Below are 72,089 nucleotides of genomic sequence, written 5' to 3'. Positions count from 1 at the left end.
ACAGCCATCAGCTGAAAATTTTGTTACTTTGGAAGCATAAAATTTAATTTGATTTATGGAAAAGGTTGACCAGTTCTTAAAAGCACTTGTGCTAAGTTAAACAAAGACCCTAATTAGAATTTACCCATCACAATTCCACCTGTAGCCTGTCTGAGAGGGACATGTCAGGCAACTGAGAGTTATTTGCACTCTGTGGCTATCCATTCATCGCTGTCTGGCAATGGAAAACAGGTTATCCAGAAGGCGGGGGCTTCTGCATCTGCTTAAACCAAATGGAACCCAACAGAAGGAAACAATATGTTCTTGGGGACTCAGGAGAGGTCCTCCTGTGCAGTCTGACTTGATTATTGTTTCCATAGCAACAGACGCTGGGATCCTCCAGTGAGCGTGATGTGTAGGACACCATGTGCCCAAAGGGGGCTGCAGCTGGGTACTTAAGGAAGTTTGCCCTCCAAAGCTACTGAAGTATTCTGAAAAAGAATTTAATCAAAATCCCATTTAAAATTGGCAGGAGGAATCTCTTTCCTGGTCTCCTAGATGGCATGAGGGTGAGATGAATTCTTTACACGCTTTCTCCCCACTCTCACCAGTAATACCAGGAAGGAAGATGCTTGAGGAGAATTTTATTCAGCTTATAAATTTTCAGAAAAATTGTTAATACTTTGTTATCTAGTGCCTCTGCTCAGGTGTCTCACACAGACACCTTCCAGACATCAATAGTGGGGAACAGGACAGAGATGGAGATGGTTCCCCCAGCAAGTGGCTGAGTGCCTGAGAAGGCCTGGGAGGACAAGGAGCTTTGGAAGTAACTCTCTGTCTTAGTTACCTAGTTCTGCTAAAACAGAAATACCACGTGTGGATGGCTTTAACAAACAGAAGTTTATTCTCTCACAGTTTAGGAGGCTAGAAGTCTGAATGCAGGGTCCCAGCTCTAGGGGAAGACTTTCTCTCCTGTAGGCTCTAGGGGGAAGGTCCTTGTCGTCAACCTTCCCATGGGTCTAGGAGTTTCCCAGCACAGGGACCCGGGTCCAAAGGATGTGCTCTGTTCCTGGCACTTCTTTCTTGGCAGCAAGAGGTCCTCTTTCTCTCTGATCACTTCTCTCTTTTATATCTCAAAAGAGAGTGACACAAAATACAACCTAATCCTGTAGATTGAGTCCCACCTCATTAACAGAACTGCCTCATTAACATCATAGAGGTTAATTAGGATTTACAACACATAGGATAATCACATCAGATCACAAAATGGTGGACAACCACACACTACTGGAAAATCATGGCCTAGCCAAGTTGATAGACATTTTTAGGGGACATAATTCAATCCATAACACTCCCTCAAACCCTAGGTTGGCCCACCACAACTGGATTAGGTAAGGTGCTCAGAAAGATGTTTTTGTCTCTACCCCTTTTCATAATAGCTTTTGTAAGGTGCTTTATTGATAATCGTATTTGTCATAGGAAAAAGCTCATAGTCTTAAGAAGAAAGTAAAAAACTCTATCCACATCCTCGACCCGACGGCAACAGGTTTTTTTGACCCACATCCCATCACCAATACAATGAGTGCTAATAATCTGTGGTATATAAGCCTTCAGTGTGGGTATGCATAATATTTTTTAAATGAGATCACTATTGTGACATATTTCGAGGTGAACATCCCCCACCTTAATATACATTAAAAAAAAATTTATTTTTATTGTACTTTAGGTGAAGGTTTGCAGAACAAACTAGTTTCTCAATAAACAGTCAGTACACACATTGTTCTATGACATTGGTTAACATCCCCACGACATGTCAACACTCTCCCTTCTCAACCTTGGGTTCCCTATTACCAACTTTCCTGTCCCCTCCTGCCTCCCAGTCCCTGCCCCAGGGCTGGTGTGCCCCTTTAGTCTCATTTTGCTTTATGGGCCTGTCCAATCTTAGGCTGCAGGGTGAATCTCAGGAGTGACTTCATTGCTGAGCTGAAAGGCTGTCCGGGGGCCATACTCTCAGGGTTTCTTCAGTTTCTGTCAGGCCAGCAAGTCTGGTCTTTCTTTTTGAGTTAGAATTTTGTTCTACATTTTTCTCCAGCTCTGTCTGGGACCCCTCTACTGTGATCCTTGTCAGTCAGTGGTACCTGGGCACCAGCTAGTTGTACTGGACTCAGCCTGGTGGAGACCATGGTAAATGTGGTCCATTAGTCCTTTGGACTAATCTTTCCCTTCTATCTTTAGTTTTCTTCATTCTCCCTTGCTCCTGAAGGGGTGAGACCAGTGGAGTATCCTAGATGGCCACTCACAGGCTTTTAAGACCCCAGATGCTACTCACCAAAGTAGAATGCAGAACATTTTCTTTATAAACTACGTTATGTCAATTAAGCTAGGTGTTCCCTGAGACCATGGTCCCCACAGCCTTCAGCCCAGCAATTCAATCCCTCAGGGAGTTTGGATGTGTCTATGGAGGTTCCATGACCTTCCCTTGGTCAAGTTGTTCTGGCTTCCCCAGTCTTAATACACACTTTCTTATGTTGTTGAATATTCTTCTACATGATTTTAAAATGGCTGGAAGTATATCATTATATGAGTATACCATAATTCAACCTACCTCGTATTGTTGATCATTTTCAATATCTGTGATAGGAATTGCAAATATTTTTCTCGTATTGTCATTTGTGTTTTTACTTTTCTGTGGTGCTTTGTGTCATGTGGAAGTTTTCCCCACTTATGCTTAAATTTGTCAATCTTTTGATTATGGCATCTAGATTTTGTGTCATCAAAAACCCACCCCCATTCCAAAGTTGTAAAATAATTTTCTCGTTTTTTTTGGTAGAATTTTTGTGGTTTCATTTTTCATATTTAAATCTTTATCCATTTAGAATTTGTCTTGGTGTATGGTAGGAGACATTGGTCTGATTTTAATTTTTCCAGATGGCTACCTGGTTGTCCCAGCTTCACTTATTGAATACTGGTCGTCTCTATTTTCTCCATTCATGCGAGTTTCCAATTTTATCACATATAAAGTCCTTGTGTTGGGATGTATGTGGACTTTCTCTTCTGTTCCATTGATCTGTCTATTACTGTGAGCCTCAAATGTTTGATCTATAAGATGGAAATTATAATATCTACCTTAGAGAATTCTCCTAAGGCTTAAACAAATGTGGAATGTTTGGCCCACAGAAGAGTTCAATACAATTTCAGTGTTGACTAAATAGACAATAGATAAGCGGTAACTTTGGTAAAGGATAAAACAGTACACAATACTGGGGAAGCCAGCACAGCTTGACCGAGGCAAGCTCATGGAAGCTTCATAGACACATTCGAACTCCCTGAGGGACCGAATTGCTGGGCTGAGGGCTAGGGACCATGGTCTTGGGGAACATCTAGCTCAATTGGCATAACATAGTTTATAAAGAAAATATTCTACGTCCTACTTTGACGAGTAGCATCTGGGGTCTTAAAAGCTTATAAGCAGCCATTTAAGACACTCCACTGTTCCCACCCTGTCTGGAGCAAGGGAGAATGAAGAAAACCAAAGACACAAAGGAAAGATTAGTTTGAAGGATTAATGGACCACAACTACCACAGCCTCCACCAGACTGAGCCCAGCACAACTAGATGGTGTCCACTACCACCACTGGCTGCTCTCACAGGAATCCAATAGAGGGTCCTGGACAGAGCTAGAGAAAGATGTAGAACAAAATTCTAACTCACAATAAAAGACCAGACTTACTGGTTTGACAGAGACTGGAGAAACCCTGAGAGAATGGCCCCTGGACTCCCTTTTAACTCAGTACTGAAGTGAATCCTAAGGTTCACCCTTCATCCAAAGATTGGACAGGCCCATAAAACAAAATGAGACTAAAGGGGCACACCAACCCAGGGGCAAGGACTAGAAAGCATGAGGAGATAGGAAAGTTGGAAGTGGAGAACCCAAGGTTAAGAAGGGGAGAGTGTTGACATGTTGTGGGGTTGGCAACCAATGTCACAAAACAAAATGTATATTAATTGCTTAATGAGAAAGTAGTTTGCTCTGTAGCCTTTCATCTAAAGCATAATAAAAAAAAAAATTTTTTTTTTTCAGTGTTGAGGATAAAGAGGAGGAAAATTGCCTGCTTCACTCTTATTGTGCTGCTGTAAGCAATGCAGGTCCCCAAAGGGTTCTCACATGATGGTGGTTCAGAGATTAGCCTGCCCATTATACTCCGCGCTGTGTACATGGAAAGAGTGATATTATCAATGATCTTGATAATAGCTTGAGGTTATTTTAGTGAGTTGTCACTAACCCAGTTTGGAGGGGAATCTCTGGGGCTGCTACTCCCCTGAGAGGGGTTTGCCAAGGCAAATAATCAGATAAGAGCAGTTCGAATCCTGGTTTAGCTACTCATCGCTGGGACTCTGTTTCCTTATCTATAAGCGAGGGATAATTATACAAATAATGAAATAAAAACCAAGCCAAATCTACTGCTGTCGTGTCAATTCCGACACATAGCGACCCTATAGGATAGAGTAGAGCTGCCCCATAGAGTTTCCAAGGAGCAGCTGGTAGATTCAAACTGTGGACCTTTTGGTTTGCAGCAAGCTTTTAACCACTGTGCCAGATAGTGCTATTTAAAAAAAAAAAGTGGCTAGCCCAGTGCTTGTTGTGCAGTATATGTTCAATACCAAAAACCAAACCCACTGCCGTTGAGTTGATTCCGACTCATAGTGACCCTATAGGGCAGAGTAGAACTGCCCCATAGAGTTTCCAAGGAGTGCCTGGTGGGTTCGAACTGCTGACCTCTTGGTTAGCACCTGTAGCACTTAACCACTATGCCACCAGAGTTTCCACATTCAATACATGATAAACCCAGTGCCATTGAGTCGATTCCGACTCATAGAGACCCTATAGGACAGCATAGAACTGCCCCATAGAGTTTCTGAGAGCACCTGGCGGATTCGAACTGCCAACCCTTTGGTTAGCAGCTGTGGCACTTAAACACTATGCCACCAGGGTTTCCAATACATGATAGCTATTTTTATTTTCATCATCATGTTCTTCTTGCTAATCATTAAAGATGGTGGCTTTGGGTGGATGGGGACCAAAAAGTGAAGGTTAATAAACATCAGAATTGGAATCAAAGAAATAATAATCAGAATATTAAAATCAAGGTGACCCATTGTATGAGACCACTATTATAAGAACTCGAGAAACAGTTTAAATGGAGAAGAAAACATTCTTTTGACGAGAGAGGGGAGGGAGGGAGCGTGGAACAGGGGTATCCACTAATTAGATAGTAGACAAGAATAATTTTAGGTGAGTGGAAAGACAGACAATACACAATAGAGGAGAGAGGTCAGCACAACTGGACTAAAACAAAAGAAAGAAGCTTCCTGAATAAACTGAATGCTTCAAAGGCCAGCATAGCAGGGGCAGGGGCCTGGGGACCATGGTTTCAGGGGACATGTAGGTCAAATGGCATAATAAAATCTATTAAGAAAACATTCTGCATCCCACTTTGGAGAGTGGTGTCTGGGGTCTTAAACGCAAGCAAGTAGCCATCTAAGATGCATCAATTGGTCTCAACCCACCTGGATCAAAGGAGAATGAAGAACGCCAAAGACACAAGGCAGTTAAGAGCCCAAGAGACAGAAAGAGCCACATAAACCAGAGACTACATCAGCTTGAGACCAGAATTAGATGGTGCCCAGCTACAACTGATGACTGCCCTGACAGGGAACACAACAGAGAACCCCTGAGGGAGCTGAGAGCAGTGGGATGCAGACTTCAAATTCTTGTAAAAAGACCAGGCTTAATGGTCTGACTGAGACTAGGACCCCAGAGATCATGGTCCCCTGAACTTCTGTTAGCCCAAGACAGGAGCCATTTCCAAAGCCAACTCTTCAGACAGGGATTGGACTGGACTATGGGATAGAAAACGATACTGGTGAGGTGTGGGCTTCTTGGATCAGGTAGACACATGAAACTATGTGGGAAGCTCCTATCTAGAGGGGAGATGTGAAGGCCGAGGGGGACAGAAGCTGGCTGAATGGACCTGGAAATACAGGGTGGAGAGAAGGGAGTGTGCTATCTCATTAGTGGGAAAGCAACTAGGAGTATATAGCAAGGTGTATATAAATTTTTGTATGAGAGACTGACTTAATTTGTAAATTTTTACTTAAAGCATAATAAAAATTAAAAAAAAAATCAAAATGACCCCTCCCCCAAAAGTTAGATGTATTGGTGGATGGATAGAGGGATAAATGGATGGGTACATATGTGATCAAGTAAATAAAATAAAGTTTTAATAGTAGAATCTAAGTAGTATGTTTCACTATAAAGTTTTTCAAGCTTGCTGTACGTTCAAAAAAAATTTATAGTAAAATTTTGGGGAAAACTCAAACCTACCATCCTTCCCTCTCCCTCTGGTCCTAACTTCGCCATAACCCGCTGAAGCACTCACTCAAAGGCAAGGAAGATTGATTTTCCTGTGTCTTGATATTTCACGTAGAATGAAGAACTCGGAATTCATCTCCTGGACTATTTTTCAAACTGTCTTTGTGAATGTGATTCGCTCCCTTCCCCTAAGATTCGTACTTCTTATTTCCTGCTGGTCCAGCTGACAGCTCCAATTTACACACATCTGCCAACAATATGGTTAATGTCCCAGAATCCATTCTCCTCCATGCCCCCAACCCATTTCTGTCTTGCCTGTTGGTTCCCAACAGCTTTGCAACCAGGAAACTGCAGAGAGGAAGAACTGGGCCATGGGACTGAAAGCCCCATTTCTAGGACATTTGAAAAGCCAAAGTCCACTTCAGCTTCCTCCTGTTGCCATGACGCAGGTGACACTGCAGAGCTGCCAGCCTGGAAACTGACAGGATCGGTATGCACTGGTTGCCATGCTGAGGAGGGAACCTCGGATGCTTCCTCTATGCCCATTGGTACCTGGCTTTTCAGGTGGCCAGAGCTGCCAGAGAGTACTAAGAGCCCCTCATCAAGTCGTTAACATTTTGTCTCCATTCAGTTGCATGCAATGGGTCTGAGGGCCTTGCTTCAAGAAAGAGATTGGTAAGGAGGAGGAGAACAACTGGACCTTTTAGCAACCTGGAAAATAAAGTATTTGAAGCAAACCCTGTATTTTTTTCAAATAACTTGTCCATGCTCTTTTTCAAAGGGGAGTTTAATTAACTCAGTTCTACTTTGCCCTATAGGGTCGCTATGAACTTCAATCTCACCCAAACAGAACACAAAACGAAGTCCTCTTTATCCCTCAGAGAGGGTTGCTGAGCCTTTTTTAATTTTTCCTTTCATCTAAATTAACTTCCGAATTCACTTGGACCAACCCAAACCAAACCAGTTGTCGTCGAGTCAGTTCTAACTCATGGTGATCCCATGTGTGTCAGAGTAGAACAGTGATCCACAGGGTTTTCAATGGCTGATTTTCCAAAAGTAGATAGCCTGGCTTTTCTTCTGAGATGCCTCTGGGTGGGTTTGACCCAGCAACCTGTTAGTTAGTAGCCAAGTACTTAACCATTTGAGCCAATTCTCAGAGCTTTATTACACTGGTCTAGTTGTTACCTTTCCAAGGGTTCCCAACTACCTTTTCATTTACATTTTGAATTCGTAAACAAATGATTTTGCCCACAAATGGAATCTCCAATTAGGATCAGCTTCATATGAAACTGTGTAGCAAATGGGAAAATGAGGGAATTAGAGAACATCATTAATAACAACTGAAAATAACGTTTTAATCAATTCTGTTTCTTTCCTCTGAGAAGTTACTATCTCTTCCACTTAGGGAATACAAAATTTTTGCTGCCACTAGCAACAACCTCAATAGCACGCATAATTATAGTAATAATGATAATAAAAATGTCAGCCAACATTTGGGTAGACATTTTTCATTACAAAACACTTTTATTTGCATTATGGTCTCCTCAGATCCTCAAACCTGCCTTGTGTGTGCTGTAGGGTAGGTGTTTTTTATTTTATTTCAAAACCTCAGAGAAGAGGGGTTAAGGGTGGTACTCTGGAGTCAAACTATTTAGATGTGGGTCTCAGTTTACCATTTACTATCTAAGTAACCTTGGACAAGTCATTTAACATTTCTGAACCTCAATACATCTGCAGAGTGAGCATAAAAATAGTATCCACCACTGAAAGATGTTGTCATGATTACATGTGACAACATCCCTATCAGTTACTGTCCAGTTGACTGGGACTCATGGTGGCCCCAAGTGTGTCAGAGTAGAACTGTGCTCTGTAGGGTTTTCAATGCACTTCTTCAGCCAAGCACACTAACCATTTGCCCCACCCAGGAACTCCAGTAACACCCCTAAAATGCTATACTCCAATCCCACTGCCATTGAGTTGATTAGGACTCGTAGCGACTCTATAGGGTTTCCAAGGCTGTAAACCTCTACCGAAGTAGACTGCCGCATCTTTCTCCTGCAGAGCTGCAAGTGGTTTTGAACCGCTGACCTTTCTACGTTAGCAGTCGGTTGTGTAGGACTCCTTAAAACCCTATAACTATTAGTGATTATGGATGAGGACACTGAAGACCAGAGGAGTTAGGTGGTTTTCCCAAGGGTGAACAGTTTAATCTGCAAAACAAGGAATAACCTGGCCTCTCAACTCCAAATCTGAGGCTTGCTTGAAACAAAAGTCGATTCGATAGCAGAATCAAGATCAGACGTGCCCAACACTTAACCTTTCTCTCACAAGTTCTTCATCTCTTCTCTCCCATCTTCTATGCTCTGGAGAGCAGCACTCTCAAGCTACAAAATGCTTTTTAGATTTCTTTTTTATAAATTAGTTTCCCTGCACTGTAACCTTATGAAGTCAAGTGCTAATATAACTTTTACTTTTATTGGAGACTTAGAAATGCCAAGCGATTTTTCTCAAAATGCAATACAGTGAAAATGCCATTATTTAGAGTGTTGAGTAGCCAACTAATCAGAATTCTATTCAACCAAGAGTTACCTCATGGTGCTCTGACTTTCCTGTTATTCTTGTCTGAGACCTAGTCATCAATGATCTTCCAGTTTGTGGCCTGAAGCCAACAGTCTTGGAAATCTCTGTGCAGAACGAAGTGTAAGTAAAGAGGTTCAGCAAGATTATGAGGGGGAGAAAGGACGATAAGGAGCAAACTGCCATGTGGGTTAATTCACATTCCGACTTGGATTTCCTAAGCTTAAACAATTCTGAAATGCAAAAATATGAACCTGTGACAAATAGAAGTTTTTTTCAAAGACAAATATTGTACAAAAACTCAAAACAATCTCAATGCCCATCATCAGAAGAATGGATAAAAATTGTGGTATGTGCATATAATGAAATACTATTCAGTAATCAAACTAGAACAAACGATTGGATAAAACACAAATGGTGCACGATGAATGAGAATAGTCAGACACAAAAAAGCAAATACAGTATGATTCCATTTATAGCAACCATTTATCTGACTAATCTACGGAGAAAGAAAATCAGAATCATGCTTGCCTGGGGGCAGTATAGAGGGTGAGACTGAATGGGAGGTAACTTTCTGAAATAATGGAAATGTTCTACATCTTGATTTGGGTGATAATCACGTGGGTGTACACATTTGCCAAAACTCATCAGAGTGTACACGTAAGATCTATGCATTTACTGTATCTAAATTAGACCTCAAAGACATTCTTCTAAGGAATAACTTATTTAATTCTCACAAAAATATGAATGAAGAGATACTATGTTTATCTGCATTTTACGGATGTGAAAAATGAGGCACAGAGAAGTTATATAAATTTTCAGGATAATGGAGCTAGTGATTTGGGTTTTTTAGTCCATCTCCAGAGGCTCTGCTCTTAGCTACTGAATTGTATTTTCTCTCTTGCAAGAAGTATCAACCAATTTGTTCATCATTTTCTAGAAGAGCTTTTCCATATGTGATAGCAGAACAGTTATGTAAGCAAAGAGAATCTGGCTAAAAAAAAAAAAAAGCTATTTATGTTGGGTATGTTAGTCTCAACGTACTTACCACTATTAAATCGCCGTTACACTGCATATTATCAAGACCAGTCTTCCAAACTTTCTGTTTGCTAATCATTGTACAACAGTTAATGTGATAAGATAAGCAAAATCCTGTGCCTGATGTTGTCATGGAAGGGAAGTTGAAAGTGACTCAGGAATTGGGCTTGAATGAAGAACCATTTGCTCCTCTTTGATCATTATAACTTATTGTGCTGTTTATCACATATGGGGAAAAATTAACAGCGACACCAAAATGCTGTGGTTCACTATGGGGAATGAAATTAAAGTAAAAGGAAGATTTCCAATTGCTCGTTGAGACATGTACTTATTATTTGCAATTGTTATCATGAGTACTCAGTTTTGATGAGATTAAAAAAAATTTTAACATGTGATTCAATAAACTGTCCTCCTTATATGCAGTATTCATTCATTTATTTGTTCATTGAATAAACAAATATTTACTGAATGTCCGCTAGATGCCAGACACTAGGTGCTGGGGCTACACAGAACTATCAATCTCGTGGTCAGACAGGCATGTGGGCAAATAATTATGGAAGGAGATAGGTAGCCTGTAGTTGAAGGGATTAAGATTACTCCAGGGAAGACTGTACCAACTCTGGTTTTAGCCATAGCGATCCATCTGTTTGGTGGCTCCAGCTGATGGAGGGTGGGTGGGAAGAGGGGAAGTTTTTCTGAATGACTTAGTAGGGTTGTAGGGTCGCTAGGAGTTGGAATCAACTCTATGGCAGTGGGTTTGGTTGTTGTTAGGTGCTGTTGAGTTGCTTCTGACTCATAGAGACCCTATAGGACAGAGTAGAACTGCCCCATAGGGCGTCAAAGGAGCAGCTGGTGGATTTGAACTGCCAACCTTTTGGTTAGCAGCAAAGTTCTTTCTACAGTCTTCTTATTTTAGGAATATGACTGGAGGCACACCAAAACATGAAAGATATAGGCTTTGTGATTATGTGTGTTAATATGACTTGTAAGACATCGGTTTTTTCCTCTTCCTGATTTCTCATAAGGAGCCTTGGTGGCACAATGGTTAAGTGCTCAGCTGCTAACTAAAAGGTTGACGATTTGAACCTATCAGCAGCTCTGAAGGAGAAATATGTGGCAATATGCTTCTGTAAAGATTACAGTCTTGGAAACCCTATGGGGGCAGTTGTACTCTGTCCTATAAGGTCGCTGTCAGTTGGAATCGACTCCACGGCAATGGGTTTGGTTTTTGGATTTGTGTTGTTTCCAGGGCCACAAAAAGAGTGGGTAAGTGTACACTTTTCTTCTGGCTTGAGCTTAAAACAAATTTTTTTCTTACGTCACAGGCTGTAAAAAGTGGCTTTTCTCAGGACCATATGGTTCATTAGCACCATATGGAGAACCTGTACCAGACATTTCTTCCTTGAGTCCTGCGCGCCTATCTAAGATGTGAACAACTGCCTCCTCCCCTCCCCCCGCCCACTCCAGTACATTCAGGGTAATTTAAGCCTAGCAAGGCATACTGTGTCCCTGCTGGCCTTCAATACCTTCTTTATAAGCTTGTCTGATTTTGGAATTGCTCTGTAATTGAAAGTCAGCCTTCACTGGGCAAGTGCACGTCTTAAGCTCTTCACAGTGCCCTACCAGCCTAATTAAACTACAGAAAGATAAGAGCAATTAGGTGGAAGCATTTACAAATGAATGCATGGTAGTAATCTGTGTAGTTACAAGGACCTTGTCACTCAGACCTAAATGTTTGAACATGTTGATTTTACCAATAGGTGGTAATTAAAAAATAAAGAAAACTCTGCCTATCCTATGACTCCAACTTATTCTTGGCTGAGACTCTAAGGCCTCTGCAGGGTCAGAGAAGTTGTTTATAGCCATAGGTTTCTGGTTTTAAGAAGAGAAACGCCATTTCTGTCCACTTCTCTTTTCTGGAAACCAGTGGAAAACAACAAGAGAATAAGAAGAAATAAAGCAAACTTCATCTTTATTGAAATTAGGAAACATATCTGGAACCATAATACTGTGTATAAAAAAAGGCTTTCAGAATATTAAAATTGTACCAATGTGAAGATAGATGCAGAAAGCGAGGAACTTAGAAATTCTTGGGTGGCCTAGACAGAGTACAGAAGTTCTGCAAAGTAGATATCATAGCCTTGACTTGAAACAAGATCAGAGTGTGTAGACTGACAGCAACATACATTGAGTGGCCTCAGACAACTGAGGAATCCTGTGGGAAACACACAGACACTCCATCTTTGCAGACAACAGGGTGGGGGGTGGAGGGTAAATGGGAGGGGGCAGATAGCCCTCCAGTTTGTCAGCTGAAGAGTAGTAAAGGCATCACCAAGCATGAAGTGGTTTCCCCTGGAGGAGGGGCATTTCCAGCCAGCCCAGAGCCACCCACATCACAGGGTGTTGATGATAAAGTTTCTGGAGGCAATAAGCAAAAAGTGCCCACCAGCTCACTTGCCTGGCCCTTACCCTTACTATCCTTTCATGTAATAAGGCACAGGAATAATACCCCTCCACAATTCAAAGATGGACAATATTAAAAAAGGAACCAACACAAGGCTTAACGTGAACATGTTGCATTTATAAAGGAATATCACACATACACATAGAGGTAGATGAATAAAACATATCAGAAAGACTGTACTGCAAAGCAGGTGAAAATTAAGACAATACAGTTCTCCAAGAAGCAATATGGCAACATATATTAATACCAAAAATATACAGAGACTTCAAGGTACCTGGCAAATCATCGTACAGAACTGCCCTGTCCAAGGTGGTAGTCATCAGTACTTGAAATGTGGCTTGTGTAACTGAGGGGCTAAATATTTAATTTCAATTAAAAAATTGATACTCAGCTATTGGAGAAACTTGGGTACGTGACTCTGCCTTTCAACTGTAAATTTTATAAAATCTAAATAAAGATTAGGTATTTCCAATGAAAATTTAGTGCCTGAATTTAGATATATACTAAGTGTAAAATATACACCAGATTTTTCAAAGAATTAGTTTGATAAAAAGAATGTAGAATATCTTATTGAAATGATAGTATTTTGGATATGTAGGGGTTAAACATATTATAAAGTATATTATTACTTTCCCTGGTTTATTATTATTACGTTTTTTTACATTTATTGTGGCTACTAAGAAATTTAAAATTACATGTGACTCACATTATATTTCTATAGGACAACAATTCTATAGATAATAAAAGCACTGTATGTAAAGACAGATGCCCAAGCACTGTCCACAGTAGAAACAAAACTGAAAACAAAATGAATGCTTGTCCATAGAGAAAGGATTAATACATAATATGCCATAATCTATTATAATGTCTTTGAGAGGAATGAATTAAGGTTTTGCCAGTGAACTTGAAGAAATATTCACAAAGTGTGACTACAGAAGAAGAGTAAGCTTCACAGACATGTGAATAATTTCAGATTTGTAAAACTACCATCTCAATCCTCAACAGGTGTTTATGGTGGTAAAAGATAATACGAACATGGAAAAAAGTACAGGATGTTACATATCAGGTTATAAACCTGGGCTATCTGCCTGGAGGAAGGGAGAAGAGAGAAGCAATTAGAAAGGAAATAAAAAGTCTAAGTCCCTTCCTCCCGTGCATGTGGATTATCTGATTTATGTAAAATTGTACCCCCCTCACAACACACAGTGAATGAGGGAGGGGAGGGTAGAGATAGAACTATATCTCATAACTTGTAGGAATGTCCAAGATACATTTCCAAGTGAAAGGAAGCAAGTTGAAAGTAATACATAAATAGATTTGTCATATTTGAATATAAACAACAACTCTCCCACATTCTTATGTATGTTTGTATAAGCAAGGAGAAAGTTGTGGACACTAGTCAATTAACATTGATAATCTCAGGGGTGTGGGACTGGAAAGAGAGCCAGAATGAACAAGGTAGAGATAAAGATGTTTAGATTTTAATGTATATGTATAATCTTCAGTTTTTATAACAAATGACTATTACTTTTCATAATTTGAAAAGCATCGAAAGAAGAAAACCTAATTAAAAAAACAGGGCAGTGATTTTTAAGTTTTCCTTGAAATAAAGAAAAAGAGCTCATACGAGAGCTACATTCAAGGAATACTAGTCACAGACAGAATTTAAAAATTAGTTGGTCAGAAAGGCACACTAGAAGCAGTAAAGAGGTTCTCTTGTGAAGAACCAGGGATGTAGAAGACAGGCTCCAGAGTATTAGACAAATTGAATGAAAAAAAGCAGAGTTAAAAAGAATTAGAGAGATGGTAATAACAATAGCAGACAAACAAAGGAGAACCAACACATGCACAATTGACACCAGAACCCAGAGAACAGGGTAGAAAAGTAGACTTTATTTTAGGAAAATGTATTTATATTTTCCTAAAATAAAGTTTAAAGACTAAAAGAGAACATTGAGTTTCAAGCAAAATTGAAACATAATACTTAGAAATATCTTAGTGTATTGTACTTTAGAGATAAAGACTCCTTTGGGCATGGAGCCCCCTTCTTCACCACCACCATACCCTTACCAAAGATCAATCAACTATTTACACATGGATTAAAAAAAAAAAATGTAAACAAAATAAATTACTTAAGGTATTCCAAAAGCTTCTTCACATTCAGAATCTCTTTTCTTATGAATCACTTTTTGATTCAGAGACATTGATTATGTTTTCCCACATTATCTCCTTTATGCTATCAAGAGTTTTGATAATAAGCATTTCATTAAGGAGCACTCCAACATTGCCTCCAAAATTTTCTTTTGAGCTGCTGATACTCTTTAAGCAAGTTTAATGTTGATGCTTTCCTGGTCTTAAATTATCATGGCAGGTTTTTGGATCTCAATCAGGACCTATTTTTCTTCCTCAGGTGGTCTTTACATGACCTTTTGACTGAACCATTGAAGAGTACCCATTCCCCAGTCTTGTCACCAGGAATATAACCGCATTTGGACATGCATAGACCATGATAGCTGTGCTGTATAACAGGTTGACTCCTTGAAGGGAGAAATGGCTATCACACACACTGCGCCTGATCATATTTTCTTCACAATATTCATTATCCTTCCCCGTAAGAAGATCATTTTTCCATGGCCGTTGACATCATGCTTGTCATGTAACTTGCTTTCGCCAGTGGAATATTGTGGAAGTAAATGGTGCTACTTCCTAGCAGAAGCTTTCTTTTCCCTCTGTTGTAAGATCAGTATACCCAACATAGGGGCTGCTCCTTTAGCCTGGGTCCTGGATATGAAGACAACACAGAGTACAGCCCAAACTAACCCTCAGTAAGCACATAATATGAGTGGAAAGTAAGCTTCAGTTGTAAGCCACCAAGGTTTTTGGTTTATTTGTTATTGCAGCATAATTTAGCATAAGCAGACTGATAAGCTTCAGTTGTAAGCCACCAAGGTTTTTGGTTTATTTGTTATTGCAGCATAATTTAGCATAAGCAGACTGATAGAACTCTCTAAATAGAAGGATTTAAAACCTGACTTCAGTATACTCTAAGAGCTCTACTGAAAGACTCTTGATTTCTGCAGGACTTCTTGAAGACAGGTGATGAGTTTGTGACCGATGGTCTTCCTCATGTGAGATTAAAATTTAGCCTATTTCAGGTCATATGAAAGCAGAGTCATCTCACCTGGGATGTGTATAAAAATGGCCGACTACTAAGATAGAAACTCAATCAACCCACTATGTGCCTGTGGCTGAGTCATAACCCATTTGTTAGGAGACTCCATTTATATCTGTATTTGGACGAAATGCTCTGAAGTTCCAAGGCTAGAAAACCTTGCTGGGATATCAGTGTAGTCCCAATACGGTAGGGGTGCAGCGGAGATGATGCTGTAGATCTGAAGGATCCACTCCTGTTTTTCATCTTTCTTTTCAATTCAAGCCAATTCCATGATGGAGTTATCTATAGAGATTTATTTTTTCTCCCCAAAGCAAGAAAATTCAGCATCAGTGCTCAGATGTTTCACTGGAGAAAGAGGCTGAACTCAAAATGTATTAGAGACCCAACTGCAGTTAAATGTTGATGGATTCAACAATTTGCAGCAGCCCTTCAAAGAATACAGGCTGTGGTTTCCTCCTGGGATGACCTCAGTGCTGGTGAAAAATGGAATGAAGCAGTTAGTTGAGATCAGGAAAACAGTGGATAAAAGACGACACCAAAAATAACATAGGGCAAGAAACCAGCTTTCTCGCCCACATTCTAGTTAAGGTGGGTTAAGGGGCAGAGGGTTAAGGGAATTACTTTTGGTTCTCAAATCCTGGATGGTCTGAAAGATTTCCCCTCTTTCCTCCAAAATAAACAAAGGAAGCATTGAATCAACCCTAATAAAACACTTCCACATTAAGAAGGGTCAATGGGGTGGAATATATTGATTTTGAGCATAGAAACAGTACAGGGTTAAGAGGGGCCGATAGGAGTCTCTGGGGGGCTCTACATGCACTCCAGCTCATCACCATGTTTTCAGGACAGCCTGCATCGCTTGTTTTCCTTGAAAGGGAGACACTAGAGGGTAGTGGTTAATAGCATAAGTTCTGTGGGCAGAGAGACCTCAGTTTTGTATCTTAATTCTGCCTGCACTAATTTTGTGGCTTTGAATATGTGACGTAGCCTCCCTCAGCCTTGGTTTTATATAATGGAAAAATGTACTAATGCCTACCTTATGGCTGCAAAGTTTAAGTAAGATAATTCCTACGAAGTGCCTGCCACACAGCCAGACACATATCAAATGCTTGAGCAACACTAGATAAGTTAATATTATGGTTCCTAGTCTTTTTTTTTTTTCAGTCTTAGGTGAAAAAAGTCAAAATGAAAAAATGCCACACTTTGTTTAAAAGTTATAAAAACATGTGGTTGGGATCCCTAGATCTGATTGGATTCTTAATAGTGGAGTATAAAGAGATTGTACTCAAGAATACATTACCTGTTGAATAGACTTTGGCAACAAGAAACCACTTCAGTTGTGTTTCTAGGTAAGCTGAAGTTGAAGGCATTCTCTAAAATGTCATGGCAGTTGATGTCAACAGGAGAGCCAGAGAGCATGCCTAGAAATGGGACAGAATGCCATTTATTTTATTAGTTAATGAACTCACCGGACTCTCCTTCTGTTCTTAGCTTCTCCACCATGCTCTACACATTTAGCTTTGCAAGATGCTTACCAGCAGCCCTGAGTCTCAGCTTTCTGTGGCAGCATATGCATGTTGGAGGTGGTACCCACCTGAAAGCTGCCATACTGTGGCTACGTGGAGAAAGGACACAAAGGATGGGATACTGTACCTGCGATGCAGGCTGTCAGGAAGCAGGCGATGGTCCCCGCAATCAGAGCCCTTACTGCCCCTGAGGTGATGTCGTGCTTTCTGGAAGGAGCTATGGATGCTGGGGAACATGGGAGCAAGTGTGAGAGACTATTGATTAGGATTCCCTGCCTCTGGGATCTCAGGTCAGCTAAGAAATTCAAAGTTCAAGACCTTAGTGATGAGCTCCACATCCAGAGAGGTTTTCTGGTCTGGGAGATCCACACCTAAAGGCCCAGAGGCCTCCATTCTCCAAAGAAGAAACAAGTCCTAAGTTTTATCCAAAGGGCTCACAGTGTATTGAGAGCATGACAAGGAGATGGGTTGTAAGGACGGATCCCAAATATATGCAACTCATCCATCACCATCTCGACCTATGTCCACGGCAGGCATCACAGCGTTTTTTCCATTGAACTCCCAATGGACTTCAGAATCCTTCTCCCTGCGGCCAGTATAAATTCGCTGGGATTGGCAGGCACAGTGAAACCCACATGTCATCCCGGGGCTGGGGGAGGCAGTTGCACATTTGAGCAAATTCTTCCTGAAATTCATCTGAACAATTCTTACCTCAAATTCAAGCTGAGGTTAGCTTGGGTGCCCAGAGGTGAACTAAATTGCAGCGCAGAGATAAAAATAGACCCAAAAGGATTAACTACTGTTATAGGGCCTTTTTTCCCTGACATGAAGTTACAGAGCAAGGTGGAGATCTGATGTGTGTTTACGTCAGATCTGTTGAACTTTTTTCACTTACTTAGTCCGCCGATCACTATTCCTAGGGAACCAAAGTTGGCAAAGCCACAGAGGGCATACGTGGCAATGGTCTCAGAACGAATCTGTAAGCAAGCATAAACACACAGACATATACAAAACCTGACCAAGCTTAGTAAACCTGACATCCTAATGGGCCTCATATTCTAACTACACAATCAATATTGACAAATAAATGCATGGTGTCAAATGCCCATTGCTTCCCAGGCTTTTCTCCATCTCCCCTTGAATTTTGGGAGAGGGTGTAATGGAGATGTGTGAATTCAGATAATGCTATACATAGGACTTGGTAGCCAAATCCTCTTTTTTCTGTTCAGTGATAACTTCTAATATTCAATTTGACCCAGTCACCTGTTAGAATGTGCCAGGTATTACACCAGTTGCTGGAGATACAAAATTAGTCCCAGAAAATATTCACATTACATTTATTTGACAAAGAACTTACCCAGAATGTATAATGAACTGCTATAACTCAGTAACAAGAAAACAAACACCCAATGAAAAGTGGATAATGAGATTTGGATACTTCACAAAAGATATGCCAATGGCTAGTAAGCACATGAAAACATGTTCAGCATCATTAACCACCATGGAAATGCACATCAAAACTACAATGAGATACCACTCTATACCCACTGGAATGACCAATTAAAAAAAACCTGACAATATCAAATGTTGGTGAAGATGTGGAGCAACTGAAACTCATATACTTTACTGCTGGGAATATAAAATAATGCTGCTGCTTTGTAGAACAGCGTGGCAGGTTCATATCAAGTTAACATATATTGCCTATAAAAAAACCCAAAAACATGTTGCCGTCGAGTTAATTCTGACTCGTAGCAACACTATAAGACGAGTAGAACTGCTCCATAGAGTTTCCAAGGAGTCCCTGGTGGATTCAAGCTGCCAGCTTTTTGGTTAGCAGCTGTAGCACTTAACCACACCTATATGACCCAGAAATTCCACTTCTAGAAATTTGCCCAGGAGAAATAAAAACATTTGCCCACAAAAAGACTTGTACATAAATATACACAGCAGCTTTATTCCTAATAGCCCCAAACTGGAAACAACCCAAATGTCCACCAATTGCTGCTATTCATAAAATGGAATACTACTTTGTAATAAAAAGAAAAAAAGTACATGAAACATGGATGCTAAGTGATGCCATTTATATGAAATTCTGAAACAGGCAAAAGTAATTTACAATGAGTGAAAGCATAGCATGAGTTGCCTGGGATGGGGCTGGGGGAAGGTGTTGACTGCAAAGGAGCATGAGGGAAATTTTTTAGGGGTGATGGAAATGTTATATATTTTGGTTGAGGTGGTGGCTACACAGGTGATACGTCGATCAAAACTTTTTGAATGTCCTCCTAAAATGGGCTCTTTTAGTATGTAAAGTATACCTTGGTAAAAAGGATATAATTTAAAAGGAATTTTTTATTAGTAAAAAGAAAGCTTACAGATTTCAAAGAAGCTACCTCAAATTCCAGCCATGGTGTGTTTGCCTTTCTGTGTACCTCAAATCTGACTGTTACCACCCCACGGGAATATTAGAATGTCTACCTGGGAAGCAGAAGGGTGAACAGTTCTTTCACAGGACAATGAGGAGATGGAGGGAGGAGTTCACAAAAGTGTGAGCATGGCTGTTTGTCTCTATTCTGACAGTCAAAAGGCACTGCCCAGACCAGATAATTCCTTCTCAGGTTGAGGGACTCACTATAGGTGGCTTAGAAGATCCAGTGGGCTCACCAGAGGCACTCCCAACCTGGCAAAGGGCAATCATTTTCTTTCCCAATATACTAAAAAATCTGATTTGATTCAAAGAACAAACCAGGCAAGCAGGGGGCCTCTCTACATTCAGAAGCAAGACTCAAATGGCCATGGTAAGTTTTTTGTTGATTGTAAGGCCCCTCTTCTTCTTCCTGGTTCTGGGAACTCCTTTGCTGATATTTTCAATCAGTGTGCATACAGCAGGCAGGAAGAAAACAATTTCAAGTATTTGTGTAGTTCACCATTCCTGGAAAAGCAATCGCTTCCCTCTCCTCATCCTTTGCTCTCTTGAGTGCTTTTCATTTTAGTTCAATTGGCTTCAAAAGCAGGCAAGCTTATTAAGAGACTGTGGGGAGAGAGATGGCACAGAGGGCTTGAGATTCTTCTTTGTGCCTTCTGAAGATCTACGCAGAAGGGCAGATATGGCCGTGCATGGTTTTATAACAACAAGAAGAGGAAGAGGAAGCTGGGATGATTCTGTAAGTGCACAAGATTGCATGCTACAAAGAGATGGACTGCCCTATAAAAATAATAATACATCCCACAGTTCTCCTTGCACAGAAGCAAAGACCCCATACGCACAAGGGCAGTCATTGTAGCACTACTTACGATAGCAAAGCATTGAGAACAATATTCATCAATGAGAGGATGGTTAAAATAAATTATGGCACATTCATAAAATAAAATACTCTGCCATAGGCACTGATATGGAAAGATATCCAAGACAGGCTATTACGTGAAAAGTGTGAGATGAAGCACAAAGGGCATAATATGCTCCAAAGAGAGGAGCTGGGTAGCAGAGAAAAGTGAAGATGACTTAATTTTCCTTCTATACCTCTTTGTACCTTTCTATACCACGGTATGTATTACATGTCAAAAACCAAGTAAATTATGTTTGTTCTAAGAAGGAAAGGATGGAGTAATAAAGGGCTCATTCCAGGTACTCCATATATTATGGATTGAATTGTGTCCCCCTCCAAAATATGAATTGAAGTCCTGGCCACTGTACTTGGGGTTGTGATCCTCTTTGGAGATAGGGTTTTTCCTTTGTTAATGAGGTCATACCAGAGTAGGGTGGGTCCTAAACCTAATCACTTTTGAGTTATAAAAAGAGCAGAGTAGACGCAGAGACACACAGGGAGAAGACAGATACCATGTGAGGATTGTCTACAAGCAAAGGAACGCCAAAGATTGCTGGCAGTCACCAGATACTAACAGAGATCCACAGGAGGAGTTAACACAACCGAGACCCTGATTTGGACTTTTAGCCTTCAGAGTCGTGAGAAAATAAATTTCTGTCCTTTAAAGCCACCCACTTTGTGGTATTTCTGTGACAGCAGCACTAGGAAATTAAGCCATCATGCTACATAGATATTCTGACCTCAGGTGGTTTTAGATGGAGGTCAGCAATGGGCATAATTCAGAGGGTATCACCAGGACTTTGCCTTGTGGGTCCAGATCTTACACATGTGATACCTTTTCCAAGAGACGGCTGGACACACTCAGCACATCCTGGTTGGTATGAAGAAATTGCCGTGATTCTTTTCCGCATTTTGCTGATAGGAACTCAGAAATTTGGAGACACAAAATGCTTTTCCCTTCATGACTCAACAATGGCAGACGCCATCGAGCTCCTATTTCCAAAGGTCCTCTGTGCCCTTGTCTTTTGTTGGGCTCACCGCAAATCTTCGTAAGCTCTACTCTTCCATCTTTACTTTCTTAGTCACCTTTTCACAAAACTGCTTAGCATTGCCCGAATTGCAAGCTAGCTGGGAATAGAAAACATTTCACTTAATTTAGCCTATTGTTTACGGTAATGGATTGAATTGTGGGGCCCCCCCAATAACCCAAAAACCCTACTTGCCGTCGAGTTGATTCTTACTCATAGTGACCCTATAGGACAGAGTAGGACTGTCCCATAGGGTTTCCTATGCTGGAAATCTTTACGGAAGCAGACTGCGACATTTTTCTCCCATGAAGAGGCTGGTGGGTTGAACTGCTGACCTTTTGGTTACTGGCCAAGTGCGTTAACCACTGCGCCAAAAGGGCTCCTTGCCCTCAAAATATGTGCTATAAAGCCTTTATTCTTGTGGTTATAATCTTATTTGAGAGTGGGTTTTCCTTGTTATGTTAATGAGGCAGTGTTAGTGTGGGGTGTGTCTTAAATCAATCTCTTTTGAGATAGAAAAGACCAGGTTGAGCAAGCAAAGAAGCAAGCACATGTCACGTGATTGCCAAGGAACCTAGGAGCAGAAGCAGAAAAGAGACCAAGACCTTCCCCCGGAGCCACACACACACACACACACACACACACACAGAGCCTTCCCTGGAGCCCGCGGCCTTAAGTTGGACTGCTAGCCTCCTAAACAACAACAACAAAACCCATTGCTATTGAGTCAATTCCAAATGAGCCTCCCAAAGTGTGAGAAAGTAAGTTTCTGTTTGTTGAAGCCACCCACCTGTGATCATCCTTCAGTAGGTGAATGGACAAAGTGTGGTACGTTCACACAGTGAAGTATTATTCAACAACAAAAAGACATGAGCTGTCAAGTCCATATGAAGACATGGAGGAACCTTAAATGCACACTGCTAAGTGAAAGGAGCCAGTCTGGAAAGGCTACATGCTGATTTCAACTATCACGTCCTGGAAAAGGCAAACTTACAGAGACAGTGAAAAGATCAGTGGTTGCTAGGGGCTCAGGGGGAGAGGGAGGAATGAAGAGGTAGTGCACGGGGCATTTTTAGGGCAGTGAAACTATTCTGCAAGATACTGTCATGGTGGACACATGACATAATGCATTTGTCAAAACACATAGGATTGTACAACACAAAGTGTGAGCCCTGATGTGACCTATGGACTTTAGTTAATAATGATGTATCAGTACTTGTTCATCGATTGTAACACCTGTACCACAGGAATATAAGACGTTAATAGCTAATAGTGGGGGAAACTGTGCAGTGGGTGAAGGGGTGTGCAGGAACTCTCTGTACTTTCTGTATAAGTTTCCTTTAAATCTAAAGCTGCTTTAAAAAATAAAGTCTATTTTAAAAAGTAAATTATCACAGTGGTAAGGATTACCTGTGTTTCTACACTCACACACGCACACACAGATTAATTCAACATGACTGAAAATTACAAGATGCTTTTTTCAATCTTTGAAGAAAGGCCTGGCAATCTACTTCCAAAAGTCAGCCAAAGAGAACCCCATGGATCACAATGGTCCAATCCTGTTGTGGGTGGTGTTGCATGAATTGGGAGCAACTCCACAGCAGTTAACGACAATGTTCAATATGAACTCCGTGAGATCAGGATTTTTTTGGTCTGTTTTGTTCTCCAATGTACCCAAAGTGCCTGACATATCGAGGCAACTATTCAATGAATAAAGGAGCCCTGGTGGCACAGTGGTTCAGCTCTTGGCTGCTAACCAAAAGGTAGGTGGTAAGGAACACACCAGCCTTTCCACGGGAGAAAGATGTGGCGGTCTGCTTCCGTAAAGATTACAGTCTTGGAAACCCCATGGAACAGTTTTACGCTGTCCTATATTGTTGCTATGAGTTGGAATCTACTCGACAGCAATGGGTTTATTCAATGAATGCAGGTATGGGATGAAGATGTTCACTGAAAAGTCAAAATAGTTACTCACCGACATATATTGCTGCTGCCCATTGACAAATTTGGGTCCAGCTTCTTTCCTCAAGTTGATTAATTTTGAGAGGTGCTCATAAGCCACAAATTCATTGAAGAATGTCTTATAACCTATCAGTTTGGCAACCATAAAGCTGTCTTGCCAGTCAACCCCCATCATGAATGAAAAGGGCATGAAGATGTATGAGCATATTATCTATAAAAACCAAAAGTATAGAGTTTATTAGCTGAGTAATGACTCTCCTAGTTCTTCTGCCTCATCCCCAGCTCCAAGATTGTTCCAGATCTCTTTTAGGCTCAGAAATCCCTCCACAATCCCTTGCTCCATCCATCGGGAGTCAAGGTTGGAATTGGGTCTTCGGGAGTAATCTGGAGTCTTAGGGGTGGGGTCAGGAGAGAATGAATATGTGTTGGGGGAAGGGAGAGGATAGGAGAGAAGGGGATGGGAAGATGGTGGGGGGTGGTGGTTACAGGATAAGCTTGTACAATGTGTAAGAGTACATTATTGATGGTTAGGGAAGGCTGTTCCCAAACTTATTTTATTTTTAAAGAAAGATAGGCAGAACCAAAATGGAGGGCAGAAGCATGGAAGAATTATACCTCAAAACTCAGCTGCGGGTAGTCAAACATGTTTCCAAACCAGGACAGGGCTGAATTCAGAAAAGACAACAGGGCCAGGAAGGCGATCAGGTTCACGGCGATATTTGCCACCAGGGAGATGGATGAGGATGCGCCCTGTGTCGCTGCTTCCAGGAGATTTCTCGACTCACTTTATCAAAACATAGTAATTCCGGAATTACCAAGGAGCTGTCAGTGGATGGATGTCACAGGGCAGAAATGACATAGCCAGAGCTCGTTGAAAAGACAAACTCTCTAGCTTGTGCCTTGAATTCCACAACATCATGACGGGTTTGGGTCTCTAATTGTGGAATCTAGGTGATAGGTGTATGGGTGTCTAATGTTATACTGCTCTTTCAATCTGGGGGCATTTATAATAAATAAATTGGGAAAAGAAAAAACATTATGGGGATTAAAAATTATTTTTATTACACAGCTACTGAGAATATTTATAAAATACCAAAAAAAAAATTCAGCGCCTTTGAGTTGACTCCAAACTCATGGCAACTCCATGTGTGTCAGAGTCGAACTGCTCCATAGGGTTTTCAATGGCTGATTTTTCAGAAGCAGACCGCCAGGCTTTTCTTCCGAGGAGTCTCTGGAGACTTGAACCTCCAACTGTTTAGTTAGCAGCCGAGCGTGTTAACCATTTACGCTATCCAGGGACTCATTAAGATATTTAAGGTATAAAAACTAATGCTATGAGGAAGGCCTGTTTATCCATCAACTCATTTAAGGAACGGAATGTCATCTTACCCTTGAGGCCCCCCTGTGTTCTTCCCTAATTCAACCCCTTTCCCTCTAATCTCTGCCTCCCTAAAATTTCTTTATCATTCCCTTTCTTCACAATTTTCCTATGTGTTTGTATCCCAAAATAATATATTGGGTAAGTTTGCACATTTGTTCACTTTGTAAGTGGAATCAAACTATATGTAGCAGTTTGGCAACTTGCTTTTTCAATTATTGTTATAACTCCACCTATATACAACCAAGGGATGAATCTCAAAAACATGTTGGTTGAAGAATTCTGCTACTTAGTGAAATACTTGTGAATATCCTAAATCTCTCAGTCTTTTCTACTTTTTTTTTTCTTTCACTTGAACAGGGCAAAAGAAAATGAACGAAATAGAAGTTAAGAATATCTATATCATACCCTCCTCTTCCCTGATGAATGAGTACCTTTGTCTCTTTCTAGAAACCCTGGGGGCATGGAGGTGAAGTGCTAATGGCTGCTAACCAAAGGGTCGGCAGTTCCAATCCCCCAGGCGCTCCTTGGAAACCCTATGGGGCAGTTCTACTCTGTCCTATAGGGTTGCTATGAGTCGGAATCAACTTGACGGCCCTGGGTTTGGTTTTTTTTTGGTTTGATCTCTTTCTTGTTCTGTTATATGAGAAACCTCCAGAAATGGTCATTCTATGGCTTTGCAGTAGTTTTGCATCAAGGCTTAAAGAACACAATGCTATATTTACAATGGACTATTTTTACAACAGAGCCCTGGTGGCACATTGGTTAAGAAATCGGCTGCTAACCAAAAGGTCAGCAGTTCAAATTCACCAGCCCCTCCTTAGAAACCCTATGGGGCTGTTTTACTTTGTCCTATAGCGTCACTATGAGTTGCAATTGATTCGATGGCAACAGGTAACAGGTCTCTTTACATTGAACAGTGAAGAAAAGATACTGACATCCAGATATTCCGAAAAGTTTTTCCCAAGTGTTGAAATGATGACTTTTTTTTTTTTTTTTTTTGCTGAAGTCTAAGTAATTATCACTGGGAGATTAAACTCACGTCAATACTGGTATTTACTGCACTCTCTGGTTATCGGATTTTTGCTGGACTTTGAATTTGCCTCCTTCTCCCCTCAGCCTACATAGTCATCAACTAGGCCGATGTGCCCCACTTACCCACTTTCCATTTTCATGGCATTCTTGAGGGTTATTTTAGGTGTTTCTGTCTCAGGCCAAAAGAGTTTAGCAATAGCCAGTGATGCAGGTGCTGACATAACGGAAGCAGTTAGCAAGTGAGAGGACGAAACCTGGAATTCCAGAAGAAAGCAAGCAAATTAGGCTAAGATTTTCTGTTTGGTTCAGAAGGAATAGCCTTTGATGTGGTGAAAAACAGGCAAAATTGTGCCCTCCAGAGTAGTAGATGAGCACAAGTAAGCCTGTACGCACCTTGCTAACTGGGTAATCTGTCCCTGGTAGGCTATGTTATGGACCATCAAGTCTCAACCTGGGTTATATATTGAAATTTGAGAAGTTTTAAAAAATACTGATGCCTGGGTCTCGTTCTAAGGGATTCTGATTTAATTACTCTGGGGTATGGCCTGGGATAGATCAAGAGGCAGTTGTTCGGACAGAACAAGGGGATACTGCATGGTCTAAAGTCAGGAAAGGTGTGCGTCAGGGTTGTATTCTTCCACCATACCTATTTAATCTGTATGCTGAACAAATAATATGAGAACCTGGACTATTTGAAGAAGAACGGGGCATCAGGATTGGAGGAAGACTCGTTAACAACCTGCGTTATGAAGATGACACAACCTTGCTTGCTGAAAGTGAAGAAGACTTGAAGCACTTACTAATGAAGATCAAAGACCACAGCCTTCAGCATAGATTACACCTCAACATAAAGAAAACAAAAATCCTCAAAACTGGACCAATGAGCAACATCATGATAAATGGAGAAAAGATTGAGGTTGTCAAGGATTTCATTTTACTTGGATCCACAATCAACAGCCATGGAAGCAGCAGTCAAGAAATCAAAAGACGCATTGCATTGGGCAAATCTGCTGCAAAGGACCTCTTCAAAGTGTTGAAGAGCAAAGATGTCACCTTGAAGACTAAGGTGAGCCTGACCCAAGCCATGGTATTTCGGTGGTATTATATGCATGTGAAAGCTGAACAATGAATAAGGAAGACCGAAGAAGAATTGACTCCTTTGAATTGTGGTGTTGGCGAAGAATATTGAATATACCATGGACTGCCAAAAGAATGAACAGATCTGTCTTGGACGAAGTGTGGCCAGAATGCTCCTTAGAGGCAAGGATGGCGAGACTGCGTCTTACATACTTTGGACATGTTGTCAGGAGGGATCCTTCCCTGGAGAAGGACATCATGCTTGGCAGAGTACTGGGTCAACGGAAAAGATGAAGACCCTCAACGAGGTGCATTGACACCGTGGCTGCAACTATGAGCTCAAGCATAACAACAATTGTAAGGATGGTGCAGGACCAGGCAGTGTTTCATTCTGTTGTGCATAGGGTCGCTATGAGTTGGAACTGGCTCAATGGCACCTAACAACAATAACAACATGGCCTGGGCCCTGGGATTTTTAAAGGCTCCCAAGGCGATTCTCATGTACCACCAGATTTGAGAACCACACTCTAGATGAGGGGTTGTAAGCTTTTTCTGTAAAGGGCCAGATAGTCAATATTTTTGGCTCTGTAGGTGATAACTAGTCAACTCTGTAGCCCAAAAGCTGGCATAGATGAACAAATAGGAGTGGCTATGTTTCCATAAAGCCCCTGGGTGGCACAAATGGCTTGCTTTCACCTACTAACTGAAAGGTTGGTGGTTTGAACCCACCTAGCGGCACTGCAGAAGAGAGGCCTGGAGATCTGCTTCTGTAAAGATAACAGCCAAGAGACCCTCATGGAACTCAGATCTACTCTGTAACACATGGAGTTGCCATGAGTTGAAATTGAGTTCATAGCAACAGGTTTGGTTCTGGTTTTGGTGTTCCAATAAAACCTCATTTACAAAAAGAGGGGGCAATTCAGATTTGGCCCATAGGCCATAGTTTGCCAACCCCAGGTTTAAATCACCTTTTATTCATGTCAGTAAAAAAAGATTTTTTTTAACATATTAAAATTTTCAGTCAAAGTAACCTCATCACTTGACTTCTATCTGTTTTGTTGGATATAACTCACATTTAGGTAGCAGGGGTATAAGAGTGAAGCCTCAAAGCTTCTCGAATTTACTACATTCAAATGCCAAAGCAATGCAGCCAACTATAGAGCAAAAAGGGATACATTCTTTGTCTTCTTTTCCAACAGCAATGAGAAACAAACACAGTAACAACAGCAAAGAAACCAAACCAAACCAAACCTGTTGCTGTTGAGTCAATTTAGACTCAAAGCGACCCTACAGGACAGATTAGAACTGTCCCATAGGGCTTCCAAAGCTGTAATCTTTAAGGAAGCAGACTGCAACATCTTTCTCCTGTGGCTGGTGAGTTCGAACTGCCACCCTTTTGGTTAGCAGCTGAGCACTTTAACCACTGCACCACCAGGGCTCCTTAGCAAAGAGAGAAGAAGACGAATTTTCTGTAATTCTTACCCCAAAAGAAATGTATGCGCCTAAGACGCTTCCAGCAATGGTGGCAAACCCAGCAGTCATCATTGCATGGAGCTCGGACTTGGTGACGTATGGTAGATATGGCCGAACCAGCAGTGGAGACTCTGTCTGGAGACAAAGAAAAGGGTGACTAGATTAAATGCTGCCTTTAAAATTTTAGAAGGGTGTGAGCCCTTGAGTGGTGCAAACGGTTATCGCATTTAGCTGCTAACCAAAGGGTTGGCAGTTCAAGTCCACACAGAGGTGTCTTGGAAGAAAGGCCTGGAGATCTACTTTCAAAAAATCACATCTTGTTACCCTATGAAGCACAGTTATACTCCGACACACGTGGGGTTGCCAGGAATCGACTCAATGGCTACTAATGAAAGTAGTAGTTCTAAGTGTGGCACCATCTGCGTTTCCAGGGAACTTTTTAGAAATGCAAATTCTTGAACTTTCTGAATCAGAAACTCTGGGACCCAGCAATCTGTGTTTTAACAAGCCATTCAGGTGGTTCTGATGCATGCTCAAGTTTGGGAACCCACCCCACCAATGGCTGTGTAAAAAAAACAAACAGTGTAAAAGGATGTGTAAATTTGGGAAAGTATGCAAGGCCAGTTTCTATAAACCCTCCATGGAGCCTAGGAATGGACTCTGTGATGACATGGGGCATGGAGAAATTGGGATGCTTTTCTTAGGGTCGTAACATCATCAGCCAAGCAACTCTGCCTAGTGGCCTGGCCTTGTGGACTGGTGTTTCCTAGGTCTCCGTGACTTCTCATCTTCCAGCTTCATCTAGACAGGTCCTAAGCCCCCTTGCTGACGCCAGAGGGAAATCACAGGAGTTCCAAAATGCCAACAGAATCAAGTGCAGGCACCCAGAGGCCCTTTCCTAACTGAGAATCAGAAGCACACCTCTCCCACTTCCCCTTGGTGTCGAAAGAGTGGAGTTGCAAAGGCTTGAATCCCATTAAGGAGGGCAGGAGGCCTGCAGTGTGGAGCTCTCCATAAATAATGGCTGTACTTTTAGCATATTAAGTACCAAATTGAGCACCACAGAAGCATGTGTGCAATTTTACAATTTTCCCCTCATTATTTCTAATTGTTCTATAAGATTGAATGTACTCAGCCTCAATTTATGGACTAAATGGAAACGCAGTACATGAGTCCTCTTACCCCGCAGGTAGAAGTAATCAACTCAAGATGGTGCCCTCATTACTCCTGAGAGATTCTGTGACTATAATTACAATAAATTCAGCTCCTAGGGAGGAAGTATGGACCTCACTTTAAAGACTATGCTTCAGGCTAGTGAGCGGGGCTTGTCGATGAGTAGGCTTCGCCTGCCTAGAGCACTTGTCAGCCTGGGATTTGGGGCCATGTGTTTTTCCGAGTGACTTGATTTTTGCTTCAAATCCAATTTTCTTGGGCGTTGGTGCTGGCAAGCATTCCCACTTGGTTTCCTTGGTGTGTGATTTCATTCGGTCTGAAGCTTTAAACCCGGAATAGCTTATTACCACTTCTTGCTTAGCCATCCCTTAGGAATGCTGCTATTTTGATGGTCACTCCTTGACATCATATTTCTTGGCTTAAATGAGTGTCAGGCAAAAGAGCATTTACCCATGGGATGGATCAGGGAGGCGAAAAGTGTAACGTAATAACTCTTCAGCATTTTTCTTCAGACTCAGCAAAGATAGACTGTTGGCCAGTGCAGACAAGCTGAGAACGAGCTTGGGTAGGTCCAGCTGCATGGTTTTTGGTGGAAAGCCTCTCATGGTCTTGTCCATTACCACAGACGAAATTCTACGTCAGCGTTATTCTACAGAATATGAAGCTGGCTGTGACATGTTTGCAGCTTCAAAATAAATGGTGAGCTCCACTTCAGCAGAAGGGTTCCTAGCTTCTGAAGAGTTGGCCAGAGATCTCAACCGTTCGATAAATTCAGAAAAGGTCTGTTGAGAACCTACAGATGATAAAGTATCTTTGGGAAGATGGTTCAATCCTCCTTCCTCTCAATACATTTCCAAGAACCCAAATTCCACACTAGCCTACAGAGGGCCTTACACCTCTCTCTCTCTCTCGTATCTCAACACTGCTAATAAGGGAGCTCCTTATTTCAACACTCTTCTTTTTACATGAAAAGCAATGGTAACACTATAATATTTTCTTATTCCATTTTCTGGAAAAAGACTATCCATTTCAGCCGCTCATTTTTTTTTTTTTTTTATATTACAACTCACCTGTCCAACAAATACATTGCCAGAAGCAACTACAGATTCAACAGGAGATGTTCCCATAGTAACTAGCATTAGCCATCCAATCTAAAAGCAAAAAAGGAATGAAGTTAGTGAAGAACTATTGTATACACCAAACGTCAGAGCAGGGATAAAATCTTTAAACTGGAGTAACATATGGAGGCCAGCCAGTGATGGTGGTAAACGTAAGTCTACTTTATCTAGTCCATAAAGCAGGCCAATCAAATCTTCCTGTTTGTGTGGTGAGTCTGAGTAATTGTATGTACATTACGCAAATGTGTTTCTGTAGCTACACGGTATACAAATAATATGTGCTAATAATTGCCAACAACCATGGTGAGCTTTACTGTATTCCAAGAACTGCCCTATCCCTCTGACCAGGATGAACCCATTTAATCCTCACAATAACGCTTTGAAGGAGGTCCTATAATTATGCCCATTTTGTAGAAGAGGAAACTGAGGCACTGAACAGTTTAGTTATTTTGTCAAAGTTGCTCACATAATAAGTAGTGATGGGGCTGGAATATAATTTGAGTTTGGCCTATTTTACTTAATTCGAAGAATATCGTTGTTGGTTCCACTTTTCCCCTGGCCTTTCAACGAGAGACCTTAGCGTCCACCTCAGGAGGGAGCCTTAAATAACGCATTTGATCTTCTTTTTTGCTTAGACATTAGCAGAGTCGTTCTGAACATTTAAATGTTTAAAATTAAAAAGAGCTCTGAGAGCTCTTGCTGAAATTCTGAACTCTGCTGGTGTTCTGGTTCTCTTTCTCCATCTCTCTCACCTGGTACATTTTTATTTATTTTACAGTGATAAAAAAAAAAAAAAAAAAGGCTATGCCCAAGCCCTGGAAGCACAGCCCTACCTTCATGTGCATCCAGGCTAGCTTACAAAGTAAGTACTTAGTATTCTGACCTCATTTACGAGGGCAGGACTGACGGTTTCTGGAGCAGCAGGAATGGGATTCACTTCTCGGACTTTACTCTTATTTGTGTGCTTAGAAATCTCCCTCAGATTCCCTTTGTTGCTTTGATTTCTCTGGCAACTCCAAAACGAGGCGTGTCCACACTTGCAACCTCCTCAAGCTCAACAGTGGCTTTGTGCAGGGCACACGGTGGCTAGCCAAGATAAAAGAAGGACACTGTGTCTTTGTTTCCCCTGGGAGGTGTCTGACCTGTTGGAGTCACTTCTTTTGCTCAGGTTTCATGAAACTACCCAGCAGGCTGCAAGTTGAAGTCCCTGAAATTAAATCCCCTTGATGGGCACGGGAAGGAGACCTGGCTGCATAGTGGTTACGCTCTTGCCCGCTAACTGAAAGGTCAGCAGTTGGAACCCACCAGTCACTCCTCGGGAGAAAGACGTGGCAGTCTGCTTCAGTAAAGATTTACAGCCTTGGAAACCCTATGGAGCATCTCTACTCTGTCCTACAGGGTTGCTATGAGTTGGACCTATGGGGCAGCTCTGCTCTATCCTATAGGGTCGCCACTGACTCAGTGGCAATGGGTGTGGCTTTTTGGTATGGGCACAGGTAAGCAACTCACTGAGGTTTTTTTTTGGTTTGAATCTCATCACTCAGTGGGGGAGGGATCTTGATGGGAAGAGAAGGGCATTTCAGAAATACCTGCATTAAGACTTTGTCCTTGAAACAATCAACTCTACACCTGCCACTCTAGCCCCTCCCAGGCCCCGTACCTTTCGAATGACCCACTGCATCAGTCTGAGGTAGTAGAGCATGGACATGACAGTGCTGAAGAAAACCACGATTGGCAGGATCTGGGGGCGGGAACAGAAGCCGTAGACAGTTAACACCGTTGACAACCATTTCTTGAGAGCATGGGGTCAGCAGGCTCAGGTTACATACGTCTCCTTCTCTCTGCCTTTTTTTTTTTTTTTTGAGATGTCTTAAAAATACTGAGAACTCCTCAAGAGCTAAAGCAACTTCCCCATCTATGGTCTCTTGTTCTAATTTGTTCTGGATCTTCTTGAGTATATTTCATAGGAAACGTGCCATGCTTTTACTTTCTTTCCTCTGCTAAAGAAACCTTTTCTTACTGCAGTGCCTCAGAGAAGCAATGAAACTCTCTTTTTTTCTCTTCATTTGTAGGTGCTGTTTGGATGATGAGTGGGCACCTGGTAGAGGTGAGAGGCATGGAGTAGCTCATGACGTAGGAGAACAAGCAAAAAAGGAATTTCTATCTCAGTCTATGAAGACCTGGCCTTTCAGAGATGACCCCGAAGACTCGATCAACAGTTAAAAATCAGTTGTTTAAAGGAATGATTCAACATGCTCCCTCACTTCAACTGCAAATAACACAAAATGTTGGGCAGAAGTAGAGAGGAATTTTGGGGAAATACGTAATAACTAGGCCAAAAATCTGAAGGCCACTGGCAGATAGTTTTGCTGTTCTGATATTAAACAGGGGCTTCACCACTAATTAACACAGTAACCTTGGTCTGGAGCAGGGATCTACGTAGATCAGATAAAGCAGCCAGGCGCTTACTCACAGTGCCTCCTATAATGTACATTTTCAACTTTTAATTTTATTATGGTAAAATATAAAACAAAACATTTGCCATTCTAACCATTTTGAAGGATACAATTCAGTGACATTAATTACAGTCACCATGTTGTACAACCATCACTGCCATCTATTGGCAAAACGTTTTCATCACTCCAAACAGAAATTCAGCGTCCTCAAAGCCCTGTCCTCCTCCCTCCCACCCTGGTAACCACTATCGACTTTTGTCTCTATGCATTTGCCTGTTTTATGTATCGCATATAAGTGAAATCATACACTATTTGGCCTTTTGTGTCTGACTTACTTCACTCAGCATAATGTTTTCAGCATTCATGCATGTGGTAACATTGTCAGGACTTCGTTTCTCTTTAAGCATTCATTGTTTTAGCTTTTAAAATAATAATTTTACTTATGTGTTTTCTAATCGCTCAAGAAGTGATTAAACTTTGGAAACTAGCTTAGCCCTGTGTTGGCAATGATTGTCTTTTTTTGTTTCCTATTTTCCAGCTGCTTTGGGGGCCTTCAAGGAGCGGTGTTTCCACAGGGAGCAGTTTCTGCCCTGCATAGATCACACTGAGCTGTGGTCGGGGCCCCTCCCCACCCCTGCCCTATCGCTGCCCTGTCCCCACTGTCCCCTAGCTGAATGGTGAGAAACAAGCAGCCACCAGAGGCACAGAACAGCCGAGGACAATTTGTACAAGATCTAATTTAGAAAAGTCTATTAATAATACATATTAAAAGACATTTGGTGCCATTATTCAGGGCACACTCTCTTACACGCCTTTTATTGGCTTTAATGGGCAGAAGAAGCCTCCCTGAAAGCTTGAGGAAGGTGAAGGGCTTGTCTCTGGAGTGTTACCACAGGGATCCTGCTTTGGCACGAAAGAGGCTACTGCCCTGGGGGCCGGGACCAAGTCCAAAGACACCAGTACAATCTGGGTAGCAAGTTATTACTCCTTTGTGACTTTTATCTTCTCTAATTCTGAATTCAGTTCATGACATGGCATGATTTCTATCTCAGGCTGTAAACACCTGACCTTCCAGAGATGGCTTAGTTATTAATCAGCAGTTTAAAACACACACACACACACACACACACACACAATCAGCAGTTTAAAACACACACACACACACACACACACACACACACAAACTCAGTCATTTAAAAAACGACTCAGCATAAAACTGAAGGCAGGTAATCCAAGTAAATTCAGAGTTCCTAAATGAGACAAACATTTTAGAAGTATAGGAACAATAACACAGCACAAAAAAAGAAAGCTGAAGGAAAGCCCAAATGCATCTTTCTGACTTCTTGGCAAGTATTTGTAGGGACTTCCCAGAGAAGGCTGCTCCCTGGGTGGCCCAAACAGTTAACCTAAAGGCTGGTGGTTTGAATCCAACCAGAGGTACCTCAGAAGACAGGCCTGGTGGTCTGCATTAGAAAGGTCACAGCCTGAAAAGTCTATGGAGCAGTTCTACTCAGCAACACATAGGGTTGCCATGAGTCAGAATTGATTTGATGGCAGCTAACAACAACCCAGAGGAGGATAACCTTCCTGGGGGCACCCCGGGAGGCAACTGCTCATGCTGGGGCTTGGGGCCAGGTTACCTTTTCCCTGCAAAAAAAAAAAAAAAAAATCCCTCCTGTTACGGATTGAATTGTATCCTCCCAAACTTTGTGTTGGAATCCTAACCCCTATACCTGTGGACGGAGTTCTGCTTGGAAATAAGGTTTTCTTTATGTTAATGTACCATGCCAGTGTAGGGTGTGTTCTAAACCTGATCTCTTCTTAGTTATAAAAAGCAGATCAGACAGAGACACGTGCACACAGGCAAAGACAGACACCGTGTGAGGATGTCTACAAGCCAAGGAACCAAGGAGCACCTGGGACTCCTGTCAAGGAAGGAATTGACTGGGCAAGACCCTGCTTTGGACTGTTAACCTCCAGGATGTTGAGAAAAGAAATTCTTATTGTTTAAAGCCACTGACTCCTGGTATTTCTGGTACAGAAACACCAGGAATCTAAGACATCTGCTTTGGTTAGGAGAAGGCCCAGACTCCTGGTAAAGACTGTGGTAAAGGTAGATGGGAAAGGTTTAGCACAGGGATGTTTCTGGAAGAACAGAGGTCGGTGGGTAGGGGAACGATCATGGTGAGTAGAGAAGTGCCTTTGATACCTTGGTTTTACCCTTTCCATCTTTTTCAGGCATGCAATATATGTACCTGCACTTCAAAAATTCTGAGTTATTACAGAAGACACTGACTTCCACCAGCAAGAAGAAAGCTTATCCTGTTTCTCTCATTATCAGAGGATTCAGGGGAGCAGCTTGGTGTCACCTTGTAGAAAGCTCTGGATTGTAGCTGGCATGGTCTAATTCTAGTTGTGGAACCAAGAATTTGGTTTGCCCTTTGTCTCTGGTTTCCTGAAAACAACTCTAGGACTTTGCCAGCAATCGAGGTGCCTTTATGTGCAAAGGATTGGGTGCCCAAAGACCACGCCTAGGATTAACTCCAGGAAAGAAGGGGGGCATATGTAACCAATCATGCATATTCATTGGTTTGATCAATCATGTATATGCCATGAGGACCTAATCACTGATTATGCAGAAACCAATAATGGTCCAGGACTCGAAATTCCTTGGAGCTTCCTGTGGGAGGACCAAGCATCTCTGAGGACATGAAGCTCTGCTCAGAAACCCCCTCCCCATTTCACCTGTGCATCTCTTGTGTATATCCCTTTTGTGCTTGCAAAGATAGCCCTTTTCCAGGAACTGGTGAGTCATTGCAACTAATTACCAGAACTAAGGGAGAAGTGAGGCCAGCTGGTCTAAAGTGTGGGGAGTCAAGTGAACTCCATAGCTTGCGACTGGCACCTGCTGACCTAGGCCCGGGTGACAGAAAGGGCTGTGTGGGGCAGCTGGGGTCTGGAATGACCAGGAAAGAGAAGCCGAGATTTCTCTGGACTGGTTTGATACCACAAATTTGTGTCAATAAAAGTGGGATTCAATGCAATAACTCCCAACTCAGGGGAGCACGGGGTTTTGAAGGAAAAAGGATAAATGGGTTAGGGATTCTGGGTAATTACTTTGGTCCTTGATTTCTGGATGGTTACTTTGGCCGATGTTATCTATAATAAAAGTAAGCTGCTTTCTGTAAGTAATAAGTGGTTTTCATTTGCCAACACTTTGTAAGTGTCTTGTGTGTGCAGCTTGGTCAGCTGAGGTGGATTTAGCTACTAGGGTTGGTGCTAGTGGCTGGGGTCCTCATCCTAGTAGTCTTGTGGCTGCTTAGGATCTTAAGACCATCTCTAAGACAACCCAGGCACTAGTGCAGCTGTTCTCAAACTTTGTGTCTCAGGCTCCTTTTACACCCTTAGAGATTACTGAGAAGCCAACAAAACTTGTTCGTATGGCTTATATCTATCAATATTTACTCTATCAGAAATTAAAAATGAGAAATTTTTAAAACACAAGAATCTAGAATCATGCATTCATTAATTGTCAGAGTTATGACATCATCACGGTTCACGAAGCTTCTGGAAAACTCCAGTATATACGTGTAAGAGAACCAACGTGAGAAAGTTAAGGGACTAGGCTTTAGTTACTCATGTATCAGTATTGTTTCATCAGTTGTTACAAATGTATCACATGAATGTAAGTTGTTTGAAGAAACAGTGCTGGGGAGAGGGTACATGCGAGCTCTACTTTCTGTGACATTTTTTTTTTTATTGTTATTTAGTTTTATACATAAATACAAATATTTCTTTGCATTATTAGACATAGGTGATTTTGTTACCTATCAGAAGAAGCAATTGCTGATTTGAGGTACTGGAGGAACTTATTTCTTATTTTTCAGAGAATTTTTTTATTGCTTGGAGATAGTCTTGGTTAAGTGTTGTTGTTAGGTGCTGCCAACCGATTCCTATCCATAGCGACCCTATGTACAACAGAAAGAAACACTGCCTGGTTCTGCACCATCCCCACAATCATTGCTTTGCTTGAACCCATCATTGAAGCCACTGTGTCAATCCATCTCATTGAGGGTCTTCATTTTTTTCACTGATGCTCTACTTTACCAAATGTGATGTCCTTCTCCAGAGACAGGTTCCTCCTGATAACAAGTCCAAAGTATGTAAGAGAAAGTCTTGCCATCCTTGCTTCTAAGAAGCATTTTGGCTGTACTTCTCCAAAGACAAGTTTGTTCATTCTTTTGGCAGTCCATGGTACATTCAATAATTTTCACCAACACCGTAATTCAAAGGCGTCAATTCTTCAGTCTTCCTTATTCATTGCCCAGCTTTCGCTTGCATATGAGGCAATTGAACGGCATTTTTATATAAACACAAAACTGCTCTAGAAAATTAAGTCTATTAAAAAAAAAATCTAAATACCATCTTAGGATTATTATGAAATGAACTCACGGACATCCAGAAGCCCCTGGACCACAATTTCTGAGAACAGCTGATCTAGTTGTCTCCCAACTAACTGAATAGTGTCTTCTAAGGATAAATAAGCAAGCCATTACTCTAAAACATAAATGCAATATTCTCCAATATCTTTATTATCTGTTTGAATGTTTAAAAAAAAAAAAGGTTACAGAAACTGATCATATTCACACATTCAAGTGATTTCTAATTGAGTATTTGGTAGGTTAATCATTCCACCTGATTATGTTAGTTGTGGAGTCCCTTGGGTGGTGCAAAGGGTTAAGGGCTCAGCTACAAACTGAAGGCTGGAGGTTCGAGCCAGAGATGCCTTGGAAGACAGGTCTGGTGATCTGCTTCTGAAAGTTCATAGCCTTGAAAACTCTATGGAGCAAAGTTCTACTCTGCAACACATGGGGTCTTATGAGTCTGACTGTAGGGCAACTAGCAACAACACCAATGTGAGCTGTGTTGATCTGGGTCTCTGGCTTGTGTACACAGAATCTTTCCACATTTCTGTAGCATCCTGATCACGCTTCCACAGACACAAACTACTATATCAGTCCTGTTTGTCTAACTAATAACTCCTCACAAGGAGTACACACCAGGATTCCTGGATTTCCCACCCCAAACTGTTAAGTAGAGAGGCCCCAGCCAGACAAAAATAATTTGCTTTGCCCCCTAAGTAACCTCAGGCCCTTGTCAGGTAGTGCTGCAAGGATGGAGGGAGGCAGTCAGTCCTGAGGATCCTGGGTGTCAGGGTGACCTGTCAAGACCCTGAAGGACTTCCTGGGCTCAGGGCTTTCACTGCTGCAGAACATGGAAACCATCAGCAGCCATGTGCCCTTTCGTTGCCAGGTACGTAATGTTCTTCTCCCTGAGGCTCCGGATCCTGTTACCCCACTGCCAGTGTTTCCTCCTAGAGACCCTCTTTTTATAGATGGCCTGATGGTGTGATTTTTCCTAAGCATCTCAGGCAATGCTACACATCCCCTAGAAGTATTAGAATGCTTCTGGCCTCCTCTAGATGTTTCCTCCAATACTGTAGTATCAAACTAAAACGTGAGTGTCCCCTGACTTCAGGTGAAATTGTACAGAGAAAGGGTAGTGATATGTATTATGCACCTATAACACGGCAGGGAGTCCTATGACTGGCTTTCAGCCCATTAGGTTCTATCTAAGAGCGCTGGTGACGCAGTGGTTAAGAGCTTGGCTGCTCCAAAAGGTCATTGCCTCGAACCCACCAGCCGCTCCTTGGGAGAAAGATGTGGCTGTCTGCATCCATAAAGATTACTGCCTTCGAAATCCTGTGGGGCAGTTCTTCTCTGTCCTGTAGGGCCACTATGAGTCGGAATCAACTTAACCGCAATGAGTAGGTTCTATTTGAACAACCTACAATGACTGACAAGCTACTGAAAAAGCAGGGTCTGCATAGAAAAGGGGTTACGCTTACCTTGAATGCAAAGAAGTGGTCTGTGTACTTCTCACCAAAGACAAACAAAGCGCCAACGTCAGTGTACCCCAGGAAAGTCTGAGTCAAATAAAGAAAGAGAGCAGATCATGGAAACCACTGAAGTCATGGCAACTGTCCCCACGACACTTGAGGCTCAGTGAAAGGTAGGAATCCAGCAAATTATTTGGATAGACTTGGAAAGTTCATTACCTCCTTGTAAGGCATGGAGGTCTATTACTGAAGTATACCTGCAGAGAGATTTCCTGTGCTTTATGACATTCAGTCTGACTCCCAGAAGCTAAAGAATGAGCCCAGAGTGGTGATTTGCTCTGGCAAGTCATAGATGGCACGTGGGATCGCTAGTTACCACTAGATGCAAAGAAAGCCTCTTGCTGCTTTTGGGACTATCTTCGAAGTGTGACACCCTTGGGCAGGATGAAGGGGAAAATAGGGATGGGGAGAGATGTGGTGGACAAATGGGCAAGAGACAGCAATAATATTAATAAAGCAAACATTAACACATTCTATGTAAACAAAATTATTTGTCTAACTCATGCTGTGGAATTAAAACGTGGGCCAACTAATGGAGACAAATAAACCTATTTCTGACAGGCTGAGGATTACACACAGATATTATAGCATTATAAAAGCAAGGTGTTCTTTTGAACCAAACTTACCTGAACTTGTTTGCCCAACCAATCAAAGGCCACAAAACCGGGTTCTGTCCTTAGAATTAAGAGTGCAATAAGAAACTGTAACCCAATTCCCCAAAAGACAGGTCTCCAGTAAACCTATGGAGAAAGATCAAGAGATAGCTCTTATTAGAAAATCAATGCTGAGCTGGGCACGAATGCTCAGAAGATCACAATTATCTTGAAAGCAAATGTGTGGCCTGCAGTGTTCTCAGATGTGGTCTGTGACCCACCTTCTCCGGAAAGGCAAAGGCAGCCCTGAGCAGAGAATCCTATGATAGAATCTGCTCAGTCTTTTCCCAGACTTACTGAAAGCTGGGCAGGGGCAGCTTCACTCCAGAGGCCTCATGCAAAATTCCTGTCTCATTTGACTTCCTTGATTTGCACAAAACATTTCTGCTTGCACCCAATTTTAATTTATGTATGTGCTCAAATATTCTAAGCTGGACCTTCAAAATTTGAATTATTCTACACACCCTGCCTTTTCTCATGACCTGATAATCGAAAAAGACCCTGTTGCCACCAAGTCGCTTTCAACTCGTAGTGACCCTGTAGGACAGAGAAGAACTGCCCCATAGGTTTTCCAAGGCTCTAGGAAACCCTGGTACAGTAGTGGTTAAGTGCTACGGCTGCTAACCAAAGGGTTGGCAGTTCGAATCTGCCAGGTGCTCCTTGGAAACTCTATGGGGCAGTTCTACCCTGTCCTGTAGGGTCACTATGAGTCGGAATTGACCCGACGGCACCGGGTCTGGATTTTTTTTTTTTTTTTAATCTTTACAGAAGCAGATTGCTCCATCTTTCTCCTTTGGAGCAGCTGGTGGGTTTGAACTGCTGACCTTTTGGTTAACAGCCAAGTGCTTAACCACTGTGCCACCAGGGCTCCTTCATTACTTTGTAGGATGGTAAAACTAAGGACCAGCTGTAAATTCAAAGTATTAAAAAAAAAAAAAGTTTTGCTCTGCTTTTTCTTTTTGTTATTATGTGTATGTTATCCTGCTCTGCAGGAGAAAAGACAGAGTGAACTGCTCCCGTAAAGTTTACAATCTAGGAAACCCTATGGGGCAGTTCCACGCTGTCCTAGAGGGTCACTATGAGTCAGAATCAGCTCAACAACACACAACAATGACACCGTACAAACTGTTAGTCTGTCTTGTTTGGGGGACCACTTTTCTAGTTGTGTTAGAAACAGTGCTGCCCGATTCAGGAATCTATAGACCAAATAATATTCCAAATTACAATACTGGGAAAACGCTTCTCTTGACAAATATCTAAAAAAACGAAAGCTTGCATCCCCTTCTCTTAAACCTGAATTTGAAGCCTTCAGCCCCAGGGGAGTATGTAACCGTTATGTCATAATAAAATAACAGACATAAAGAGTAGTCTAAGAAGGGCCATCAAAGGAAGAAGGATCTGGCCCGCCTAGTCATCCTGTAAATATTAGGCACATATAATTATTTCTGGAAAATGGAAAGGCAGGGCATGATTTCTCTGTGTGTCCAAGGATTGATAATCGACAATTTCTAAGTGAATTAAATGAAATCCAGTCCTCTTTAAAAAAAAAAAAAAAGTCCTCTTTAGCGGCTTTCATTTCACAGTGAAAGGAGCCAATTAACTCTGAGACGGATCCAGGGAGAGAGGAGGCAAGGAACAATCTGCTTCCATCGTTGGTGCTGAGATGCGTGGCCTACAAAGGACTATGGGATTGCGGGGACAGAAAACAATGGAGATGGTCAACTGAACAAGACAAAGAATTTGGATCATATCCAGAGAGTGTGGTCTCTCATCAATTTTTTTTTCTTCCCTTGGGTCAACCCATCTTTCAGCCTATATAAATCTAGATTTTGTTATTGTTCAGGCATATGTGAAATCTTCAACACCTCAGAATTCTTGCCCTTGTAATAGGCTAAGGCTGAGAGAACAAGGACGGGAATTGGATTCAGTGTGAACGAAGTTGTTAAACCATATTAAGGACAAATGTTTGCAGTAAAAAAGTCTGAATTTCAAATTGGAAATTCAATAAACTGTAGAATTCAATGATAGAATATTAGATTATTTACTGGTCTGGGGAAATCGGGATTAAAATGGATGGTTTTTTTTTTTTTTTTGAACGTGTGTTTGATGAAGGGAGGTGGGGACATGAATAGAAATTGGACTTGGCTGGGAAGGAACACATCTTGCTGGTTATGTAACTGGAAATTTACTGAGACTGAAAAACACTTGAGTAATGGATGGTACTATGTCACTTCAGGAAGATAGGCACCCTAGCCACTTTAAATCTCATAAAAGGTAAGGATAATATTGAATGATAGTTAAATTTTCTCAAAATCATTATTTGGAGCAAGTTATATGGGGAAAAAAAAAAAAAAAACAATAAAGACCAGTTTCACACTTACCTTGGTTGGGTGCTTGGAAAATAGAAATGTCAGGAGAAGGAACATTACAAGGCCAGCAAACGATACCAGCTGCTGTCGGCCCAATTTGGCTGTGTCGAAGATCAGCCAGAAAATCACCCCCAGGATCAGCGAACTCCACAGTACCCTAAGAGAATGGGAAAGGAGGCATTGGTGCCATTTGTCATGCTAACTTGAAAACTGTCGTCAGGCTTTAATGAATAAAGACGGTTAACAGGAGTAACACAGCCTGGCACCAGGAAGTTGTGCTTCCAGAAATTGCAATAGATCCTCTCTTGGAGTGGCTATGAAGGTCAACAGCCAAGGCGTTAAGCAATGTGTCTCCCATATTCAACCACTTGATTTTTTTTCCTTTTCTCAGAATAAGGAAATTCTCTTAAATCACGTGGGTTGTATCAGGTTGTGCTCTGCTTTCTAACTGCTCTATGGATTTCAGGTTATGAACATTTACCACAAAGTCAATATTTCCATTACAGGTTACTATGTAACCCGAAAACAAAGGAATACATCATAAATGGAAAAGATTAATGGGCCTGATTACATTAAAGGTTTTGTGCATGTCAAAAAAAAAAAAAAAAAAAAACTACAAAAAATACAAGAAAGAGGATGGGGGCCTTTTTTTTTTTTTTTAGCTACCAGGAATGAGAGATACCCCACCCCACATGTAGATGTAGAAGTAGATGGCTCCTCCAAAACTGTTCTGTGACAGTTGGACCCCTGGATCAAGAACATATAAAGGGGTCAGAGAGGAAAAAAAGATTTTTGGAGAGGGAAAAACTAGTAGTTTTTGAGTCGATTCCAACTCATGGTGACTCCATGTTTGTCAACTGTTGAACCACGTTCCATAGGCTTTTCAATGTGTGATTTTCTGAAGTTGGTCACTAGGTGCCTCTGGGTGGACTCGAACCTCCAACCTTTTGGTTAGCAGTCGAGTGCATTAATTGCACCACACAGGGACTTCAGTTATGACTAAACCCTTGCACTATTCTCATTTCCTAACAACTGCTTCTTGATACATAGGTACCTGTCTCTCTCTTTAATGTAGTACATAGGAAATTCTTAAATTAATATCTCTGGGACATTTTATCATCTAGTGGCACTTGAAATTAAGGCAGTCTGTAGGGGCAATTGAACACATCCTGAGTGAGTCATTGGCTTACTTAGGCCTTGATTTTCTGTTTGTAAAATGAAGGCACTGGAACAGAATCTTCCCTAGGCTGTTTCTAGCTCCAATATCCCATGGACGGGGAAGCAAGTTGAAAACAAATTTTGGAACAGTGTTAGAAAAGACCCAAGATCCCTCTCCACTGGAATAAGAGAACCAGCTGTACTTACCACTTTAGCCAGAACCAATGCCTGTTCAGAAGGCTTCTTCCAGGAGACAGGAGCTCATCAATTCGATCTTCGTATTTAGCCATCAAGTAATCCCAGACAAGAAAGAAGATGACAGCCACAGTGATCACAAAAAGAGGAAGGGCTCTGCGAAAGTTCAGCACACAAGCTGCAATCACCATAGCCAGGTAACCTGTCCGGGAAGCAAACCAGACGTGAGCATCACCAACACAGCCTGGAGCCCAGCTGCCAGCCACTGATCCGGCTCAAGCAATGAGGGGTGAAATCAAGAAACTATTGAGTGCAGGAGTGCTCTTGATAGGGATATTAGCACCTCTGATTGTAAATGCTGTATTTGTGTATGTGTGTGTGTTTTCAAAGTAAGCCTCTAACATTCTCACTATGAATGCTAGGAAGGCAGGGGCTACGTCTTTTTTCTTACAGAACTTCTGAGTTCTTTTGTCTTGACGCTTGGTCATACGTCCTGGCCTTTAGGCTCAGCAGGTGAGCTACTGTCAAAGAAAGGCCAAGTATTTAAGCAACCACTTGCCAAGCTGACTTGGTTCTCCTGATTCACAGGTCCGATGTGGCCTAAACTTGAGTAGGGTAATAGACCCACCAAAGGACAGTCTCTAACTGCCAAAAAATCTCTAAGGGAAAGGGGTAGGGGCAATTACCAAGGTGGCCGTTTTCAAAGAAGAGATTCTGGGATAAGAAGAACAATAAGGTTTCTTTGTGGGAGTTCATGTTCAAAACAAACAACTAATCGTTTACTTTTTAGATATTACAATATACACCCACACGAGGCACTGGTCTAGAGCAGGGGTTGGTACACCCTGGTCCACAGGTGAAATCTGGCCTGCCACTTGTTTTTGTACATAAAATTGCATTGGAACACAGCCGCACCCACTTGATCATGCATCGCTCACAATTGCAGAGTTGCATAGTTTCAACCTTTTCGTCAACAAAGCCTAAATATTTACTCTCTGGACTAGTCTGGAAAAATTTCCCAACCCCTGCTGTTTCCTGTTCTGGATGTCTGAGCACCATCAAAGCCTTGTGACCTGTGGGGCTTAGCAGTCCTGGAAAATGTCGGTGGTAGTGTTTGTAGTGTTTACATTTTATAGACATGAGATTTCTTAAAAATGGACTCTGGAGTCCTTTATTTGGAAGGAGTGAAAACAGGAGACATTCTTGTCTAGGAGCTGGTTGAATGGATACAGGAAATACAGGGTGGAGAGAAGGAGTGTTTTGTCACAGTACAGGGAGAGCAACAAGGGTCTCGTAACAATGCGTGTATAAGTTTTTGTATGAGAAACTGACTTGAATTATAAAGTTTCACTTAAAGCACAATTAAAAAAAAAAAAAAGATGGTACTGTCCTGCCTTTGAAGTCCCTGGGTGGTGCAACCAGTTAATGTGATTGGTTGCTAACTGAAAGGTTGGAGGTTCGAGTCCACTCATAGGTACCTCAAAAAGGCCTGGTGACCTACTTCTGAAAAATCAGCCATTGAAAACCTTTTGGAGCACAGTTTTACTCTGACACACATGGGGTCGCATGAGTTGGAGTTGACTTGATGGCAACTGGTTTTGATCCTACCTTCAGGCAAGGGGCGTGGGTTGGATGACCCTAGGCTCCTCCTTGTGTTGTATTTTTGTAATTGCATAAAGTACCAATTGCTTACATTGCCCCCTGCAACTAGGTTTTTAACCTTGTGATTATCACCATGTCTGCTACCAAAACCAAACCCACTGTTTTCAAGTCAATTCCAACTCATAGTGACCCTAAAGGACAGAATAAAACAATTCCAAGGCTATAAATCTTTGTGGAAGCAGACTGCCACATCTTTCTCCCATAGAGTGGCCAGTGGGTTGGAATCGCTGACCTTTAGGTTAGCAGCTGAGCGCTTCAACCATCACACCACCAGGGCTCCCTCCATGTCAGGCAGTCACTTAAAAATTGTTCATTTTCTGGATTTGCATTAGTCAACCCATCTCCTCAAATCCGCATCACAATAGCAATCTCTATATGAGCCGTGAGTGTAGGTAGTTCAGAAAAATTGGCTACTGGTTTATGATCAGGGTAAGAGAGGGTGCTGTGTAGGTATTGTATGCTGAGACCCAAAACCCAGGGCCTCCCCGACTACTCCTCAGCCTCCCTGGACAATTCAGTGAGGTCCAGGAGGAGGGGAGATTTGGCATCTTTCCACCCAAAGCCATCTAATATTTGAGGGCTTCCCAAAAAAAGACACTAGTCCTCCCATCCCCTTTGTAGCTCACCTGCTAATAAAATGCCCCAGATGATGTACTTAAGGGTGGTTTTGTGTTTCCTACAAATATCACAAACTGCATCATATTTCTTTTCCAGATACCTGAAACAACACAAAAACAAAAAGGTCGACAGAGGCGACTACCAAAAACATGAAATAAACCGGCGTGCTAAGGCTGGGTTCGGTGGTTGGCTTTGGGAAACAAACAAACCACACAAGTTCATGAAATGTATGTCTTACACAATAGGAATGGGAAGCATTCATTTCATTTCAGAATCAATTTCACCACAGCTTGGATCAATGCTTACGCAATGAGGGTGCCAAGCCCCAAGGGGTTACAGAGGAGCGGAAAACATGCTTCTGTTAATAGAGCAGAGAGGAAACAGATAACTAGCCAAAACCTGAAATAAATTACAGGAGGAGATGTTTCTAGATAGATTCCAAGGGCTTCCTTTAGATTTAACCAGTGGCTATTAAATTTTTATTAAAAAAAACTACAGATCCAACAAGCTTGGTCATCCCTCCTGCTTCAGTTAAATTCTGGCAAGTGGGTGCTTCTCTGTCCTTGATCACCACCTTCTTTAACTTAAGGCTGAGCGACTTCACTGGATACTTGAAATATAAAGTAAGGTTTTGTGGATTTGAGGGCTGATTACCAATGGGTTGTAATACGTCTTTCTCTGAAGGAGTTGTTGGCGTGTTCTTGTTTCCATCCAGGGCTCTGCAGTAGCGTCAATAGGTCATGTGTGAGCAATGTGTGTATCCCACCACTTCAGCAGGGAGTTTGGAGAACCCACAGGGCTGTGCTCACAGTGACTGCCCTCTGTCTCTCCTGGGATGCTCCTGGTCTCCTCCACAACTGAACTGAGCCCTGGCTTCTCTGCAGGTGCCTTGTTCCTCAGAGGCACCTCTGACGCAGGCCTCCCACGTGAGGCCTAGTAGAAGGGATCTACCCGCACATTTAGCCCTTGCCATTTCCAGGCCACTAGCCAGCATTTCTATAACAACCACTTCTCGTCCCATTTAGATGCTTCCCAATCTCCAGGGTTTCAAAGGATTGAACTCCTAGCTAGGAGACCTCCTCTCCTCTGGTTAATACCCTCACTTCCCTTCCTCTTAGGCGATTACTACAACATGTCTAAGTCTCAGCCACCCTTCAGACTTCACGGTTCATCTCCAGTCCCTAGCTTTTATGAAGCCTTCTTAGATCTCCTCAGACAGAAGCATTCCTCTGTACTTTCCTCTGACTATCTTCTTTGATTGTATTTTTCTGTGAACTCATGGCTGGCTATAACTTCCTGGAGATGAGGTGTATGTGGGCCCTAGAGCACTGGGAGGAGGACTTTGGACACGAAGGGTGCTCAAGGGGCTTTTATGGAATGAATAGATCGATGAAATGGGAGGACACACTGCTAATCAGGGACAGTATTTTGCGACTGTGGGTTGGGACCTATTGGTGGGTTGTGAAGTCAACACAGCACATAATAATCACCATTAAACAAAAAAGAATAGGAAATATCAGAGTGTATCACACATAGTCATGATAAGGATTATTTCATGAAACTTTCGTTGTACGTATGTGAATGTGTGTGTTGACAATTAGAAATACAAGAAGATATTGGAGACATGAACATGTAGAGAAGATGAAGTTTTTCATGGCTTAATTTAGGAAAGGCTAATGCTGCATTACCCTCAGTTACTGACGTAGTGTTAAAAAGTAGCAGGGGTGGAGGGAGACATTTAATAGGGCACATCTGCTAGGTCAGATTTATCAGATTTTTAAATTGCAGCGAATGTGTGTGGTCCATTACAGCAATCTGACTCTGCACAAAGTAGCTGCAAATAGACACTTGGGCCATTTAGTTATCTAGGCTGAACAATTCCCGATCCCCTAGGGGTTGTTTCGGGTCCATTAACACTAAGTGTAACCTGAGTACCTCTGACCATCGAAGGGGTTTCTCAGCCTCCAGGGTCCTTCAGAGACTCATGTAAGATGGAATTGAGCTCAGGTTTCTGAGGTGGTAGATATTCTTGGTGATGTGTATGTGACAAGAGCCTTAACCTAATTCTGAGCAAACAAAGTTCCTCAGAGGAGTGGAAATTTGAATCAAATTTAAATAGGATTACAGGAACTCTACCAATACTGCAATGTTATGGTACGGTACCAGCAATACTGAAGTAGGAATCAGAATCTGAAATTGTAAGCTAACTCTATTCCTGGGTAAATTGTTTCTCTGAGCTTCATTTTCCTGGTCTGAAAAATAAAAATAATCTTGCCATTCCTACTTCTGGGGCTGTAAGGACTTGAAGTATAATATGCATTGAATTGTGTCCCCCCAAAACAGATACGTTGAAGTCCTAAACCCTGAACCTGTAAATGTGACCCTGTTTGGAAATAGGGTTTTTCTTTTGTTGTATTAATGAGGTCGTGCCAGAGTAGGGTGGGTTGTAAACTTAATCTCTTCTGGTTAGTGTTTTATAAAAAGAGCAGAATAGACAGAGAGACACACAGACACAGGGAGAAGACAGACACCATGTGAAGATTTCTCTACAAGTCAAGAAATGCCAACAGATACCTGGAGCTACTACAAGGCAGGGCTGTTCTCTAGAGCTGACGCTGATCTGGACTCCTAGTTTCCCAAACTGTGAGACAATACACTTCTGTTCTTTAAAGCCACCCCTTTGTGGTATTTTTTGTTATAGCAGCATTAGGTAACTAAGACAGAGTGTCTTCAGTATCCTACAAGAGCATCCATTTGTTGGGATTTAAAATGAATTGAGTTTTGAGAAACCAATTGCTTATCGATTAACACTGAGAAGATTAATTCATTGAGAAGATGAATGAACTACTTTTGTATGGACTGGCCCAGTGAGTTGGCAATTTACACGTTTAATTAGAAGACTGTCCTGGGTGAATTTAAATTCAGTTTATTGGGTTCCCAGGACATCAGCTGTTTGAATTTACTGCATTAATCAGCCCAGAGCACCAATCATTTTTCTGAAAATGGCGTTGGGTAGGTATTGGGAAGAGAGATTGGTGGGGTGACAGTAAATCACAAATCTCTAATAAATTATAATTAAGGTTAAAAAGTAGGTGGAGGTAAAGCAAAGTGGTGAAACCAAATAGGAGGTAGGTGTGGTTATTTCCCTGGGTTAAAAATTGTACCCTTTCGGGTGCATGTCTTCACTGTCTTCCATGTCTTCTGTGTTTTTAGGAGAATCCTGCTCAATGCTGACACACTCTTCCCCCTGGAAATCAAACATTGAAACAGAGACAGAATAAAAAAAAAATTCTGGGAGAAGTGGACCCCGATTTCCTTTGCTCAGAATCCCGGCAAAGAATGTTCAAAAATTTCTTTTAAATTATCATGAAAGATTGCTTCTGTTATCTATTGCACACACATTTTCCCGCTTATAATCACAACAATCCAGGATCACACCCGTCTCCCTTTTTCCTTCCAAAGAGCTCATTGGTATTTTCTCCTTTTTTTGAGGGCGGTGGGGAACAGGCTCATATTTCTGCTTTTTGCTCTTGTCCCTACTGTAATCATTCAATTCCAGCTGTGTTTTCAGGCAAGTGGTAAATGCAGTTAATAGCTGGGGCCACATAAATCTCCCTTTATGCTCTGCCAGCACCAGTTTTGAAAGGACGAGATCACAGTTGATTTTTTTTTTTTTTTCTGGCGGCACACACCTTGGTCTGCAGATGTGACCACTAGCTCAGCACCTTCAAGGCCCTATAAGCCTCCCCATGGGACCTACCGTCCTTCTATCAGTTGGGCTAAGGGGGGAGTATTTCTCTTTTTCTGCTAGTTGTAGATCTAATTAATCAGGTGAACTATATACGTGGACCATCTTTATGGGCAATCTTTCTAGGTGTAGTCTGAGCTCTCAAGTATCCATGACCCATCCTGTTCCCAGGATGGCATAGAGGATCTCTGATCACCCTCCATTTTGCAGTAACATTTCAAATAATTTTTCCCGACATCGTGAGGCTGGGGAGGAAGAGTTCACACATGGAGTGGTTCTGAGCATGCTCTAAGAGGTACAACGCCAAATCTCAGCTTTTGCTTTCTTGCAGATCCAGTGTGGCTTTTGATTCTCTTTACTTAACATAGCGATAAATCCTTAACCTGTCTTTGAGTTGAAAGGATTCTCAAAGGCCATTTAGTCCATTCATGCCAACCAGCATTATCCTGCTGACTCAGCTACCTTCATTTTCAGGGCTGGACCCCAGGAACCCGGTGAGTGAGAAGATAATTGGGAGAGAGACTGGCTGAGCTCACGCGGTAGCTGCTGAAGATAGAGGTGGAGACGTGCATTACTCATTTTTGTTCCCTGTCTAACACCTAGCTTGGCCAATAGCTTGGTAAATACTTGATTTTAATGATCATAATTATTGTTTCCTTATTCATAGTGAAATTACCCTGAATTACTTGCTCTACGGAATGTCCAGCACTGCTATTGTTTTCCTTTTTGTTTGTTGAACAATATTTAGTGACATGAACACTTTTTATAGTAAATTAATTGAAACAGACAATTACCAAATAATATGCATAGTATGATTCCCAATACAGGTATATACATGTGGGTGTATATTTGCATAAAAATATTGGAAGGCTATATTCCAAGATGTTCAGAGCTGACTTTTTTCTGGAATTACAGGTCATTGGTTATTTTTTTGAATTTTGATGTGTTAATTTTCCAAACTTTCTACAGGTTGTTCTTTTATAATGAGAAAGCACTCCACAATAAATGACTCAAACTTCCCACAAGGAAAGGAACAATAAACGGCCCCCAGAACAAGTTTTTAAAGAATTAGCTACTTGGGTGATTTGCTCACTTTTTAGCAGAGAAGTCTTTCTGCAAATGAAGCCCTACCCACAACTTCAATATACAAAAGAGGTAAAAGTGGCACCGTGAGGGTGGGGATGGGAAGGCAGGGAACAGGGTCCCATCAGCCTTGCTTAGGTGCCACTAAGGAGCAAGCCCTAGGGAGTCTAGGGAGTGATGGAACAGTTTTAGAGCCCCATTTTAGAGCCTTCCTTGTCTGATTTATTTGTCTGGCACATTTAAAGTTCAGACACTTTTGTGTAAGCCAGTGCTCTTTGCTTGTCAATGAGCTGGGAACCTGTCACGGTGAAGTGTCAAAGAAAACCTTCCCATCGGGGACTTTGAGGACAAAATGTATTATAAACCCCAAATCTCTTTGTTTGGGCATGTGTGTTTTCTTCACGACTCTTGCTTTGCAAACTCTAATTGCCATTTAATCCATTCCTCTGCGTGCTGGCTGAGAGCGTGCTTTCTGTTCCTACCGCTTTTAGGTGCCTGCTGCACAGAGGTTTCCATGGTTTACAGCTTCACTCTCAGCAGTACAGCCATACCTGTTCGGTGTTGACAGGCTCTCCCTTTTGCACAGCTCTACTCCTTAGCGAGTCCTTTCCTGATGTGTTTCCGTTTTTAAGAAAGCCATCTTCATTCTAAGAAGAAAGTACAGATTGCAAAAATAAAATGTCAGAGCAAAGAAAGCAAAAATAAATAAATAAAACAAAACAGAACAACAGCAACGAAATACCCTTTCAAAATGCATGATGCACAGAAGACTTTTGAAGGACGGGACAAACAAAGATTAGGTGTTCCTGAGTCACCTAACTCAAGTAACAGCCAGTGACTCTTGGGCTCACGAAGAAACATAGATGAGTTTTGTTTTGTTCTGATAGAAAAGACCTGTGGGGCCCAGCTTGAGGACAGTTGCCCTCGCCTGGGCCACCTAAAGAGTTGCTATGAGTCGGAATCAACTTACTGGTAATTGGTTTTTTTAGGCCGCATAAAACCAACAATTGTGAGGATAGTACAGGACCAGGCAATGGCTTTGTTCTGTTGTACATAATGTCGCTGTGAGTCGGATCTGACTCGACTGGCAACTACCAACAACAACAACAATCAGCCATGTAACTTTTTAATAAGCAGGGTTGGAACTAAACCCTGGTTTAGTCCCAAATGCCTTTCTAGCACATCACACAGACTTACAACTAATAAAGTCCAGCTTATGAAACAAAATGCAATAAACCACAGGCTGGATAATTGTGTTCTTAGATGTTGGTTTTATGACATGTTAAAATACGTTTCTTTGATTTAAAGCAAACTGGCAGTAACAGAGCAGAAGAAAAATGCCTTCTTTTGTGATGCCATCTTGGAATTACTTTAAGGAGCTGAGTGAGGTTTGTTCATGAAGGGGTTTCCTCAGCCCCCAGCTGCTGTTTCCAGATGTGACAAACACTTGGCTCGTTTCTCTTTCATCTTTTTTGGGTACTAGTCTTTCTCCCATTTCATTCCAAGTTGCCTTTTTACAGGGTACTAAAGCTAACACCTGTAAGTGGAGTCTTGTGCGTTGCTATGATGTTGAACAGGCTTTCAGACTAAGACAGACTAGGAGGAATAGCCTGGTGAGCCCTTCAGAAAATCAGCCCATGAAAATCCTATGGATCACAATGGTCCAATTCACAACCCATCATGGTGATGGCACAGGACTAGGCAGTGTTCTGTTCAGCTGTGTGTGGTCGCCATGAGTTGGGGGCCAACTTGACAGCAGCTAACAACAAAGTCCAAGTAAGGTAATTGATAAATGGTGTCAGGTATGTGCCTATACCTTTTTAGGAAATGCCCATGTTAGCCCTATCATCTGTGAGATTGTCTTTAATGAACCATAGTGATTTTAACATTGCACTGGCCGCATAGTGGTTAGAGCTTAGCTGCTAACCAAAAGGCCGGCAGTTTGAACCCACCAGGCTCTCCTTGGAAACCCTATGGGGCCGTTCTACTTTGTCTTATAAGGTCGCTACTATGAGTTGCAATCAACTCGATGGTATTGGGGTTTTTTTTTTTTTTTTTTTGGTTAGTGATATACAGTACCAAGCAATGTGGTACCTGGGTGCTTGGTGTAAAATGATGATGATGTGTGTGGGACTTTGTTTTATATGTATATCACACATACACACATACTGTGGGAAGATGGAAAAATGTTGCTAATTCCTAAAGCTGGTTGATGGATACTCAGGGATTCGTTTTACTGTCTTCCTACTTTTATGGAAGCTGAAATTTTCCTTAATATAAAGTTAAAAATAAAATTTACCATGAGTTGGTAGAAAGCAGGGCACTGCAGGGGTAGGAGGACTACTTGTGAAGGCCCCTAATTACGTATGTGATGCTGGCAGGCCACATCTTTCCAAGCTTCAGTCCTTGCCTCTTTAAAATGCAGTTCCAATTATTTGGTGTTTTTTTTTTTTTTGGTTTTTCTGAACCCTGACTGGTATTACCTGGTTCCATTGTGAACGTCAGCTTTTTAGAAGCTGATTATTCCTGCCACCTGGTGGCAGGATCTGAGACTGACTTGTGGAACACAGGGACAGGTCGGCTTTCTCAAAGTTAATCAAAGAAGAGGTGTGTGTGTGTGTGTGTGTGTGTGTGTGCGCGCGCGCGCACTTCTTTGAATTGCAGCAAGAGCACCTATGGATGTATTCTGCATTGTCTGACAGGATTATTTTACCCCCAGCATTTCAGGAAGCGCAATATCTCCCAATTGAGCCTTTCTAACAGAAATAATGGAAGCGTTGTGGGCGTTGATTGGTGCCTGAAAACAACGCTGAAGATACCTGCTTCTCCACTTCTTTTCAAATTGGAGTCACTAGTCTGTAATAAAGGGCCCATAATTACTTTTTAGCCCATAGTTTCTTTCCATCTATTCAGCAATCCTGATTGCTAGTTACCTTTGTACACCTAACACCTACTAACATGAAAATGACTGTGTTCTAATTGCAAAACCTATTGCTCTACGGAATGGGTAGGGGTGTTGTGAGTGTTGTGCGTATTTCTAAGCACTTTGTAGCATGCCACTTTTAATTTCTCTAGTTAGGTTTGGAAACCCTGGTGGCGTAGTGGTTAAGTGCTACGGCTGTTAACCAAAAGGTCGGCAGTTTAAATCTTCCAGGAGCTCCTTGGAAACTCTACGGGGCAGTTCTCCTCTGTCCTGTAGGATTGCTATGAGTCGGAATTGACTCCACGGCAGTGGGTTTGGTTTCTTTTTGGCTTAGTTAGGTTTAGTGCTAGGTGTACTGAAGGCTGATGATCCCAGATGGAGCCCCCTTTGAAGGGCAGACCCTTGTAAGCAGTGCTCTGACAGTATTACTGGTCTCACGCAGAAGACATCACTGGCTTTTAGTCTGAGGGCAAGAATGGAAACTTACATCAGTGAGCAGGCTTTCACTCGGTAGACTTTGGTGGGAAGTAGATCACATAAGTTTGTGAAAGATGAGAATTGCCTGGCAATGTAATGTGCTGTTGACAGGACCCTGAGGAGCTGCTATGAAGATCTGTGAAGATCTGAACTGGTTCTGGAGTCTGACCCTTTACAGAGAGGTCTTCTGCGTGTTAACACTTGGTTGAAACGGAAGCCTTTGCAATATGCGCTTGGCTGGAAGGCTTTATACTACACTGCCAAAACAGATGCTGACTGGGGATCAGAGTTGCGTATTTTATTTTTATTCTGTTGATCTATTACTGACCATTCATTGGTTGTCCATCAGTTGTCCATCAATCACCTATCAATCATCGATTAATATCCCTCAGTCATCTTTCCCCCATCTACCATTTCCACAACTCTGTAGACCTTTAGGGCAATCCTCCTAAGTGCAGTTAATGTGGTGGGTTCTCAGAAGGAATCATGCCTTAAATGTTGCCAAGTCCCAGTGCCTGGGGCAGAAATGGGAATATGATGTCATTGGACCAGAGACTGTGTGAAACTGTGCAAACCTAAATTTTCCCCACTGGTGCACCATTCCTGTTCTCTGCTGAATACTGTGTACACAGCACAGTGTTAGGTACAGAGGTGCTCAGCAATTGTTTTTGAATGAGTGGAAAAGATATCCCTAAGAGACCGTCGAGCTGATTATGTTGCTAGCTGTCCTCAAGTTGGCCCCTGGCTCATGGTGACCTCATGCACAATGGAACAAACACTGCCCATTCTCGTGCCATCCCCATGACTGGTTTCAGATTGGACTGTCATGATCCATAGAGTTTTCATGGGCTAATTTTCAGAAGTAGATTGCCAGGCCTTTCTTCCTAGTCTTAGTCTGGAAGCTCCACTGAAACCTGTTAAGCATCATGCGAGACCCATAGTAACATGCAAGCCTCCACTGACAGATAGGTGATGGATGGCTGTGCATAAGGAACGTTGGTGGGGAATCGAACTGGGTCTCCTGCATGGAAGGCTAGAATTCTACCACTGAACCCACAATGCCTCTCTGGCTAAAACAGTATCCCTACAACAGTGTCCCAGGATATACACTATATACAACAGAGCAGAGACCAAATGGTGTGGGATTGCTTCCTGTGCTTCTCCAAAAAGGTTCCACTTACATTCTAATATTCTAAGCCTTAGGTGCCTAAATGACGTTTTCAGAAACGAGTCTCCAAGCTCTGTGATTTGTCTGAGCTTCTTCAAGTGATCTAACTTTTCTATATCCATTTTCTGAATGTGAAATGGAACTAGATTAGAGCAACTATATCAAATAGTAATAAAATTCCAAAATGTTATATAAATAGATCAAAGGAAGTGGAATCAACATAATCCCTTGAGTTTAGGACTAGTGTTTTGGAATAGTGGTGTTATCTGTATTAAGCAGTATTGCATTGTGACTAAACGCTTGAGTTTCCCCCAAACTATCGTCCTGGGATAGCTTTTAAACCTTAAACCAGTTATATCCCCTAAAGTCTTGTTTAAACCAAACAATAGTTTAGCTTAATTAAGGTCTGTTTTGAGCAGTGTGCTCTTTTAAGAACTATATATATGGGATCAAACTGAGAACACTCAAAAGATTAGATAGGAAGCTTAGGGGGTGGTGAGTTTATGTTAATGGGGGAGGAACAATTCCAAAAAGTACGGTGAGAATGGTTATAGGGCTTGTGTGATCAACGTCATTGAATTGTACATGGAGAAATTGTTGAATTGGTGTACGTTTTGCTGTATATATTCTCAAAAACAACGAAATACAAGATAAAACAAAAACCAAACTCACTGCCATCGAGTTGACTCTGACTCATAGTTGAGTGACTCGTAGCGACCCTAAAGAACAGAGCAGAACTGCCCCATAGGGTTTCCAAGGCTGTAATCTTTACGGAAGCAGACTGCCACATCTTTCTCCTGCAGAGCATCTGGTGTGTTCGAACAGCCAACCTTTTGGTTATCAGATGAGCATTTAACTGCTGTGCCACCAGGGCTCCTCCATGGTCATACCTGGGTTCAAACTCAGGCTGAATTACTTGAGGCTTCATACCCCATTATATGAGAACAATAACAGTACCTCCCTTGTGGGGTTGTGTGGTTCAGCCCGTGGCACACACAGCACTCTGACTTTTATCTGTTAAATTAGTTTGCTTCTTGCTGGCTTTATCTGGGGCATTTACAGTCACGTTGTCCCTTGTTGTTAAAAATTAGCTTGGAAAAATCAACATGTCATATGAACCTAATCTTTTCAGATTGTTTTAGAATCATTGCTCACTCCCAGGCTCCTTTTATTTTTGCTGGGGAAGAGCCAGGTTTCTTTTTTTTTTTTTTTCTTTTATTGTTTACTTTTGCAATCTACAAATGTGCAATTATTTATGACACAACAAGGGTCATAAATTCCTGCAATTAACTGAAGGAACTAAAAGGCATTTGATAAAACTTCACATCATTTCTTCATTTTAAGTAATTAATAAGAAAATTCTAAAATATACGTCTCTCAAACTAAAAGTGGTAAATTCTTAGTGACAGTTAAGAGCAAGACAAAGTGTCCATTATCCCCAATGCACAAATGCAATATTAAATAGTAGAGAGAAAATTGAAACCAAGGATGCTTGTGACAACTGGGGAACCATCTGGGGAAAAGAAAAAAAAAATTGGATCTTTATCCTGTACCTTACACTAATGCAAATTCCAGATGAATTAAAGATTTAAAACAAAGGCAAAAAAGAGAAAGAGTTAAAAACAGGTAAAGCTCTTCTTTTCAGAGAACTGTGTGGTGAAGAATATTGAAGAAATGAAAATCCTCATTTTGCAGCTCCCAAAACAATTGATTCAGTCAATGGGTGCTAAATTGTTGGGGAACTGGATATTCAGATAGCCTTGAAGTACTACTTCTCGGTTGACTTACTAATGAAAAAAGGGGAGGTGTACCTTTATGACGAAGCAATCTGGCTGTCACCACCCTAACCAAGCCATCACAGCATCAACAAAGTGAGACAAACTGAGGTTACATGATTCCTGATGTAGATGCAATTATAAACACACATCATGGCTTATGTTTTGCTGCAAATGCTGTACCTGAAACTAATCGTGAGGAAACAATCAGACAAACCCTGAAAACATGCTTTTCTAATAAGTCATCTGACTAGGCCATTCAAAAATGCCAGTCTAATGACAAACAAACAAGCAAAGAAATATTTTTGAGAATGTTACAGACTAAAAGAGACAAACTAAATGGCTTTTTAAAAAGCTGTGAGAGATTTGGGGACAAGTGGGAAATTGGAGCATGAACCATACAGCTGTTGATATTGACTCAGCGTTCATTTTTCTTGGTTGTGAAAAGAAAGAGAGAAGGAAGCATTGGCCAGTCATTGTGACAGTGAGCTCAAAAGACATCCCAAAGTGATGCAGTGTGTAAAGCAAAACCAGATGCCAGTAGTGAGTGTGTGAGCATGTATGTCCATGTGCGTAAGGTTGTGTGGTCCGCTTTTAATTTGAAAGTGGTTAACCAAATCTGGGGATAAGACCAAAAGGCCTGAGTGAAATTTCCCAAAATGCACTTAGATATATCTTTGTTTCTTTTTACCTAGAGAATTTCCAGAGCCTGGAGTGAGCTGAAAGTCATATAAATGTAGAATTATACACAGTGTCTTCAAGACATCATTGCCTTTGTCCTCCTGGGTTGTCCTTCATTCTTATTGTAGCTTTGGAATACTTGTGTTGGTGATTGTGATCATTTCAGCCTGGGTCTGTTTTCCTGTTCCTTGCCTTTCTTTGACTTAGGTTGATTTGTTGTGTAAAGGAAGAAACTCATAAGAACTTCTACCATTCATTTGGGAGGCGGAAGACCAGAGACGTTCTAAAGACACCCATGTGGGATCTACTCCTGAGAGCAATAATGTGACTACGCCTTCCTCCTTACTCTGTGGCAGGCATGGTGCTCTGGGCTTGCCCCATACTCCATTAGTTGGTCCCTTCCTCCCTTGCTTCTCTAATCTTTGCAATAAATATTATCATTAACTTGATTAATAATTATTGATTATTATCAAGATATATTATCAATTTTTCTTTTACCCTGAAGCCAAAACCTTATAGATAAGCATGCTTTCTCTCTCCCCTGCCAGTAAAGACCAATTTTCTCAAGAGTTATCTGCACTTACAGGTCCCATGTTCTCGTCTCCTGTTCACTCTACAACTCAGTCCAGTGTGGCTTCTACTCCTGTCGTTCCATGGAAAACATTCTTGTCGAGGTCATCAATCGTTTCTCCGTCCTGAAACCCTATCTTCATTGTACACGGTGGGCCACTTCCTCCTCCAAATACTCTCATCCCTGACTTTTGTGATGTCATACTTTGCTAGTTTTATTCTACCCACTGGCTGCTCCTTCTCTCTTTTCTGTGCCATCTTAGTCTTTTTTAAACAAAACAAAACAAAACCCACAACAGCTACCGTTAAGTGGATTCTGACTCATGGTGACCTTGTGTGTGACAGAGTAGAACTGTCTGTGCTCCATAGGGTTTTTAATGGCTGTATTTTCGAAAGGCCTTTCTTCTTCTAAGGATGGACTCGAACCTTCAACATTTCAGTTAGCAGCTGAATGCAATAACCATTTGTACCACCCAGGGACTCCAAAATAAAAATATTTTTGAGAAAAAAAAAAAATGGCACGTGAAAACAGGCACTTAAATACATTGCTGGTTAAAAAAAAAAAAAAAAAAACCTAGCAGTGTAAATCAGAGAACAGTTTGGCAATGTTTTTCCAAACTTTTGATGGCACAATTCTATTTTGCAGACACATTCTAGTTTGAACCACCCAGGGACTCCCTAGCTTTCTCTATGCTACTTCTTTACTGTATATAGTGTTATATGCTGTATACATGTAATAATGTTACATACAGTCCCGGGGGCTCTGTCCTAGGATTCTCATTCCTTCCTCCAACAAATATTTATTGTGTATCTACTATGGGCTAGATACTATGTTGGTTGCTGCGGATTGCATATATGGGCTCTGTTTTCATGGAGTTTGCAAGAAGACAAGCAACAATAAATTATACCCTTGATTCTTTAGTTATGGTGGTGAAAAGGGCTAGTCCAAGTTCAAAATGCTAACTCTACAGAATAATTAGAATGAGCTCGGCTGTTTCTGAAATTCCAGAGATGGAACTAGAAAGTGCTTTAACAGAAAAACATCTTTCTGCAGTCAAGGGGGGAAAAAGTAAACAAAGATATAATCCCCTTGAGTCTATTGGTGGAAACTAAGATTCTTATTCTCATTTCCTTCTCTGAGTTGTTTTTACTAGGCAAATCCCCCATTTGTCTGAAGGGATCAAAATTCAGACTACAAACTGATTATAGGTTTTTTTTTTTTTTTTTCTTATAGGAATGCTTTCACCCTGAGCCCACAGGGCCAGGGGTGGGAAGTCTTTTTCCTGTATGCTCTTTGATCCTAAGTTCAAGGTCGGGGGATAATACACCATATGATATTTTCCGCAGATGTTGGATGTCACTAATGATACCTTGTAACTTTATCTTAGAACCTCTTGAATAGCCCCATAGCTATTAAAAATCATGTTTTTAATTATTAACTAATTTATTTAAATAACATTGCGCTTTCGATGAACGTTTACACAGCAGTTTAGGTTCCCATTCCACAATTTCTGCACAAGTTGTTCAGGGACATTGGTTACATTCTTCATGATATGTGAACAGCCTCATTATTTCCCCATTCTGGTTGTTCTGTTTCCATTAATCTAGTTTCCCTGCCCCCTTACATTCTCATCTTTGTTTTAAAGTAATTATTGACCGTTTCGTCTCATATAGGTGAAAAAGGAGCACATGTTTTACTTTTGAAATCTTTGGTTTATATGGTGGGTGTCACAACTTGGGGCCTTCCTGGCACGTCCCATGAAAATCGACAGAAAGTTGTCCTCCAGCCCTACTTATGCCAAGATGCATTTAATGCCAAAGCCTGAGACACCTACAGAATGAAGCCTGGGGCAACCTAGCTACCTTACTCTTGTGTTATTTTGGAGGGTTATAGTCATGTCCTCCTAAGTCTTAGCCTGGACTGGACTATATTGCGACAGGGCAGTTGATAGTGAGGTATCAAAAAGGGCTACATCATTATGTCATAGGCACTTGAATTTTCTCACTGTTGGAAAAAAAGAAATGATTTTTTGCTGATTTCTAACGTCACCTGTGCTATCAAGCAGTTCCTTGCAAAGAGTACTGATTAAATAAATGTAAATTAATTATAAACACACGGAATAAATATACAGTATATAAAATTTTGGAGCCCCGTTGGAGCAGTGATAAAAAGCTATGGCTGCTAACCAAAAGGTTGGCAGTTTGAATCCTTGGAAACCCTGTGGGGCAGTTCTACTCTGTCCTACAGGGTCACTATGAGTTGGATTTGACTCAGCAGCAACGGGGTTGGTTATGGTTTTATATAAAACTTTAAAAGAAATGCATTCAATTATGCTGAAATGGCAAATGTTGTGTTGTACATATTTTTACAAAAAGAAAAAATAGTGCATTTGACGAAATCAGAAATGGATCTGAAGGAAACAAAATATTTGAAAAATAATTTTAAGTCCTTTGATGAGATGTAGACATTAAGGCTGAGCTCTTGCCCAGTCCAGCCACGGACCAAAGGGACTTGAGGTTTTATGTTTTGCTGACGTGACAGTGATTCTGAGCCAAATGTTAGCATCTCTATGTCCTCTTTCATAGATTTTTATGTCAGGGGATTCCAGTATTTGCTATAGGAGGAAGTAAATTTCACACAGAGATTTCAAAATTTTGCTTGGCCTACACAAGAGTAACTTCCCCAACTAAATGGTGTAATTAATAATTGCTGATATTTCAGCATTTGCTAGGGACCAGCGCTTTACATGTATTTCCTCAATAGTCCTATGATGTTGAGTGTTAGTATGAGGCAGGGTAGTAGTATCTTTATTTTTGGATCAGGAAATTTAGCTAACTTGCCTAAGATCCCACAGCTGGTGAGTGGTGAGTCTGGAAGATCCAGGCAGTCTGATTCTGAAGCCTCAACTCTTAACCTGGAGAAACTTGGTTTTGCCCTTCTCATAATGATTCAGGGTAAGGCTTTAGCCTCACCATCTGTGCCCTGTTGTCAGAGCCCCAAAATGGCTTCTTTCAGAGGCTCTCCACCTTCCCATTTCTTCCCTAACAAGAGGCTACTTGCTACCTCCGGCCCAGGTCTAGGTCACATACAGAACAGCCATGCCTGGGAGCATTACAGGATACCTGTGCTGCCTAAATTCTCCCTTCCCTACTTGTTTCTTCCCTCTTCTCTGACCTAGAGACCTCATCCTCTGCAGGGGAACCAGGAAGTGGTGATGTGGTCCAATAGGAAGCCTGACATTAGCTAACTTCTACAAATGTCTTTTGTTGACACTGTGAGTACCTTTGTCTCTTTGTCCCGCCTGGCTGGGTCTAATGTGCTTTGCAAGTAGACCTTTGCTTCCCACTCTATTTATCTCTTTGGGTTTGACCCTCAATTAAACAATTTTTAGTTTCAAACCTCTCTGGTTACACAAGTTAGACCTGTATTCTCAAACCAACTTCCTCCTTGCAGATGTTCTTGAGCCAATGGTTCCTCTGGTATATGGGAAACTCAGGGCTCAGTAACATGAACTAGAAAAACATTTTTTTAAAAAAAGCCAGTGGAGCTGTAAAGTGATATAATTGAAAGGGAAAGTCACTGACGGGAAAGTAGGACCCATTAATGGACAAAAAAAAAAAAAAACCTAAACCAAAACCAAACCAGTTGCTGTTGACTCTGACTCATGGCACCCCCATGTGTGTCAGAGTGGAACTGTGCTTCATAAGGTTTTTAATGGCTGGTTTTTTAGAAGTAGATCATTGGGTCTTTCTTCCCAGGTACCGCTGGATGGACTCGAAACCCTGACCTTTTTGTTAGCAACTAAGAATATTAACCATTTGCACTAACTACACAACATATTGTGTATGTGTCTTCTTCCACTGGATTTTTAGATCCCGGAGAAGAAAACAGTGTCTTAGTCATTCGACACACTTGTACTGAAGGAACTAATTGCATTCACACTCACTGCCCTTCCCACCTTAGCTTGCTGGGGCTGTCTGGTCACACTGAGACCCTGTGAGTAGGCATGCATAGATTGGATCTCTTGGAACTTCTGGTATTCTCCCAAAGTTGAACAGGTTAGGAGAGGAAGGCAACTGGATAGTCCAGGTGTGGGGCAGACAGTGTTTTTCTAGGTCCTCTTTGGGGTGGCTTTGTAAGCCCAGGCACTTCTTCATGGTATAAAGGGTCTTATTAACATTAAAGCATTGCTTTCTGACCGTGTTTAACCACAATCTTTTGTAATCTGGCTAGATATTTTATTCTGGAATACTCCTTAGTGCACAGAGTGTAGAAATTCAGTTTTAAACTTTTCATTGGTTTTGGATTCTTGTGAGCAAGATTCTGCAAACAACAAAGAGCCTTGAGGGAAATATGGAGAACTGGCCTCTATTCTTATCTGCCTCTCTTTACTGCCCTTTCTGTTTCCCTGCTCATGCCTTTCATACCTTCCCACTTACAGCCTTGATTTCCCCACAAGATAATAGGAAAAAAATAGTTCTTGACAATGGTAGCCTGGGCTATCACATACTTTGTACTATAGGGAGTGTGTCCCTTCCACCTGGCGCAGGGTAGGTGCTCAATACATCTTGTTGAATGAATGAGTGGAGTAATGAAAGCCTATAAATGTGCAAGTCTCTTCCATTTGGAAAATACTCCCTGGCCTCTCCTTATGTTATGAATAGCATTTTGTGCAGGCTATATTGTGTGAGTTTGCCATTGCTTAACCAAACAGTGATTTTCTATTTGCAGCTCCCAGCATAATGACTGGCACAATGCCAACACTCAAAAAATGGTGAATCAATGAATGTCATGCTTTGTGTCAAACAGCTTTGGCTCTAGGAGGAAAAATGTCACTAAAGCCTTGAGTTCAGAGAACTAAAAGATTGGAAGGAACCTTGAGAACTCTTCAGTTACAGTTTCCTGCTTCCTAACTCAGCCATTCTTGGTAATCATCTGTTTTGATCATGAACACCCACAGGAGGATTCTCAACCATGTGACTCAGTCTCCCAAAGTCAGAATTTTTATAAGATACTTCCAAAGAACACAAGACATACATACCATATACATATTTTAGCTTCTTTTTCAAGTAGAAAAGCCCATAAATTTTTCATGCCCAGGCTATAAAGTGACTTTTGGGTCATACACCCAGCCCACGGGTGAAGTGGAATTAAATACCAGCAAGGATCCAGAATCCTGGTCTTGAATGAAGATCATGTCTGCCAAGACCTGCAATCTGAAGACAGAGCTCCAAAACTTCTAGAGAACTCTAGAGACTTGAGGTTCATGCTCACAGTTAGCCTTTCTATACAAAGCTCCAGATACCTCTTATCTTTTTCTCCAACTTGACGTATAACAGTTCAGCTAGCATGTAGGACCTAGATTCTCCATGAACAGTGTCTGGACGAGATGGGTCAGCGGGTACCACCACATCAGTAGAAAGAATCAATGAAACCCAGAGTTAGCTCTTTGAATAAAACCAAAACCAAACCCACTGCCGTCGAGTCGATTCCGACTCATGGCAACCCTATAGGACAGAGTAGCACTGCCCCACAGAGTTTCCAAGGAGCGCCTGGTGGATTCAAACTGCCGACCCTTTGGTTAGCAGCTGTAGCACTTAACCACTATGCTCTTTGAATAGATCAACAAAATTGACAAATCTTTAGCTAGACTGACCAAGGGGGGGAAAAAAAAGAGAGAGAGAGAGAAGAATCAAATTACTAAAAGCAGGAATGAAAGAGGGCACATTATAACTGAACTTACTGAAATAAATCTAAGGCTGTTACTTTACTTTTCATTTTGTGACATGAACTTGGTGATCAGGTCCTTAAAGTGCAGTGGCAATCGTTTTTTTTCTGTCCTCCAGAATGAAAGCAAGGCTACCTTACCTGAGCTATCCAACACAATAGCCACCAGCCACATGAGGCTACTGAGTACTCAAAATGTGGCTAGTGCAACTGAGGACTTGAATGTCTAATTTTATTTCATTTTAATTTAAATTAAGAAAACCACTAGATTCAATTATTGGAAAACATTTACATATGTTTGAAATAAGTTGTGTATGAGTCAGCTTTTCCAACTGTAAAGTTTATGAAATCTAAATACAGATCAAAAAAGAACATTTAGCCTCATTTAGCGTCAGAATATACTGGAAGTGTAAAAAGAATGTAAAATACCTCATGAATAATTTTTACATTGAGTACCTGTTGAAATGATAATATTGTTTGATGTAAACTGCTGTTGTCGTTAGCTGCCATCAAGTCGGCCCCTGACTCATGGTGACCCCATGTATTAAAAGAGTAGAACTGCTCCATAGGGGTTTCTTGGCTGTACTCCTTACAGAGGAGCCCTGGTGGTGCAGTGATTAAGAGCTATGGCTGCTAACCCAAATGTCAGCAGTTTGAATCCATCAGCTGCTCCTTGGAAACCGTATGGGGCAATTCTACTCAATCCTATACATAGGGTTGCTATGAGTTGGAATTGGCTAGACCGCAACAGGTTTGGTTTTTTTTGTTTAATCTTTGCAGAAGCAGATTGCCAGGTGTTTTCTTCTGCAGAGCCATTGGGTGGGTTCGAACCGCCAACCTTGAGGTTAGCAGCTGATCACAAACTGCTTACACTATCCAAGTGCCTTGTTTGACATACTAGGTTAAATAATATATCGTTAAAGTCGCACCTTTTTCATTTTACATTTTTAAGGTGACTTGTAGGAAATTTTTATGTGGCTTGCGTTATATTTCTGTTAGACAATGCTGCCTTCCAGCTTCAGTAAATATCTTCATCTATTCACTATTGACATTATTAATGATTTCCTGTTTTCTTTCCAGTGCCTTAGCCATTGATGAGTAACTAACTGGTTCTTCCCTTTTAAAGGGAACCATTTCAAGAAGGCTCGAATGAGGAAAAACCTTATCACAAACTAAATTCTTTCCCTCTGAGATGTCATGGAAGTGACCTGGATTACAGTCATCTAGGCTGTTTTCCCCCAGGCGCTCCTTGGAAACTCTGTGGGGCAGTTCTACTCTGTCCTCCAGGGTCGCTATGAGTCGGAATAGACTTGACGGACAGCCGTGGGAGTGGGGAGGCTGTTTTCCTCTAGAAACATGCCAGCCTGGGTACGGATCACGCGGACAAGAGGAAAAAGCTGAGAAAGCAGTTTTAAACCTCCTTGTCCTGGGCTAGGTGAAAAGCTAGGCAGTATCTTGAGTGTGACTGATGCTGACCTTCCAGAATCGTGTGCTGAGGAGAAAAAGCATTCTTCACCATGGTGTCAGGTAATTACTTCTAACTGCGCAACGTTGATACTCTTTTTGGGTTAGTAGTCTGTGCCAATGTTCTGGCGTATTTTAATCCGTAAATGGCGCTTACACTTACATGACCTCCCAAATTCTGACCTCCATTTAACAAACTCCCCAAACCTGACCAGCTTGCCAGGTGATTGATGGAGCAACCCCAGCTTCCTGTGTGCTTTGTGTAGGATGTAGCCTTATGCTTTCCCCAGACTTCTAGAAGCAGGACTCACTCAAATGACTACAGGGCAAGCCTAGTCTTTTTTCCTTCAGAGGGCCACCGGTGTCAAAATCAATGCTTACACCTGGGCAGGAGGAAACTTGATTGTAAGGGCCATCTTTTAATAAAAAGTCTTGTTTTAAAAACTTGCCTGCATTTTCACCCTTAGAAATTTTGAGTTTTATTTGACCTCTTGTGTTGGCAACTTTTCATCTCTCCTTTTTCTGGGTCCTCTTCCAGTATATTCTGATGCTAAATAAGAGTCCTCCTCCTTCAAGTTTGTTAAAATCTTTCGATTGCCCTATTCTAAAAAGCCCTCTGCAGGTACAGACACTTGACAAATGTGAAAGGCAAGAGGAAGCTTTTAGAAAGTAATGTTTGGCGAGGGGAGATATCTTGGAGGGTAGCAAAAAAGATCTCTTAAATAGGATACATAAAGCACTTACGAAAGAAGTATCTGATTAATGGGATTACAATATAATTAACTTTTCTTCATGAAAGGAGCTTCAGAGTGGTAGAAGGTGTTTGCAAACCATATAACTGACAGCGAGTTAGTATCTGGAACGTTAAATGAACTCTTACAAATCAACAAGAAAAAGACAAACCGAGGAGGGAAAACGGACAAGATATTTGGACAGGAATTCATGAAATAAGTATCTAGTGGCCACTAAACATGTGAAAAGTAGGCTAATCTAATTAACAGTCAGGAAAATGCAAATGAAAACATCAATGGTATACTACTATACACCCACCAGAAAAGCTGAAATTAAAAAGGCAGAAAAATATTGGTGTGGGTATGAAGGAACAGGAACTCACCCTCTGCTGGTTAGAGAGTAAATTGATAAACCACAGGGAACTGGATTGGCACACTAAAATTGAAGATATATATGCATAAACAACGACCTAGCAATTCCACTCCTAAATATAAGCCCAATATAAATTTGTTACATGTACATCAGGAAGCATGCACAAGAGTGGTTCCTTTTAAAAGGGAGGAACCACCTACTCATCAAAGGCTAGTCCCAAACAGTAAACTGGATACATTGTGGCATATTTATGCAATGGAATACTGCAAATCAGTGAAACTGGATGAGCTCCAGCTAGATGCAACAACAGGGTTGAATCTTAGAAATACTAAATGGAGCGAAAGAAGCCAAATACAAAAGGATTCATCCTAACTAAATTCCATAGAAAAGTTTAAAAATGGACAAAGAGTTCATAGTATATGTTTCTATTTATATAAAGTTCAAAAAACAGGCAAAAGTAGTGTTTGGGGATTCATACTTAAGGGGTAAAGTAATAAAAAGGCAAAGAAGTAATTACCCTACAGTTGGGATACCAAAAAAAAAAAAAAAACAAACCCATGGCTCTATTGGACAGAGTAGAACTGCCCCATAGAGTTTCCAAGGAGTGCCTGGTGGATTCAAACTGCCGACTTTTTGGTTAGCAGCTGTAGCACTTAACCACTATGCCACCAGGGTTGGGATAGGGGTTATTAATGGATGAACGAGGTGGTTGTGACTGAAAGTGTGCAGGGTTAGGGCTTCTGGGAAATGACAGTCTCCTATTTCTTGACCTGGGTGGCAGTTCTATAAATATTCATTTTGTAATAAGTTTTATACTGGTTTTATATGTCCTTCTGTATATTTCACAATGAAATATATATTAATATGTTAATATTATATATCATAATTAAATATATTTATGTCTATTAATATATAATTTATGAATATATATATTTAAAATAAAAGGCCCCTTCAACAACCTTGTCACTCCTGAGCTTGTCCTTCTCTTCCCCACTCTCCTCTCTGCCAGAGGAATGTCACTTCTCCTCTCATTTTCTCCAGTCTCTTAATTCCCGTTTGTAACACGAACTACTCCCAACATGGGGTCACAATAACCTCCTAGCTGGCAAATCAAATAGACTTGTGGTCCTTGTGGCTTCTCTACCAGTCTTTGCTGTTGACACTGAAGCTCTCTGTTCTTTTGGCTTCTCCAGCCTCTTCCCTCTCTGGTTCTGCGTCTCTAAACATGGCCCTCTTTTCTCCATCCTCTGACTTGTCTACCTTTCCTGTTCCTCACACACTGTTGTTTCTCTGGTGTCCGTCCATATGTCATCAGCTCTTCTCTGTACTAACAGCCTCCAAATTTATCTCCTACTTCTAAGTTCCAGCTACAGGTATTCTAGAAGCTTTCTATTTCATCTCCACCATTATCTAAATTTTCAGAATCACCTTAATTTCAACCAACAGGCCTCAAGTTGAACTCATTCCCTTCCTTTCTCCAACCTTGTTCCTAGATTCCCTATGTAAATAAAGGGATCACTTCCAAGGCAACAATCCAAGCTAGAGATGTTGACTCCTCCCTCTCCTTAACCTGCCCCAGCACTAATGGTTACTGTTATGTTCACATTGTGTGCTGTCTTAGTTACCCAGTGCTGTTGTAACAGAAATACCACAAGTGGATGGTTTTAACAAAGAGAAATTTATTTCTTCACAGTAAAGTAGGCTAAAAGTCCAAATATGGGGTGTCAGCTCCAGGGGAAGGCTTTCTCTCTGTCGGCCTTTTCATTGATCTTCCCCCAGACTAGGAGCTTCTCTGCACAGGGACCTTGGGTCCAAAGGACACGCTCTGCTCCCAGCACTGCTTTCTTGGTGGCATGAGGTCCCCCACTCTCTGCTTGCTTCCCTTTCCTTTTACCTCTTGTGAAATAAAAGGTGGTCTAGGCCACACCCCAGGGAAAACTCCCTTTACATTGGATCAGGGATGTGACCTGTAAGAGTATTACAATCCCACCCTAATCCTCTTTAACATAAAGCTACAATCACCGAATGAAGGACAACCACACAATACTGAGAATCACGGCCTAACCAAGTTGATACACACATATTTTGGAGCCATAATTCAATTCATGACATGTGTCATGCACTGTTTTACATATTTAAAAAAAAACCAAACCCGCTGCCGTCGAGTTGATTCCGACTCATAGCGACCCTATAGGATAGAGTAGAGCTGCCTCGTAGGGTTTTCAAGGCGCAGCTGGTGGATTCAAACTGTCGACCTTTTTGGTTAACAGCTGAGCTCTTAACCACTGCGTCACCAGGGCTCCACACATATAAGCTCATTTAATTCTCTCAACCACCCCAAGTACTATTATTATCTTATCTTACAAAAGAGAAAACTGAAGTGTTTAATAAGTCATCCCCACAGTCTGTCTTCAGAGCCCTTGTTCGTACACCCCTTATTCTAAGCCCTGCACCAACCGTACAGGTGCCTCTTAGGGGTATTCGTGCCTCCACCCCAGCACCTAGATCCACTGCCACTGGCCCTTGTTGTTCTTGTTGCTGTCGAGTCGATTCCAACTCATGGTAACCTCACGTGTTGCAGAGTAGAACTGCTCCATAGAGCTTTCAAGGCCTATCGGGAGCAGATCTTCAGGCCTGTCTTTTGAGGTTCCCCTGGGTGGGTTCAAACAGACAACCTTCTGTCTAGTAGTCAAGTACTTAACCATTGTGCCACCCAGAGACTGTAGCCTAGCTGGGATTATTATACTAAACTCCTACCTGGTGTCCCAACCACACACAACTCTCTCTCCTTTGTAGTCTACCTTCAATAGGGTCACCAGAGTGATCTTAAATTAAAAAACAATAATTTGATAGTCCCTCTACATTTCCATTGTTTCTTTCTTTTCCTTAGCACATACGGAGGCCGGAGGCCGTGAGATGAGGCACGTGTCTGCCCCTACACTCTGCTCCCCACCTCCAAACCTACTTGTGAGGCTTTGGTATCTGCTGCACATTGCCCATGTTTGGACACCTAGGAATATCCCTGAAAAAAACCCCATCCCTGTTGCAATAGCCCATGGGGTTTTCCCAGCGACAAGCCTCCTTCCAGCTTGGTGGCACCCGGCCCTGGGCTAAACAGCATTAATCACTCAGTGAGTTTTGGTTGAAGATAACTGAGACTGGTTTGCAAAACCGGGTTGCTATGGGTTAGGCCCCAGGCCACCCGTCAGAAGCCGCTGTCAGACTGAGATTAGGAGGAGGAACTGTGAGGCACCAACTCCATCAGGGACTGGGTACCGATGTGCCCCAAATCTTCCCCTCCCCCTAGTTCCTTGTCTTAGAGAAGTTAAAGCCTCTGTGCAGGTAAATGCTGTACCCCGCCATGAGCCCAAAACAAAAGCAGAAGGAAGGTTTTAAGAGACGGGGCAAAGTCAGAACCAAAATAAGTCAGATTAAAAGAGACTTTTCTGGTTTGTCAACCCAGGGAAGAGTCCGAGAAGGAAAAATAGGCTTAGAGTCCATTAGGAACCTTACGGCATTGCAATATTCCCACTGCAAAGTTGCCAAGGGAGCAAGGAAAGAGCATGGTTTCCATGGGACTTATAAACACAGATGAAACTCGGTCTCACCTGGAAAGTGCTGTTGCTGAAGCCCTCAGCTCCCGAGGCCTCCACACTGTGCAGCTCCAACAGCTCTTTGCTGCCAGCTGGGCTCATTCTTCCTCTGGATTCTCTCCAGATGTCTGGCCTGAAGGTCCCTGTGCCTGTGAAAAGGAGCACAGTGTCTGCTGATGTCAGAATGGCACTTGGCACTTCTTCAGTTGGAAAGCTTTAGAAGTCAACTACTGAGCGACTGGGGCAGACACCTAGCTAGGGCGGGGCAGGAGGCCAGGGAGGGTGGAGGCTACCAGTCAGCTCTGGCCAGCTCCAGTCAGCCCGCCCACCTCATTAATCTTTCTCATTAGTTCCCACAATTGGCTTTCCATTTTCACTCCTGGGGAGAACTCTTGCGATGCACAATACAGAAAACGACACTTTCTCTATGGTCCTCAGTGAAAGAGTGTATTTCCTGTGGGTGGTGTTTGGCAATGATGGTGGCAGGAAATGCTGGCTGCTTTCATGTGACCATATTACTCTGTGCTGGGGCCACATGAGGTACGTTACATATTGTGGTCTTGGTTTATCTTCAGAACAACCTTGTATTGTGTTTGGGAAAATTGAGGCACAAGAAATGTAAGGAATTTGCTCTGAGTCATTTAGGAAAATTGAAGGGCAAGAAAGTAAGGAATTTGTTCTGAGTCATTTAGCTAATTAAAAAAAAAAAAAACCAAACCCATGTTGAGTCTGACTCATAGTGACCCTATAAGACAGAGTAGAACTGCCTCATAGGGTTTCCAAGCAGTGCCCGGTGGATTCAAACTGCCGAGCTTTTGGTTAGCAGCCGTAGCTCTTAACCACTATGCCACCAGGGTTTCCTAGCTAATAAAGGGCATATGAAAAGTAAGATTTAGGTCTGGTTGATTCTAAAGCCCTTTTATGATCTTCCTGTCTGGTGCCCTGATGGTGTGGTGATTAAGAGCTTGGCTGCTAACCAAAAGGTTGATGGTTTGAATCCACCAGCCACTCCTTGGAAACCCTATGGGGACAGTTCTACCCTGTCCTATAGGGTCTTTATGAGTTGGAATTGACTTGATGGCAACAGATTTGGGTTTTTTGGGGTCAGTGTTTTTTTAGACCAGAGTCCCTGGGTGGCACCAACTGTTAAGTGATTTGCCACTAACCAAAAGGTTAGTTGGTGGTTTCAGTCCACCCAAAGGTGCCTTGAAAGAGAGTCCTGGTGATCTACTTGCAAAAAATTACAGCTACTGGAAACTCCATGAAGCACAGTTCTACTTTGACATCTGTGGGGTCGCCATGAGTTGGCATCAACTAGGCTACAACTGGTTTGGTGTTTTCAATTGGCAGACCAGGATGCTTTTAAAAAATCCAACCCACAGAAAGGAAGATATGCAGTAGATAAATGAAAGGTGACCAACTGTTCACTTAATAAAAGGATTCTCTGCTTTATGAAATTAGCACTCGGTTTCTTTCAAAATCAGGAGTTGCCCTAGTACATTTGACACGAAGTGTTCTGTATCTATTAATTATAATTTTGTGGTCTGGGTAGAAGCATGGGAAATGCTTATGACAAGTGAAAACCAGAATTAAAAAATGAAATACTGTATACACTCAACTAAAGACTGGAAGAAAATACCCCATATTGTTGTTGTCTGCTGTTGATTCTGACTCACAGCAACTCTATAGGACAAAGGAGAACTGCCCCATAGGGCTGTAATTTCAATGGGAGCATATTGTCAGGTCTTTTCTCTCTCAGAGATGCTGGGTGGGTTCAAACCCTTGACCTTTTGGTTAGTGGCCGAGTGCTTAACCACTGCACCACCAGGGCTCCTTTACCAAATTTTCTAAACCCATATCTGTCAAGTCGGTTCCTACTCCTAGAGACCCTATAGGACAGAGTACAACTGCCCCATAAAGTTTCCAAGGCTGTAATCTTTATGGAAGCAGACCGCCACATCTTTCTCCCACAGAGCGGCTGGTGGGTTGGAACTGCCATCCTTTCG

General features: G+C 41.7%; 1 protein-coding gene across 2 annotated transcripts; it reads right to left on the bottom strand.

The window, feature by feature from the left end:
* Positions 1-11,922: 11,922 nt before the first annotated feature.
* SLC28A3 (solute carrier family 28 member 3) lies at positions 11,923-70,532 on the bottom strand. Of its 2 annotated transcripts, XM_003407372.4 has the most exons (19): positions 70,413-70,532; positions 70,099-70,232; positions 51,152-51,247; positions 48,934-49,016; positions 45,778-45,869; positions 43,502-43,691; positions 42,149-42,293; positions 39,741-39,854; positions 39,064-39,141; positions 32,360-32,440; positions 30,652-30,732; positions 28,418-28,543; positions 25,982-26,112; positions 24,061-24,229; positions 23,459-23,656; positions 18,028-18,109; positions 17,260-17,358; positions 16,907-17,027; positions 11,923-16,079 (listed from the first exon to the last, which is right to left on the bottom strand). In XM_003407372.4, the coding sequence occupies exons 2-19, from the start codon at positions 70,183-70,185 to the stop codon at positions 15,971-15,973; spliced, it is 2,082 nt and encodes a 693-aa protein (XP_003407420.2). In that variant the 5' UTR covers positions 70,186-70,232; positions 70,413-70,532; the 3' UTR covers positions 11,923-15,970. The 2 variants fall into 2 exon arrangements, 1 of the variants encoding a protein (XP_003407420.2); XR_002784991.2 differs by lacking the exons at positions 11,923-16,079; positions 16,907-17,027; positions 70,413-70,532 and adding an exon at positions 21,291-21,583 and having other exon boundaries at positions 17,340-17,358; positions 70,099-70,406.
* Positions 70,533-72,089: the final 1,557 nt, after the last annotated feature.

This window comes from Loxodonta africana, chromosome 9 (assembly GCF_030014295.1).
Source record: "Loxodonta africana isolate mLoxAfr1 chromosome 9, mLoxAfr1.hap2, whole genome shotgun sequence".
Lineage (NCBI taxonomy): Eukaryota > Metazoa > Chordata > Mammalia > Proboscidea > Elephantidae > Loxodonta > Loxodonta africana.
Note: the sequence above shows the minus strand (reverse complement) of the source record. Positions and strands in the feature narration are given on the sequence as shown.

Excerpts from the sequence above, each read along its gene's own strand:
- SLC28A3 (XM_003407372.4), bottom strand. The coding sequence starts at position 70,185 with ATGAGCCCAGCTGGCAGCAAAGAGCTGTTGGAGCTGCACAGTGTGGAG. Across the intron at positions 45,870-48,933 it reads GAAGACATGCACCCGAAAGG|GTATCTGGAAAAGAAATATG; the intron begins GTACAATTTTTA and ends GTGTTGTTTCAG. Across the intron at positions 28,544-30,651 it reads GCAATGTATTTGTTGGACAG|ACAGAGTCTCCACTGCTGGT; the intron begins GTGAGTTGTAAT and ends CTTTGTCTCCAG.